Source organism: Phoenix dactylifera, chromosome 14 (genome assembly GCF_051530095.1).
Source record: "Phoenix dactylifera cultivar Ajwa chromosome 14, Ajwa_hap1_PhDact_Kaust_v1.1, whole genome shotgun sequence".
NCBI lineage: Eukaryota > Viridiplantae > Streptophyta > Magnoliopsida > Arecales > Arecaceae > Phoenix > Phoenix dactylifera.
Genome location: NC_143203.1, coordinates 15,285,375 through 15,356,835, shown reverse-complemented (window position 1 = coordinate 15,356,835; position 71,461 = coordinate 15,285,375). Strand labels below are relative to the sequence as shown.

At 48.9% G+C, this 71,461-nt stretch overlaps 2 protein-coding genes across 2 annotated transcripts; both read left to right on the top strand.

Moving 5' to 3' along the window:
* Positions 1-34,958: 34,958 nt before the first annotated feature.
* LOC148703762 (uncharacterized) lies at positions 34,959-43,051 on the top strand. The gene is made up of 7 exons (XM_089927105.1): positions 34,959-35,383; positions 39,364-40,364; positions 41,123-41,663; positions 41,745-41,839; positions 41,951-42,056; positions 42,142-42,241; positions 42,323-43,051. The coding sequence occupies exons 1-7, from the start codon at positions 34,959-34,961 to the stop codon at positions 43,049-43,051; spliced, it is 2,997 nt and encodes a 998-aa protein (XP_089783231.1).
* Positions 43,052-44,284: 1,233 nt separating this feature from the next.
* LOC148700075 (uncharacterized) lies at positions 44,285-45,059 on the top strand. The gene is made up of 2 exons (XM_088710814.2): positions 44,285-44,440; positions 44,547-45,059. Exons 1-2 carry the CDS (start codon positions 44,402-44,404, stop codon positions 44,907-44,909), a joined length of 402 nt encoding a protein of 133 aa, XP_088566940.1. The 5' UTR covers positions 44,285-44,401; the 3' UTR covers positions 44,910-45,059.
* The last annotated feature ends 26,402 nt before the right edge of the window (positions 45,060-71,461 follow it).

Genomic DNA, 71,461 nt, shown 5'->3' with positions numbered 1-71,461 from the left:
AAGCACCGCAGGTCAAAGGACCAGTCACACTACTGCAACATCAAGCAAGTCACTAACGAGTGGATAGACATCCAAGTGACTTCTTGTCTTGGTCACGCTCAGTACCCTTGTTCTCTAACAAGCACCTGCACTATCACTTCAGTGTCCCTACACTGTGGACTCAAGTCTCGTCCATCCAGAAGGAAAGTGATCTGTGCACTGATCGGATCGATCACCGTCCTCGTGATGATCCATTGATCAGGAGCATTTAGAAATTAATCACCAATGATACATGGCTCAAATTCTCAACTCTTGAGAATATGTATCATCATCTTATTAATTCCTTGGACGATTCATAGACACATAAATAATATGAATGAAAAGATGCCTTTTATTTATTCAATAATAAATAGTCAAGTACAAAATTATGTCCCTAGAATCAACAATGTGTCAGCCAAATTGGCTTCTAGGGCATACATCTAACAATCTCCCACTTGCACTAAAGCAAATTGGTCATATATCTTAGGCCCATCTTCTCAAGGTGGGCTTCAGTCTTTTGCTGACTCAGCTGCTTAGTGAACGGGTCTGCCACGTTATCCGCGGAGTCTACTCTCTGCATTTCTTCTCAACATAGTCGCGTATGAGATGGAAGCGCCGCTCTATGTGCTTGGACTTCTGATGAGACCATGGCTCCATAGCTAGTGCTATGGTGCCAATGTTATCGCAGTAAAGTGTTATGGCATCTAATGACATTACACCTAACTCTGCAATTAACTTTTAATCAGAAGGTTTCCACTGCACCCTTGGATACGGCTTAACATTCAGCTTCTAAGGTAGAATCTATAATGATCGGTTGTTTGGAACTCTTCCAATTTACTGAACCACAATTGCACATATTCTGATGTAGACTTTCTATCATCAATATGTGTGCATCCTTCTACCTTCAACTCTGATCTTCTCCCAAAGACCAAGAACATGTCCTTAGTTCTTCTCAAGTACTTAAGACTGTTCTTTCACAGCTATCCAGTGCTTCTTGCCTGGATCCGACTGATATTTGCTTGTGACACTCACAGCAAGAGCTATATCAGGTTATGTACACAGCATGGCATACATGAGGCTTCCTATTGCCGATGCATAGGGAATCTTGCTCATGCGTTGAATCTCTTCAGATGTGTTGGGGCACATCTTCTTGGAGAGATGAATTCCATGCCTAAGGGGTAAGAGACCCCTCTTGGAGTTTTCCATGCTGAACCTCTTCAGCACCTCCTCTATGTACATCTTCTGTGAAAGGCCAAGCATCCTTTTAGATCTATCTCTATAGACCTTTATTCCCAAAATATAGGATGCTTCCCCAAGGTCTTTCATGGAGAATTCTTTTGACAACCAGACCTTGACCGAGGTTAGCATGGAAATATCATTCCCAATCAGGAGAATGTCATCTACGTACAGTACGAGAAAAAGACAGCACTCCCACTAACCCTTTTGTAAACACACGGTTCCTCTTTGTTTTTGATGAAATCAAACGTTTTGATTGCGTCATCGAAACGAGTGTTCCAACTCCGAGATGCTTGTTTTAGTCCATAGATGGACCTTTGCAGCTTGCAGACCTTGTGATCTCCATCACTGGAAGTGAAACCCAATGGCTGTTCCATATAGATATCTTCATCAAGATATCCATTCAGGAAAGCAGTTTTCACATCCATCTGCTAGATTTCATAATCATGAAATGCTGCAATGGCAAGCAATGTTCGGATGGATTTTAGCATGGCTACAGGTGAAAGGGTCTCCTGATAGTCAATGCCTTCGCGCTGACTATACCCTTTCGCCACAAGCCTTGCCTTATAGGTCTCTATCTCTCCATCCGAACCTATCTTCCTTTTGTAGATCCATTTGCATCCAATAGGTACAATACCTTCTGGTGGGTCTACTAAGGTCCAGTCTTGGTTGGAATGCATGGAGTCTAACTCTGACTTCATAGCTTCCAGACATTTCTCGGAATCGATATCAGATATCGCCTCGTTGTAGGTTTTGGGATCCTGTATGTGATCCCTATCTCCCACTAGGAACATTTCCTCGGTATCCTCTTCTAGTATACCTAAGTATCTATCGGGAGGATGGGAGACCCTACTTGATCTGCGAGGTGGTTGAGGGACATCGTGTACTGGCTCTGTATTAATGGGTTCGATAGGATCCATGACTCGTTGCTTTTCGGAGACTTTCTCTTCAAGCTCAATTTTCCTCCCACTGCCTCTATCAAGGATAAGCTGTTTTTCCAAGAAGATGGCATGACGGGTCACAAACACATTGTGATCCTCTGAGACGTAAAAATTGTATCCTAATGACTCTTTAGGATATCATATAAAACGAGCACTTATGATCCTAGCCTCTAGCTTGTCCGCCTGTAGTCTCTTGACGTGGGCCGGACATCCCCAAATCTTGAGATGACCCAGACTTGGTTTCTTACCATGCCATATCTCATACGGTGTGGTAGGAACGGATTTAGAGGAAACTCTATTCAATAAATAAATCGCTGAAAATAGGGCATCTATCTAAAGAGACAAGGGTAAATCAGTGAAGCTCATCATGGATCGGACCATATCCAATAGAGTCCGATTCCTCCTCTCCGACACTCCGTTGAACTGAGGTGTACCAGGAGGAGTCCATTATAAAACTATACCATTTTCCTTGAGATAATCACGGAACTCTCAACTAAGGTATTTACCTCTTCGATCTGATCGAAGAACCTTAGTGAGTTTTTCTATATGTTTTTCTACTTCATATTTAAACTCTTTGAACCTTTCAAAAGTTTCATATTTGTGTCTCATACACATATCCATACCGTGAATAATCATCAGTAAATTGAAGTAAAAAATTGCAACCCCTAGCCTGCACATCGAATGGGCCACACACATCAGTGTGTACTAGGGTAAGTATTTCAGTGAACCTCCCTGTGTCCTACAAAGGATAATTTGGCCATCTTTCCTTGAAGGCAGAATTCACAAATCAAATATGACTCGAAAGTCAATGAGCCCAAAAGCTCATGTTTCTCCAATTTGTTTATTCTGTCTTCTCCTATATGGCCAAGCCTGAGGTGCCACAAATACTTTAGATTTATCTCATTTTTGGATCTATTAGATCCTATGGTATTCACTGTTTGCTCAGATATATTCACAGATACATCCATATGTATGTGATAGAGACTGTCAATCTTAAAACCATGTTGAATCAATTTATTTTTCAAATAAAAATCTTTCTATGCTAAATAAAATACAGAAATCAAATTTCTGCTAGCAATAGGTAACAGTCCCTAAGTATCCTGAGCATATCTGACATACCTTCTGAAGGTCTGTCACCCTTCATGTTCTTTATGCTTCCCATGTATGTAGGACAGTTTCTCTTCCAATGGCCGTCCATTATGCAATGGAAACACTTTTCCTTGCAATTGGCCTTTTTCTTGGAACTTCCTTACTTGGTGTTTTCTTAGTCTTCTGCTTCTTCGCAGGCTTCTTCTTCTTCCAAATAGACTCTCTCTTGAAAGTAGAAACCAACTTGACAGCGAAAACGATGCCCCTTGAACTTCTTCAAGGTCCCTAAGTTAGTTACCAATTTATTCAACAATTCTATTTTGGTGCATACAATCTTGTTCATATGGTAATTTACTATAAACTGTTCATATGAAGCTAGAAGGGATTGTGGGATCAAATCCGTTTGCAATTCCTTGTGCATGGTCATGCCAAGCTTCTCAAGCTTCTCTAAGTCCTTTATCATGGTCAAACCATGATCATGGACAGACTGTCCATTGTGCATCTTGGCTTTGAAGAGCCTCTTGAACACTTCAAACCGAGCTGCGTGACTCTGATCACCATACAACTCTTGCAGGTGATTTAATATGTCCCTAGCAGTCTTCATGTTCTCATGCTGGCATTGTAATGCATTGGACATGGATTCCATTATGCAGCACCTAACTTTATTGTCATAGTTCATCCACTTAATAAGCGTCTTACGCTGATCAGTGATCGGACGGATTGGTAACATGGGGATTCCATGGTCTAGCATATACCCGAATTTTCATAATTCAAAACTATTTTTGAAATTTGCTGAGCCAATCTTTATAATTGGGTTTGGTCAGTCGGTTGGTCTCAAGAATACGGGTCAAAGGGTTTGAAGCTGACATTGTATCTGCAGAGAGTAAAGATTCTAGTTAGACTTTTGTACTTGATCCTAATCTGTTCTAAGGTCTTTTAGAACAAATGTAACTCCCACTATTTTCTCGAATCCCTCACACTCCCCTGGTAGGGAAACGGAAATCCCACACGACTAGGGTTTCTAGTGGGTACTGCGGTCCCACCAATTTACATGCCACCTCACCTAACAGTTATTGGTGACACATAGATGGATGAGTGTACAACTCTTGTACAATGCTTCTCAAGCATGTTGCAGTGTAACTTGGTCTCTAAGCCATGAAGACCTCACCTAACAGTTATTGGTCCCATTTCTTAGTTAAGTCAGACCCACCGTATAACCGTAGGAATAAAGTCGTCATTGGGTCCTCACCTAACAGTTATTGGTGCCCAACCCCACCTTCCCTACAACATCTCATATCTATAGAGAGGTCCAGCCCTCCGATGCAGCTTGACCACTGTGTCCAGCCGAGACAAATCAACATCAGAAAGGCCTTAGCAACTCTACTACAGTGGAAGACCTATTGACTTAATATTGGTTAATCAGGTCTTAGTGTTTGCAACTTGAGCCCTTCATAAGAGGTAATCGAACAATTGGCCAGGTAAGCAGGTGGGAGGCTCCCCTTACTCAGAGAGTAAGGTCCTAATTAAGTAACCACCTTTCATGCTTTTCTAGACACCAATTAGATCAATTAATCTAATATGACTTGCTCATGTCGGTTCACTCTCGACTTGATTGAGGAGGTTTTGTTTTAGGTCTCAATTAGGTTTGCTACATCACATGTAAACCTATCTACCCGACTCGCATTCACATCACATGCAAACGGTACATCACAGGCAGTTATAATCGCAGCATCAAATTAAAGTTAAACTTTAAATAGGGGATGATCATGGATTCTAATTAGGTCGTATTACAAGCACATGCACATCAATCGATCAAGTGGTCTTCAACTCTTGAATTGGTTCCAAGCCTCCTTGATTCGATCCTTGATCAACCCTTGATCCCATCGCCATCAACCGCTTGGATCACCTTTCATCTCATGCCTTTGCTTCAACTTGATCGTTGATGTACATCACATCACAGAAATACAACCAGATGTAAAATAAAAATAAAAATAAATTACATCTCCTTTTAGGAGGCACGCAGGCCTCTCAAAACATCAAATAAGATGCATGCAAGCATCTGAAAAATTACATGACATCGCAGATCACATCGCAGGTCATTACATTTGATACCAAAAGGGTTTGAATCCTATGATCATCACCGTATGCAACAATTATAATTTTCAGATCTGAAAACTAACTGATTATATCATGACATAGGTCGCTGATCATGCTAATCATGATTCTAAACTTTGTAATCCCATTAACAATGCAATTAGAATCATCTTTTTATCACATAAAAATCAGCATGTAAAAAATCAGCACCCCTGAAAAATCTGCATGCAGAATTTTTCAGCATGCATGATCATTCAATTTTCAGATCTAATAAGCCTTTAGATATTTAATTCTTACCTTAATCTACGAAGCCTAGGCTCTGATACCACTGTTGGGAACCCGCCCATGCCGCTGATATTTCAAAACAAAAATCAGATGGCGGCGGAAAGGGGCATGTGCGGGATCGACGTTCATCGCATGAACGTTGTTTCGAGACCTTTCGTAGTTGGGTAAGAATTAAAACTTTTAAAACTATTAGGAAGATCAGATCTTCACCTTGCGCGGGTAGATGATCACCGCAAATCTGAATTCGTGATTTTGGAAGAGGGTTCGCTTGAAGCCGTTCAAACGTCCGGCCTCTACGGATATCCACACGAAGCAGGATCCGATCCAAGCTCTCTATCTCACCGGGGTGCTAGCTCCCTTGCAGAGATAGCTTTTGATGGCTGATCTCCTCTCTTTCAATCAACTCTTGATTGCACTTGAGAGGAGGAAGAAGAAGGATGAATAAGAGGAAGAAGATCAAATCCCTTCGCAGCCTTCTTCTCTTCACACGCGCTGAAGCCAAGGAAGAAGACCAAGAGGAGGGAGACGCCTCCTCTTCTTTTCCCTATGCTGATGGCGGCTGAACCAAGGGAGGAGAGGGAGAGGGTGGCCACGGCTTGGAGGAAGAGGAGTCATCTACCTTGGGGCCGGCCCTAGTCCTCCTTTTATAAGGAGTGGAGCTCCTAACAATTAGGAGCTCCAAGACAATCTTCCAAAGAGGGAAGGGGGGCGCCGGCCCCTCTCTTCATGCCGCACACAAGGAGAGGAGGAGGGGCGTGATCCCTCCTTCTTGTGACGCCCTAATCCTCTTCCAAAGAGGATTGGGTGCCTCTCTTAGGTTAAGTCCTAATCTAATTAGGATTGACCATATTGGGTTCAATCTATGTTAGTCCTAATCCAATTAGGACTTGAATGAACCATGACTCAATTGAACTCTTCAATCCTAATCCAATTAGGAGTCATGTTGATTCATTAGATTATTAATTAATTTAGACTTAAGGAATCCTAATCTAATTAGGATGTATTTAATTTTAGTCCTAATCCAATTAGGACTCTATTTGAATCCAAAGTCCTAATCCGATTAGGACTCTAGGAATCCTACTCCAAGTAGGAATCCAATTTTGATTCAAAACTCCTAATCTCATTAGGATTGAGGAATCCTATTCCAAGTAGGAATCCCAGTCCTACTCCAACTAGGATTCCCAGTCCTAATCCAATTAGGACTCTAGGAATCCTACCCGAAGTAGGACTCTTGTTTCAAGTCCAATTAATTAATTCCCTTTGTTCCTTCAACTTCTTATCAATCAAATTGATTTCTTGTGATTCCTAATCACGATTTCAACCATCGGATCGGTCAATACTTCTAGTGTGTGTGACCCCATAGGTTCTATTCTGACTGCTAGTGAGATATATTGTGATCTCTATCTCAATATCATTGAAAACTCCTTTCAATGGGTTGGAACGATTCCAACTCAACTCATTAGGGTTTATCGATCATCAAGATAATCCCTATGAGTCCCACCATCCACGAGTGACACCTAGCAGCATGTAGTGGCCACCCAGCAGAATGGAATGATGAACCTCTAGGTGCAGTTAACGTGTGATACAGTCCTACTATCGTGGATCCCTATAGGACGGAGGTCATGGACAACTCGTCAAACCCCATCGTCTGTCATATGTCAAGATTTATTCGACTCGAGTTCGATAGTGGAAAACTCTTTCTCCACTTTATATTACTGCCCTGGCCAAGGTCTTAGAACTCAGTCTAACAAATCACATAGGATCACTCCTCTTCTATCAAGGTCGATAGATTCCTTATAGGTGCATACCCTACTCCTACAGTGAACTTACTGCAGCCAATCTACACTGCATGGACCCATATGGCTAGAGACCATGTATGTGTGCAGTCAAACTACAATAACCTCACTGTGAGTAGCCGAAGCACCGCAGGTCAAAGGACCAGTCACACTACTGCAACATCAAGCAAGTCACTGACGAGTGGATAGACATCCAAGTGACTTCTTGTCTTGGTCACGCTCAGTACCCTTGTTCTCTAACAAGCACCTGCACTATCACTTCAGTGTCCCTACACTGTGGACTCAAGTCTCGTCCATCCAGAAGGAAAGTGATCTGTGCACTGATCGGATCGATCACCGTCCTCGTGATGATCCATTGATCAGGAGCATTTAGAAATTAATCACCAATGATACATGGCTCAAATTCTCAACTCTTGAGAATATGTATCATCATCTTATTAATTCCTTGGACGATTCATAGACACATAAATAATATGAATGAAAAGATGCCTTTTATTTATTCAATAATAAATAGTCAAGTACAAAATTATGTCCCTAGAATCAACAATGTGTCAGCCAAATTGGCTTCTAGGGCATACATCTAACAGCCTGGCCTAGCGCCAGAAGAATTTCCTGAGGCCTAACCCTCGGATGCCTGGCCTAGCGCCGGAAGAATTTCCTGAGGCCTAACCCTCGGATGCCTGGCCTAGCGCCGGAAGAATTTCCTGAGGCCTAACCCCCGGATGCCTGGCCTAGCGCCAGAAGAATTTTCTGAGGCCTAACCCTCGGATGCCTGGCCTAGCGCCGGAAGAATTTCCTGAGGCCTAACCCTCGGATGCCTGGCCTGGTGCCGGACGAATTTCCTGAGGCCTAACCCTCGGATGCCTGGCCTAGCGCCGGAAGAATTTCCTGAGGCCTAACCCTCGGATGCCTGGCCTAGTGCCGGAAGAATTTCCTGAGGCCTAACCCTCGGATGCCCGGCCTAGCGCCGGAAGAACTTCAAGAGTTAGGAGTCGGCGAGACGCTACCAAGAGTTAAAAAGAGGAAGGATGTCCGCCGAAATCCGCAGACTGCCAGATCAGCGACAACCGCTATACACCATAAAGGAGGCGGGGAGCTCGAAGCGCGCGCGCCTTTCCGAGGAATGGTGGTAATCTCGAAGCATCACTCCCTTCACCCGTTCCCCTCCTGGTTCTAGGCTCGGAAGTGGGGGGCTACTGTTACGGGGGAATTTAGCCACCATGCCCCACGTGACCGGCACGCGCGCCCAGGAAGACTACGGCAGCCCCTTGATCTAGCAATCCGACCCCGAGTCGGATATCTTCGGCTCCGCATCCCGACCCCGAGTCGGCTGCCCCTTGATCCAGCAATCCGACCCCGAGTCGGATATCTTCGGCTCCGCAGCCCGACCCCGAGTCGGCTGCCCCTTGATCCAGCAATCCGACCCCGAGTCGGATATCTTCGGCTCCGCAGCCCGACCCCGAGTCGGCTGCCCCCTGATCCAGTCATCCGACCCCGAGTCGGCAATCTCTCGACAACAACAGACTGTTCCTCTGAGGCACGCCGCGGCCCCCTGCTCCACTACTCCCTGCAACGGCCGTATCCGGCGCTGCCCCACGATCCCCTGTAACAGCCGTACGAAGCGGAGCTCCACTATGCCCTGCCAGGGCCGTACCCAGCGCTGCCCCACGACGCCCTGTAACGGCCATGTCAGTGGCAGCCCCATCGTGCCACACGATGACGAATCCCCGGAAAAACCCCCCAGCCTGATATATATGGGGCTGGGGGGGGAGGGGGAAAAGAAAAGAAAAGGTTTTCCAGAGTATTCTCTTATCCGTTACTACTATCTCTCCTTCTCCTTCAATCTCCTCTGACTTGATCGTCGGAGGGCCCCCACTACCCCAGTGGTGGTGCGAGGCTTGCCTGCAGGTTTCCCGGTGGAAGGTGGAGCGCAATCAACCCAACTCCAAGGGAACCCCGTTCACACCGCTGTGTTAATTGTTCTCGGTTTGGACCACCAGCAACAAGTATGTACAGCAAAACCAGTGATAAATCAATGTATAAGATGGGAACAAGCAAAAACAATATAAACTCAAAAATTTTATACTAGTTTTGAGCCGAACTCAGCTCCTATATTCACTCAATCTTTTAGATCTATTTTGTTCTCTAATTCAATTTGGAAGCATTTATAGCTTGAAAAGTTATTGGAAAGCCGTTTCTAGCTGTTTGAGGGGAGAAAATAACCATTGAAAGCTATTTGATACTGTTACGGGGGAATTTAGCCACCATGCCCCACGTGACCGGCACGCGCGCCCAGGAAGACTACGGCAGTCCCTTGATCCAGCAATCCGACCCCGAGTCGGATATCTTCGGCTCCGCAGCCCGACCCCGAGTCGGCTGCCCCTTGATCCAGCAATCCGACCCCGAGTCGGATATCTTCGGCTCCGCAGCCCGACCCCGAGTCGGCTGCCCCCTGATCCAGTCATCCGACCCCGAGTCGGCAATCTCTCGACAACAACAGACTGTTCCTCTGAGGCACGCCGCGGCCCCTTGCTCCACTACTCCCTGCAACGGCCGTATCCGGCGCTGCCCCACGATCCCCTGTAACAGCCGTACGAAGCGGAGCTCCACTATGCCCTGCCAGGGCCGTACCCAGCGCTGCCCCACGACGCCCTGTAACGGCCATGTCAGTGGCAGCCCCATCGTGCCACACGATGACGAATCCCCGGAAAAACCCCCCAGCCTGATATATATGGGGCTGGAGGGGGAGGGTAAGAAAAGGTTTTCCCGAGTATTCTCTTATCCGTTACTACTATCTCTCCTTCTCCTTCAATCTCCTCTGACTTGATCGTCGGAGGGCCCCCACTACCCCAGTGGTGGTGCGAGGCTTGCCTGCAGGTTTTCCGGTGGAAGGTGGAGCGCAATCAACCCAACTCCAAGGGAACCCCGTTCACACCGCTGTGCCAATCGTTCTCAGTTTGGACCACCAGCAACAGTTGGCGCTAGAGGAAGGGCCGGATCTCAGAGCGATCGTAATGGCACGGCGAGGTGGTCGTGGAGCTTCCAATGCTTCCGGTCGCGGGGCCTCTCGCGCCACTGGCCGGGAGGCCGCTGCATCCCCAACACGCTCTCAGCAACACTCCACCGCCCCACCGCCCATTCAGATGGTCGAAGCCGCCCAGTTCGACCAGCTAACCCAGCAGGTTCGCACCCTCGCGGAGGCGGTGCAGAATCTGCAGGGTGCGATGTCCCGGGCGCCGCAGCAGGCTCAGGAGCCGCCGCTGCCTGAGCGTTCGCCTGTCCTCCTTAACCCGCGTTCCTTCCTCTCCCATGGGGAGGAGCGCCGACGCGAGGAGGATTCTCGAGCACGCTCCATTCTGCCGGGACCTTCCCACCGGAGCTGCGCGGGGTACGAGAGGCGGGCCCGGGCGCGTTCCCAGACCCCCCAGTCCTCGAGGAACCCGCGCTCCGGCCGATCCCCCTCTCGCCGCTCCTTGTCTCCCACCCACCGGTCGCGTTCCCTGGACCGGCGGGTGGACGATCTCCACCTACAACTCCAGGTCCTGAAGGGCCATTCCAAAGATCCCTTCGCCGACTTAGAGATCTCCTCCCAGCCGGCGCTCGCCTCGAGGATCCTGCGGACCCCGAATCCGCCGGGGTTCAAAATGCCGGCGATCGAGCCCTATGACGGGGCGGCGGACCCGCGGGATCATGTCGAGAGTTTCAGGACCCTTATGCTCCTCCACGGAGACGTGTTCTTGTGGATAGTGGAAGCTCAGCTGATATTTTGTTTTACGAGGCCTTCCAAAAGATGAGCTTGTCCAGACAGTTGTTGCACAAAGTGTCCACCCCCCTCGTAGGATTCACCGGTGACGCAGTCCCGGCGGAAGGTGTCATTGAGCTGCCTGTGACTGCGGGCGTCGCACCCGCAGAAGCTACGGTGCGACTCGGGTTCTTGGTCGTCCGCATCCCCTCGGCCTACAACGCTATCCTCGGGCGACCCGGGCTGAACGCCCTTCGCGCGGTGGTCTCCACGTACCACTTGCTCATGCGGTTCCCCACGGCGGTCGGGATCGGAGAGGTCCGAGGTGACCAACCGACCGCACGGCAATGTTTTCTAGCAACCTTCAAAGGGAAGAAGCCCGTGGAAGCCCTAAGCGTCGAGTCCCTTGATGCCAGAGACGAGGTGGCCTTACGGCACGGGGAGCCGGCCGAGGGAGTGGTCGAAGTCCCCCTTGAGGAAGGCCGCCCCGACCGGGCGGTCCGGGTCGGCGCCAATCTCGACCCGGGAGCTCGGGCCCGGTTGGTGGAATTCCTCCGAGCCAATGCCGATGTATTTGCCTGGTCGGCGGCCGATGTACCTGAGATCGACCCGGAGGTCATTTCTCACGCCCTCAACGTCGACCCGACCCACCGACCAATAAAGCAGAAGAAGAGACACTGTGCCCCGGATCGGATCCGGGTGGTCGACCAGGAGGTAGACAAGCTCTTGGAGGCAGGATTCATAAGGGAGGTAAGCTACCCCGAGTGGCTGGCAAATGTTGTACTTGTCCGGAAGGCGAGCGGGAAGTGGAGGATGTGCATCGACTATACCAACCTGAACAAGGCGTGCCCTAAGGATAGCTTTCCGCTTCCGCGAATAGACCAACTGGTCGACGCGACTTCCGGATATCAGCTGCTGTCTTTCATGGACGCCTTCTCCGGTTACAACCAGATAGTGATGGCCCCACAGGACGAGGAGAAAACTGCCTTTATAACAGACCGGGGGCTGTACTGCTACAAGATAATGCCCTTCGGTCTGAAGAATGCTGGCACCACTTACCAGCGCCTCGTCAACAAAATCTTCAAAGAGCAAATCAGCCGGAACATGGAGGTGTACGTGGACGATATGCTGGTGAAGAGCCGCCATGCAGACCAGCACATCGCGGATTTGGAGGAGACTTTCACCACCTTGCGGAAGTTTCGCATGAAGCTGAACCCAGCGAAGTGCGCCTTCGGCGCTTCGGCCGGGAGGTTCCTCGGTTTTATTGTCAACCAGCGGGGTATCGAAGCCAACCCAGACAAAATCAAGGCCATCCAAGGTATGTCCCCTCCGACCAAAGTAAAGGAGGTTCAGGAGCTCGCTGGAAGGGTCGCCGCGCTTGGACGATTTGTGGCAAAATCGGCCGAACGCTGCCAACCATTCTTCAAGGTGTTAAAACGCCCGAAAGACTTCCTCTGGACGGCCGAATGTCAAGCAGCATTCGACCAGCTCAAGGAATACCTGGCGTCTCCTCCCCTACTGTCCAAGCCGCAAGAAGGGGAGATGCTCTACCTCTATCTGGCGGTCTCCCCAACCGCGGTCAGTGCGGTGCTGGTTCGGGAAGAGGCAAAGCTCCAGAAGCCTGTGTACTACATCAGCCGGATCCTACGGGATGCCGAGACGCGGTACACGAAGGCTGAAAAGATCGCCTTCACGCTGCTGACCGCGACCAGGAGGCTTTGCCCCTATTTCCAGGCTCATTCGGTCACCCTCTTAACCGATCAACCACTACGGCAGATCCTCAGCAACCCCGAGAATGCGGGACGACTGGTGAAGTGGGCAGTAGAACTCGGTGAGTTCGACATCTGCTACCAGCCTCGACCCGCCATCAAGGCCCAGGTGCTCGCGGACTTCCTCGCTGAGTGTACGGTGCAGGAGGCGGAACCTAAACCGCCAGAAATGCCCAGCCTCGACCTCCCGATTTGGACGCTTCACATCGATGGGTCGTCGAACCCCGAGGGTGGAGGGGCCGGGCTGGTCCTTACCAGTCCTGATGGAGTGATAGCCGAGTATGCCTTGAGGTTTGGATTTCCAGTGACCAACAACGAGGCGGAGTACGAGGCCCTAGTCACGGGACTCAAACTCACCAGAGAGCTCGGCATTCGGCGTTTGAAGGTCTTCACCAACTCCCAGCTGGTGGTCGGGCAGGTTCGTGGGGAGTTCGAGGCCCGGAGCCCGACCATGCAGAACTACGTCCGGAAGGTGCAAGCACTCATTTCCGACCTCGGCATTGTCGACATTCAGCAGGTCCCCAGAAGCGAAAATGCCAGGGCCGACAGGTGGTCCCGCTTGGTGGGCACAGAGGCCCACAACTTGTCGAGGGCAATCTACCTGGAGACCCTGGATGCCCCGAGCATCGGCGAGGCTGGGGCGGTGATGGCGATTGATTCGGAGCCGTCTTAGATGGACCCGCTCGTCGCCTACCTCGCCGAAGGGATCCTCCCTGAAGACGAAGATCAAGCTCGGCGACTTGTCAAGAAGTCCGCCCACTACGTACTCTATGAAGGGAGGCTGTATCGGACCTCGTTCACCGCCCCCCTCTTAAGGTGCCTCCGCCCCTCGGAGGCGGCCTACGTCCTCGGCGAAGTCCATGAGGGCGTCTGCGGATCGCACTTGGGGGCTAGGTCCTTAGCGCACAAGATCATGAGGCAAGGCTATTATTGGCCTACCTTGTTGGAGGACTCGAAGGATCACGTACGGAAATGCGACGCCTGCCAGCGCCACGCCAATGTCCAGAGAGTCCCTTCTGTCCCCTTGGCACCAATCACCGCGCCCTGGCCCTTCGCACAGTGGGGAATGGATATCCTCGGACCATTCCCCGTCGCTTCAGCCCAGCGGAAATTTTTGATTGTTGCAATCGACTACTTCACCAAGTGGGTGGAGGCAGAGCCGCTGGCCACTATCACGGAGGCGCAAGTCCGGAAGTTCGTGAAGAAAAACATCATTGTCCGATTTGGGGTACCTCGAGTCCTCATCTCGGATAATGGTCGACAGTTCGACAACAAGCATTTCCGTGACTTCTGCGAGGAGTTCGGGATCGAGCATCGGTTCACATCTGTGTCGCATCCCCAAACCAACGGTGAGGCCGAGGTCACAAATCGGACAATCCTCCAAGGAATTAAGGCGCGAATCGGTCGGACGGGGCAAGCTTGGGTCGAAGAACTCGAGAATGTCCTTTGGGCGTATCGGACCACGCATCGGACCCCTACCGGGGAGATGCCTTTCAGCCTAACCTATGGCACGGAAGCGGTTGTTCCCGTGGAGCTCGGACTCCCCTCGCCCCGGGTCGCCGCGCACCGACCCGAGGCCAATTCGGAGCAACTCCGAGGGAACCTGGACCTCTTGAAAGAAGCAAGAGAAATGGCGCAGGTTCGGATGGCGATGTATCAGCGGAGGGTGGCCCGATATTATAACTCCAAGGTCCGACCGAAACTTTTCAGAATCGGAGATCTGGTGCTAAGGCGAGCCAAAGCATCTCAACCCGCGGAAGGTGGGAAGCTGGCGCCAAATTGGGAAGGCCCGTATAGGGTTCGCTGGGTAAACCGACCTGGCTTCTACCAGTTGGAGGCCCTAGATGGTCGAGAAATTCCGAGGAGCTGGAATTCCGCTAACCTGCGGGTATATCACCAGTAGAGCGACAAAGCCAGGAAGACAGTTCGAAAAATGTACAATTCTCTTCATTTCAATAATTCCTGGTTACAACGGTGTGTTCGTGTGATTACAAAGAATTCCGAGAGGAAAATTGGGGAGTAAAGAAAACAAGGAAGGGGTGGAGACTCCGTGGAGCTGAAGATCTGGGACCCCGAACCCTCCATCCGAAGCAGCTGCAATCCCAACGGGCGTGGGTGCTTCTCCCCGGAGGCGCCATCCACGCCTCACGCAAAGGACGAAGAGCCGGCGCGGACGAAGAAGAAGTGGACGAAGGAGGAGTTCCCGCTGCCTCCAGAGAAACGCCACCTCCAAGGGATATTCCGGTCCTCCCCAGGAGAAGGGGAGGGGAGGAATATAAGGGAGAAGAGCGCGAGGAGGCGCGATCCCGGATGAAGCGTCTGGCGCAGAGCTCAATCGGGAGGCGGAGCTGAAAGGAGGGGGGATGTGATCCCGGATGAAACGCCTAGAGCGGAGTTCCGCCGGGGAGAACCTCCTTGTTGATCCCAGATAAAACGGCTAGTTGGCGGAAGTCGCGAGGGGCGCGCCTCCCGTTCCTCCGGCGGGGGTTTTCCAGCCACACGCCGGAGAGGAGGTCCACGATCCATGGTAACCTGAATAGCTCCGGCTTGGCAGGCTCCACCGCGCCTGCACTTATACTTATAGCCAAACTGTGGCCCCCCGGTCGTTCCGATGCGGGTGGCTCCAATAAAGGCGGGCGCACCGAATCCGGAGCCGTTCCAGCTCTCGAGGCGTATCCTCCCACGATCTCCTAAGCGTCGTTCTCCTTAATTGCATTCTTCATGCAGAACACTCCAGACGGTGTGTATCCCACGGCCCACGTATCTCCGCTCGCGCCCAGGCCGCATCCGCCTCGAAGAACGCGCGTATCGCGGCCGCTTAACTGACACTCCTTGCAAGCAGCAACTGGCGATCCGATTTCCCAGGTAACGCCTCAATTAGCATTTAATACCCTTCTGGTGTTCCCCAGGCGATGCTTGGAGAAGAGGAGAAACACAATCATAGCTGGCCACGGAGAAATCTCGTCGGGCGGCAAGCGACAGGCGCGTGACCAACGAGCGGAATTCCCCGAGGCTCGGCCCTCGGATGCCAGGCTAACCCGATGATCATCCCGAGAGCAGACTAGCCTGAAGCCCCGACCGGTCGCCTCGGCTTGCGCCAGCCTTGGCCGACCAACGAGCGGAATTCCCCGAGGCTCGGCCCTCGGATGCCAGGCTAACCCGATGATCATCCCGGGAGCAGACTAGCCTGAAGCCCCGACCGGTCGCCTCGGCTTGCGCCAGCCTTGGCCGACCAACGAGCGGAATTCCCCGAGGCTCGGCCCTCGGATGCCAGGCTAACCCGATGATCATCCCGGGAGCAGATTAGCCTGAAGCCCCGACCGGTCGCCTCGGCTTGCGCCAGCCTTGGCCGACCAACGAGCGGAATTCCCCGAGGCTCGGCCCTCGGATGCCAGGCTAACCCGATGATCATCCCGGGAGCAGACTAGCCTGAAGCCCCGACCGGTCGCCTCGGCTTGCGCCAGCCTTGGCCGACCAACGAGCGGAATTCTCCGAGGCTCGGCCCTCGGATGCCAGGCTAACCCGATGATCATCCCGGGAGCAGACTAGCCTGAAGCCCCGACCGGTCGCCTCGGCTTGCGCCAGCCTTGGCCGACCAACGAGCGGAATTCCCCGAGGCTCGGCCCTCGGATGCCAGGCTAACCCGATGATCATTCCGGGAGCAGATTAGCCTGAAGCCCCGACCGGTCGCCTCGGCTTGCGCCAGCCTTGGCCGACCAACGAGCGGAATTCTCCAAGGCTCGGCCCTCGGATGCCAGGCTAACCCGATGATCATCCCGGGAGAAGACTCGCCTGAAGCCCCGACCGGTCGCCTCGGCTTGCGCCAGCCTTGGCCGACCAACGAGCGAAATTCTCCGAGGCTCGGCCCTCGGATGCCAGGCTAACCCGATGATCATCCCGGGAGCAGACTAGCCTGAAGCCCCGACCGGTCGCCTCGGCTTGCGCCAGCCTTGGTCGACCAACGAGCGGAATTCCCCGAGGCTCGGCCTTCGGATGCCAGGCTAACCCGATGATCATCCCGGGAGCAGACTAGCCTGAAGCCCCGACCGGTCGCCTCGGCTTGCGCCAGCCATGGCCGACCAACGAGCGGAATTCCCCGAGGCTCGGCCCTCGGATGCCAGGCTAACTCGATGATCATCCCGGGAGCAGATTAGCCTGAAGCCCCGACCGGTCGCCTCGGCTTGCGCCAGCCTTGGCCGACCAACGAGCGAAATTCCCCGAGGCTCGGCCCTCGGATGCCAGGCTAACCCGATGATCATCCCGAGAGCAGACTAGCCTGAAGCCCCGACCGGTCGCCTCGGCTTACGCCAGCCTTGGCCGACCAACGAGCGGAATTCTCCGAGGCTCGGCCCTCGGATGCCAGGCTAACCCGATGATCATCCCGGGAGCAGACTAGCCTGAAGCCCCGACCGGTCGCCTCGGCTTGCGCCAGCCTTAGCCGACCAACGAGCGGAATTCCCCGAGGCTCGGCCCTCGGATGCCAGGCTAACCCGATGATCATCCCGGGAGCAGACTAGCCTGAAGCCCCGATCGGTCGCCTCGGGTTGCGCCAGCCTTGGCCGACCAACGAGCGGAATTTTCCGAGGCTCGGCCCTCGGATGCCAGGCTAACCCGATGATCACCCCGGGAGCAGACTAGCCTGAAGCCCCGACCGGTCGCCTCGGCTTGCGCCAGCCTTGGCCGACCAATGAGCGGAATTCCCCGAGGCTCGGCCTCGGATGCCAGGCTAACCCAATGATTATTTCGGGAGCAGACTAGCCTGAAGCTCCGACCGGTCGCCTCGGCTTGCGCCAGCCTTGGCCGACCAACGAGCGGAATTCCCCGAGGCTCGGCCCTCGGATGCCAGGCTAACCCGATGATCACCCCGGGAGCAGACTAGCCTGAAGCCCCGACCGGTCGCCTCGGCTTGCGCCAGCCTTGGCCGACCAACGAGCGGAATTCCCCGAGGCTCGGCCCTCGGATGCCGGGCTAACCCGATGATCATCCCGAGAGCAGACTAGCCTGAAGCCCCAACCGGTCGCCTCGGCTTGCGCCAGCCTTGGCCGACTAACGAGCGGAATTTCCTGAGGCCTAACCCTCGGATGCCTGGCCTAGCACCGGAAGAATTTCCTGAGGCCTAACCCTCGGATTCCTGGCCTAGCACCGGAAGAATTTCCTGAGGCCTAACCCTCGGATGCCTGGCCTAGCGCCGGAAGAATTTCCTGAGGCCTAACCCTCGGATGCCTGGCCTAGCGCCGGAAGAATTTCCTGAGGCCTAACCCTCGGATGCCTGGCCTAGCGCCGGAAGAATTTCCTGAGGCCTAACCCTCGGATGCCTGGCCTAGCGCCGGAAGAATTTCCTGAGGCCTAACCCTCGGATGCCTGGCCTAGCATCGGAAGAATTTCCTGAGGCCTAACCCTCGGATGCCTGGCCTAGCACCGGAAGAATTTCCTGAGGCCTAACCCCCGGATGCCTGGCCTAGCGCCGGAAGAATTTCCTGAGGCCTAACCCCCGGATGCCTGGCCTAGCGCCGGAAGAATTTCCTGAGGCCTAACCCCCGGATGCCTGGCCTAGCGCCAGAAGAATTTCCTGAGGCCTAACCCTCGGATGCCTGGCCTAGCGCCGGAAGAATTTCCTGAGGCCTAACCCTCGGATGCCTGGCCTGGTGCCGGAAGAATTTTCTGAGGCCTAACCCTCGGATGCCTGGCCTAGCGCCGGAAGAATTTCCTGAGGCCTAACCCTCGGATGCCTGGCCTAGTGCCGGAAGAATTTCCTGAGGCCTAACCCTCGGATGTCCGGCCTAGCGCCGGAAGAACTTCAAGAGTTAGGAGTCGGCGAGACGCTACCAAGAGTTAAAAAGAGGAAGGACGAAAGTGAAATAAAGAAACACTCTATTTGCATTAACTTTCATCGTTTCAGGGCCGAGACCCATACAACTTGGCAAAACGCCAACATACAAAGAAAAGGACAAAGAAAGGTACAGAGGGTCAGCTTGGAGGAACCCCTGGGTCGGGAATGCCGGGCACGTCCGCAAGGGGTAGGGAGGTGGTTGGAAAATCAGCAGGCAATGGCGCCGGAGGGGAGTCGAGGAGGGAGACCCCACTCAGGTCAATCCCGGGGTATTTAGCCGACACCCTTGCCAAGCCTTCATCGAAGCCTAAGACAAAGGAGTCGGACCCCGCGTCCGACATGTCACGGACGAACTCATCGGACTGACGATAGGCCTGTACCGCCTCCGACATATCACGGATGAACTCATCGGACTGACGATAGGCCTGTACCGCCAGACGCCCGATTTCCGCGCTCTTCTCGGTCAGTGCCGCCTCTGCTCGCTCCGTAATCTGAGCTTTTGCCTCCATGACCTTCACCACAATCCGGTCGTCCGCCTCGGAGGAGACCCCCAGCAGATCAGCCCGAGCCTCCTTGTGCTTCGCCTCGGCAGCAATGTGAGCAGCCTCAGCCTCCTCCAGGCGCGAATGAAGCTCCTGGTCGCTCGCACGGTACTCCTCCAAGACCGACTCCAATTCGCCCAGCTTGGCTTCAAGAGACCGGGTTCGGTTGCGGGCGTTGTCGGCTGACCGCTGGGCCTTCTCCCACCTCTCCCGGAAGTGGGCAGCCTCCGGGGACTGCTTTTCGGCCCGCTCCTCCGCCTTCCTGACCTCGCTTTCGAGACCCGAGGCAACCTTGAGTTGCTCCTGAGCCTCCAACAGTTGCCTCTCCAGGGCGGCGAAGCCGAGTGCCCGCTCTTCGGCCACCTGGAGCCTCGTCTCGAGGTCCCTGGTCGTCCTCCCCGCCGCAGCCTGGCCTCCCTCCTCTACTGCTTTCAGTTGGCTCTCGGCCCTCGCCAGGAGCCTCGCCTGTTCCTCGTGGCTCTCCTCCAGACGAATCATGTACTGGGCGAGCTAAAAGATAGGAAAAAAAATGAGAGCGTCAGACGGGGATCAATAGAGCTTATGAGTGGCGGAAGCGACCAAAAGAACACTCACCGACATAAGACAGACGCAGCTGGCAGCCCCGACGTCAGGGATCCTCATCTGCCGGACCTGCCTACGGTCCTTCTCCAGCAGCACCGTCTCGATGAGGTTTCGGGCGCCGGCGAAAGTGAAGGCCGACCCCGACTTCGCCCCGGAGCCGGACGGTGGTTCTACAGCCTTACCCTTACCCACCGCTTGGGGAAGAGTCATGCTGACCGTGCTCGGGGCGGGGGCCGCTCCAGGAATCGACAGGGTCCCGCTCGGCCGGGGCCTTGGCGCGCCCCTCCTTCTCGTGTCATCCGAAGCCGACCGAGTCGAAGGCCGGGTTGGGGACCGATCGCGTCCAACCCGGCCGTCTCGGGCACGCTCGGATGACACCTCCGGAATAACGGTAGTCTCATCACCGGAGGGCTGATACAGCGCCAACTGTCGGTCCGAGCCCGCGGCGTCCCCCTGATCGGTGGGTCCGGACCCGTCTGTCGGCGTCGGAGTCGCTTGCAGGCGGGACTTCTTCGCCGGTGGGACCCCGCTCGGAGGAGTCCGTTTCTTCCTCCGGACCGCTTCCAGTAGGGACGTCCTACCAACAGCCATCGCCTTGTCCGACCGCATGACGTCGTCAATTTCTGCAAAAAGGACGAGATGGTCGGAGACTGAGAAGCTGATGGAAAGAAGAAACGAAAGAGGAGAAAAAAGCTAAAAAAGAAGTGGTGGCGAGCTCACGGTCAGCGGGGACCGAGCTCAGGCCGACGTTCACCAAGGTGTCCTCAGAAATAAGGCGAGACACCGGGGGGAGCCGGCCCTCGGCAACCAACCCCTTCAAGACGGCGACGCCATCGGATTCCTCCCTCGACAACCTCGATAGGCCGATCGGGGACTTCATCGACGTCTCCCAGGTTGCCCTGATTCCCCAAGAGGGATCTACGTCAATGAAAAAGAAACGCTCCTTCCAGCCGTGGATGGAGGAAGGAGCCTCCTTGATGAGGCCGCACCCTCGTCGCACCGCAAAGCACCACCACCCTCTGTCCTGGGGGTGGCCGTTCAGGCCGTAGCATTCCCAAAAGACATTCAGGGTGGCGGAAACCTCGTGCATGCGGCAGAGAACCTGGAAGGCCGTCAGGGCGCGCCATGAGTTCGGCACCAGTTGCGTCGGCGCCACTCTTAAACCCCGAAGCACCTGTACAACTAAGTCCGAGGGGGAAAAGCGGAACCCGGCCCGAAGGATGTCCTCGTTGATGGCGACCTTCCCTGGAGGAGGATGGGACATCCTCTCCTCAGGCCCCGGGAGCGTAACGTTGCAGGCTTCGGGAAGGTGGTACCGGGCCACGAACCTATCTAGGTCTTCGGGGACCAGATCCGACTGAATGCGGTCCGCTCTTACTTCGTCCATACCTAATGGCCAGTGGATCTACGGTCAGGACAGGGCCAAGAAGGGGGAAAGGACCGGAATGACTGAAGTACACTAATACGGAAGGAGAAAGTATGGAGAGCCCTAAATTGAAGAATGGGGCAACTCACCGGAAGGGAAGGAAGAACGGCTCCAAGGGCGTCAAAGGAGGAGCGAGCAAACAGTCCGACGGCAACGACAGCAGCGCAAGGGAGAAACTCGAAGATGCCTGCGAAGAGAAAAGCGGACGGGGGAGGGCCCCCGGTTAAATAGGCGGAAGGGCGGGTGACGCCTCGGTGACGCTAGAGGACGCCTGGCTGCCGAAGGATCGCTCGCGCCCCAAAGGCGAATCGACGCCATTAATGAAGGATGTCCGCCGAAATCCGCAGACTGCCAGATCAGCGACAACCGCTATACACCATAAAGGAGGCGGGGAGCTCGAAGCGCGCGCGCCTTTCCGAGGGATGGTGGTAATCTCGAAGCATCACTCCCTTCACCCGTTCCCCTCCTGGTTCCAGGCTCGGAAGTGGGGGGCTACTGTTACGGGGGAATTTAGCCACCATGCCCCACGTGACCGGCACGCGCGCCCAGGAAGACTACGGCAGTCCCTTGATCCAGCAATCCGACCCCGAGTCGGATATCTTCGGCTCCGCAGCCGACCCCGAGTCGGCTGCCCCTTGATCCAGCAATCCGACCCCGAGTCGGATATCTTCGGCTCCGCAGCCCGACCCCGAGTCGGCTGCCCCCTGATCCAGTCATCCGACCCCGAGTCGGCAATCTCTCGACAACAACAGACTGTTCCTCTGAGGCACGCCGCGGCCCCCTGCTCCACTACTCCCTGCAACGGCCGTATCCGGCGCTGCCCCACGATCCTCTGTAACAGCCGTACGAAGCGGAGCTCCACTATGCCCTGCCAGGGCCGTACCCAGCGCTGCCCCACGACGCCCTGTAACGGCCATGTCAGTGGCAGCCCCATCGTGCCACACGATGACGAATCCCCGGAAAAACCCCCCAGCCTGATATATATGGGGCTGGGGGGGGAGGGGGAGGGTAAGAAAAGGTTTTCCAGAGTATTCTCTTATCCGTTACTACTATCTCTCCTTCTCCTTCAATCTCCTCTGACTTGATCGTCGGAGGGCCCCCACTACCCCAGTGGTGGTGCGAGGCTTGCCTGCAGGTTTCCCGGTGGAAGGTGGAGCGCAATCAACCCAACTCCAAGGGAACCCCGTTCACACCGCTGTGCCAATCGTTCTCGGTTTGGACCACCAGCAACAGATACATTTTGTACTCATAGAAAACTAGTCGTTTAAGTTGTCGGGCTTAGCTCGGCTCGTTCAATAAAAATTTAGATTCGGGCTTGGGCTTAGTACCGAGCCCTGTATTTGGGCTCGGGCTCGCTTGGCACAGCCCGGCTCGGGCTTGAGCTGGTAAGGCTCGTTTGCCCGAGCCCGAGCCCGAGCCCACCCCATCCCAGCCCGAGCTTGCCCCATCCCAGCCGGAGCCCGCTGGCCCCGCTCCATCACCATCCCCATCCCCATTAATAGGTCAGAGGAGAGGAACGAAGGAAAGAAAGAAAGAAAGAAAAGAAGAAGAAGAGAAGAAAGAAGAGGGCAGCCGCGAGCACATCGGCACGGGCATCGGCCGCTGGCGCCACGAGTGAAAACTGGGGGGTAGGGGGAGCCTCGCTGTGGGAACGGCCGGATGGGGTGTGGGGGTTGGGGCGGCGGCGCTTGCTGCCTCCCTCGCCGGGGGCGGCGGCATCGGGGGCGGAGAAGGGAGAGGAGGTAGCGTAGAAAAGGTACTAGAGGCGGGTGCAAAGGTGGAGGGAGGGCGTCGTCGTCGTTGTCGTCGTCCTCGTCCTCGAAAAGCTGGGATCGGCGTCGTTGTCGTCGTAGCCGTTGTCGGAGGAGAGGGCGGGGAGGGGGGCATCGACTTCGGGCTTAGGGGCGAGGAGAACGGAGTTGTGGGTGGGGGGTGGAGCCGTGGAGTGGTGGAGGTGGGGTTGGCTAGTTGGGAAGGTTCTGGAGAAACCGAGAAGAAAGGGGATTTAAATTGATTAAGAGGTTTGTTTGGTTAATAGGTTGGTTCGGGTTAACGGGTTGAGTCCGAATCCGAACCAATCTAATTCGATTTACAGAAATTAAATGGATTTGGGTTAGCCCGGGTTGGGTCTGATCGAAATCCAACTGGGTTCAATCAAATTGGAATTTAAGTTGATTAAGCCAAATAAAATTTAATTGGGTTGAGTCCAAATTTAATTGGGACCCAATTAAGTTGTTAATTGGACTGAGCCCTAATGTGGGCTCGAGCTCGGGCTCGGGCTCGGATTTAAACGGGCCTTATTTTGGGCTCGGGCTCAGGCTCGTTTGACTAATGATCCAAGCTCGAGCCGAGCCCGAGCAGCTCGACCCGTTGACAGCCCTAAGTTTAACTCCTGAAATTCTGGGGTCGACTCTTAAGGTCTTGGGATCGATTCTTAAAGTGTGTGAAAATGATTATCTTTTGTTTTTAACTTGTGGCTTTCTAGAGCCGACTCCTGCAAGTTTGAAGTCAACTCTGGTGTTTTAGGGTTAACTCTTCTTCACTTGGGGCCGAGTCCTCTACTACAAAAGCTCTCAAAATACTTCAAATACTCCTCCAACTTTAAGATTTATTCTTCTAGGCTTCTCCATGCTTCTCTGACCTTTAAACTTATTGAACTCCCTATAAAATAAATTGACTACTATAAGAATACAAAATCATTACTATCATACTCAAATATTTTGTACTCATCAAAATTAGTCCATTGGGTCAACAAATCTCTTCTTTTTTTGATGATGAAAAAACTTTGAGTATATACAAAATAAAGCATATTGTGTTTTCAGGATTTATGCATACTTAATTTATTTATGTAAAATATGAAGTAAACAAATAGATACCTTAACAACATACTTCATGAATGCTTCACAAAATTTTTAGATTAACTCAAGCTCATATATATTTAATTAAGTATATACTCAACTTATTCTTTCCCTCTTTTTGACAGCATCAAAAAGTTGCAATTTAAAATTTGAAGGATGTCAAGAAAATTATAACAACTTCAAGTTTATCCCAATCAAATTTTAGGATAATTGAGGAGCTTAAGGACGTAAGCAAGAAAGATCAGATTTAGAGCTTTTAATTAAATTTTAGAGCACTTAGGATTCAAAAGTTAGTTTTCTTCCGAAATTTCAGATTTAGCAATACTTAACTTTCTCTCTCCCCCTTTTTTATTAAATTAGATCTATTCAAGATTAATTTTATTGGTGCTAAAAACATCAAATATGAGAGTTGCAATTTAGTTTATGATCGAAGCACTTGATGTATCAACCAAATAGCAAGCTTCAAGTTTTACAAAGTGTATCAGAATAAAGTTCAAATTTATATTTCAAATGAGGCTTATTGGAGAGAATCATTTTTCATTTCTTCATATGTTTAGCATTCTTTCTCCTCCTTTTGTAGAAGTTTTTTAATTTATGCTCTCAAGTTTCATATTATCTCTCCCCCTCAAGTTTTCTTTCTTTTCCTTAATTAATCATTTTTAAAAGTTTCAGAATTTGTGAACAGTTTTCATTAAAAAAATTCAGATTTAATGATTTGAGACAAGTATTTTCTATACATTGCAATTTACTTTGACTTAGCTTTTCTTATTTCAAATTATAGCACAACTTAAGTCATTAGGATTAAGAGTATCAGAATATAGAAATACATACTTCAAGGTATAAGCAAAGCATTACAACATGTATTAAAGCATTAAGCACAAATATCATGGAATTAGAGTATATAAGGCATCACAAAGAGATACATCAAAATAAATATATTCTACTACTATGTTGGTTCTAACTAAATTATTTATAAATTCATAATCATTCAATAATTTTTAAGAATTCATTTTGTTCCAATTCAGATTGAATTATGATCTAATGTTCAACTACTTTAGTAGTTTTAAATTTAAATATCAAAATACCCAAATATTGATTTATGTTTGATTAATCAAGTTTTGATTTGGGGTATCCAAATTTTCTTAAACTCTTGTTGACTAGTGAATATCATTCCATTGGGAATCCATATTTTCTTATTTCCAACACTAGTAATATTTTTAAGTGAACATGTATGTGCCATGTATCATTTTCTTGTACAACAATTATATTTTATGAATGGGCTGATCGAGTTAGTTATTTTTATATCATGAACACACTTTTATTTGCCTAGAATTAAATCTATTTTTTTCTTTGCATGTATAAATTTTGAAAGCTTAATATTTAAGTCTTCTATTTTCAACTTCAAATCATTAATTTCTATAGTTAATTGATCTTTCTCTTTTAAAAATAATTCTTTTTCTTCAGGAAGTTTGAAGTTTAATTTTCTAAGTTCTTCATTTTTTTAATTATTTTAATGAAAGAAAATCTTCAAATGTATCATGTAATTCATCTAATGTAAAATTGGAATATAATTCTGATTGTATCTGTTACGGGGGAATTTAGCCACCATGCCCCACGTGACCGGCACGCGCGCCCAGGAAGACTACGGCAGCCCCTTGATCCAGCAATCCGACCCCGAGTCGGATATCTTCGGCTCCGCAGCCCGACCCCGAGTCGGCTGCCCCTTGATCCAGCAATCCGACCCCGAGTCGGATATCTTCGGCTCCGCAGCCCGACCCCGAGTCGGCTGCCCCCTGATCCAGTCATCCGACCCCGAGTCGGCAATCTCTCGACAACAACAGACTGTTCCTCTGAGGCACGCCGCGGCCACCTGCTCCACTACTCCCTGCAACGGCCGTATCCGGCGCTGCCCCACGATCCCCTATAACAGCCGTACGAAGCGGAGCTCCACTATGCCCTGCCAGGGCCGTACCCAGCGCTGCCCCACGACGCCCTGTAACGGCCATGTCAGTGGCAGCCCCATCGTGCCACACGATGACGAATCCCCGGAAAAACCCCCCAGCCTGATATATATGGGGCTGGGGGGGAGGGGGAAAAGAAGAAGAAAAGGTTTTCCAGAGTATTCTCTCGCGCCACTGGCCGGGAGGCCGCTGCATCCCCAACACGCTCTCAGCAACACTCCACCGCCCCACCGCCCATTCAGATGGTCGAAGCCGCCCAGTTCGACCAGCTAACCCAGCAGGTTCGCACCCTCGCGGAGGCGGTGCAGAATCTGCAGGGTGCGATGTCCCGGGCGCCGCAGCAGGCTCAGGAGCCGCCGCTGCCTGAGCGTTCGCCTGTCCTCCTTAACCCGCGTTCCTTCCTCTCCCAGGGCTGGCGCAAGCCGAGGCGATCGGTCGGGGCTTCAGGCTAGTCCGCTCCCGGGATGATCATCGGGTTAGCCTGGCATCCGAGGGCCGAGCCTCGGGGAATTCCGCTCGTTGGTCGGCCAAGGCTGGCGCAAGCCGAGGCGACCGGTCGGGGCTTCAGGCTAGTCTGCTCCCGGGATGATCATCGGGTTAGCCTGGCATCCGAGGGCCGAGCCTCGGGGAATTCCGCTCGTTGGTCGGCCAAGGCTGGCGCAAGCCGAGGCGACCGGTCGGGGCTTCAGGCTAGTCTGCTCCCGGGATGATCATCGGGTTAGCCTGGCATCCGAGGGCCGAGCCTCGGGGAATTCCGCTCGTTGGTCGGCCAAGGCTGGCGCAAGCCGAGGCGACCGGTCGGGGCTTCAGGCTAGTCTGCTCCCGGGATGATCATCGGGTTAGCCTGGCATCCGAGGGCCGAGCCTCGGGGAATTCCGCTCGTTGGTCGGCCAAGGCTGGCGCAAGCCGAGGCGACCGGTCGGGGCTTCAGGCTAGTCTGCTCCCGGGAGGATCATCGGGTTAGCCTGGCATCCGAGGGCCGAGACTCGGGGAATTTCGCTCGTTGGTCACGCGCCTGTCGCTTGCCGCTCGACGAGATTTCTCCGTGGCCAGCTACGATTGTGTTTCTCCTCTTCTCCAAGCATCGCCTGGGGAACACCAGAAGGGTATTAAATGCTAATTGAGGCGTTACCTGGAAAATCGGATCGCCAGTTGCTGCTTGCAAGGAGTGTCAGTTAAGCGGCCGCGATACGCGCGTTCTTCGAGGCGGATGCGGCCTGGGCGCGAGCGGAGATACGTGGGCCGTGGGATACACACCGCCCGGAGTGTTCTGCATGGTCGGGCTCCGGGCCTCGAACTCCCCACGAGCCTGCCCGACCACCAGCTGGGAGTCGGTGAAGACCTTCAAACGCCGAATGCCGAGCTCTCTGGTGAGTTTGAGTCCCGTGACTAGGGCCTCGTACTCCGCCTCGTTGTTGGTCACTGGAAATCCAGACCTCAAGGCATACTCGGCTATCACTCCATCAGGACTGGTAAGGACCAGCCCGGCCCCTCCACCCTCGGGGTTCGACGACCCATCGATGTGAAGCGTCCAAATCGGGAGGTCGAGGCTGGGCGTTTCTGGTGGTCTAGGTTCCGCCTCCTGCACCGTGCACTCAGCGAGGAAGTCCGCGAGCACCTGGGCCTTGATGGCGGGTCGAGGCTGGTAGCGGATGTCGAACTCACCGAGTTCTACTGCCCACTTCACCAGTCGTCCCGCATTCTCGGGGTTGCTGAGGATCTGCCGTAGTGGTTGATCGGTTAAGAGGGTGACCGAATGAGCCTGGAAATAGGGGCGAAGCCTCCTGGTCGCGGTCAGCAGCGCAAAGGCGATCTTTTCAGCCTTCGTGTACCGCGTCTCGGCATCCCGTAGGACCCGGCTGATGTAGTACACAGGCTTCTGAAGCTTTGCCTCTTCCCGAACCAGCACCGCACTGACCGCGGTTGGGGAGACCGCCAGATAGAGGTAGAGCATCTCCCCTTCTTGCGGCTTGGACAGTAGGGGAGGAGACGCCAGGTATTCCTTGAGCTGGTCGAATGCTGCTTGACATTCGGCCGTCCAGAGGAAGTCTTTCGGGCGTTTTAACACCTTGAAGAATGGTTGGCAGTGTTCGGCCGATTTTGCCACAAATCGTCCAAGCGCGGCGACCCTTCCAGCGAGCTCCTGAACCTCCTTTACTTTGGTCGGAGGGGACATACCTTGGATGGCCTTGATTTTGTCTGGGTTGGCTTCGATATCCCGCTGGTTGACAATGAAACCGAGGAACCTCCCGGCCGAAGCGCCGAAGGCGCACTTCGCTGGGTTCAGCTTCATGCGAAACTTCCGCAAGGTGGTGAAAGTCTCCTCCAAATCCGCGATGTGCTGGTCTGCATGGCGGCTCTTCACCAGCATATCGTCCACGTACACCTCCATGTTCCGGCCGATTTGCTCTTTAAAGATTTTGTTGACGAGGCGCTGGTAAGTGGCGCCAGCGTTCTTCAGACCGAAGGGCATTACCTTGTAGCAGTACAGCCCCCGGTCTGTTATAAAGGCAGTTTTCTCCTCGTCCTGTGGGGCCATCACTATCTGGTTGTAACCGGAGAAGGCGTCCATGAAAGACAGCAGCTGATATCCGGATGTCGCGTCGACCAGTTGGTCTATTCGCGGAAGCGGAAAGCTATCCTTAGGGCACGCCTTTTTCAGGTCGGTATAGTCGATGCACATCCTCCACTTCCCGCTCGCCTTCCGGACAAGTACAACATTTGCCAGCCACCCGGGGTAGCTTACCTCCCTTATGAATCCTGCCTCCAAGAGCTTGTCTACCTCCTGGTCGACCACCCGGATCCGATCCGGGGCACAGTGTCTCTTCTTCTGCTTTATTGGTCGGTGGGTCGGGTCGACGTTGAGGGCGTGAGAAATGACCTCCGGGTCGATCCCAGGTACATCGGCCGCCGACCAGGCAAATACATCGGCATTGGCTCGGAGGAATCCCACCAACCGGGCCCGAGCTCCCGGGTCGAGATTGGCGCCGACCCGGACCGCCCGGTCGGGGCGGCCTTCCTCAAGGGGGACTTCGACCACTCCCTCGGCCGGCTCTCCGTGCCGTAAGGCCACCTCGTCTCTGGCATCAAGAGACTCGACGCTTAGGGCTTCCACGGGCTTCTTCCCTTTGAGGGTTGCTAGAAAACATTGCCGTGCGGTCGGTTGGTCACCTCGGACCTCTCCGATCCCGACCGCCGTGGGGAACCGCATGAGCAAGTGGTACGTGGAGACCACCGCGCGAAGGGCGTTCAGCCCGGGTCGCCCGAGGATAGCGTTGTAGGCCGAGGGGATGCGGACGCCCGAGGAAATTCCGCTCGTTAGTCGGCCAAGGCTGGCGCAAGCCGAGGCGACCGGTCGGGGCTTCAGGCTAGTCTGCTCCCGGGATGATCATCGGGTTAGCCCGGCATCCGAGGGCCGAGCCTCGGGGAATTCCGCTCGTTGGTCGGCCAAGGCTGGCGCAAGCCGAGGCGACCGCCAGATAGAGGTAGAGCATCTCCCCTTCTTGCGGCTTGGACAGTAGGGGAGGAGACGCCAGGTATTCCTTGAGCTGGTCGAATGCTGCTTGACATTCGGCCGTCCAGAGGAAGTCTTTCGAGCGTTTTAACACCTTGAAGAATGGTTGGCAGTGTTCGGCCGATTTTGCCACAAATCGTCCAAGCGCGGCGACCCTTCCAGCGAGCTCCTGAACCTCCTTTACTTTGGTCGGAGGGGACATACCTTGGATGGCCTTGATTTTGTCTGGGTTGGCTTCGATACCCCGCTGGTTGACAATGAAACCGAGGAACCTCCCGGCCGAAGCGCCGAAGGCGCACTTCGCTGGGTTCAGCTTCATGCGAAACTTCCGCAAGGTGGTGAAAGTCTCCTCCAAATCCGCGATGTGCTGGTCTGCATGGCGGCTCTTCACCAGCATATCGTCCACGTACACCTCCATGTTCCGGCCGATTTGCTCTTTGAAGATTTTGTTGACGAGGCGCTGGTAAGTGGCGCCAGCATTCTTCAGACCGAAGGGCATTACCTTGTAGCAGTACAGCCCCCGGTCTGTTATAAAGGCAGTTTTCTCCTCGTCCTGTGGGACCATCATTATCTGGTTGTAACCGGAGAAGGCGTCCATGAAAGACAGCAGCTGATATCCGGAAGTCGCGTCGACCAGTTGGTCTATTCGCGGAAGCGGAAAGCTATCCTTAGGCACACCTTGTTCAGGTCGGTATAGTCGATGCACATCCTCCACTTCCCGCTCGCCTTCCGGACAAGTACAACATTTGCCAGCCACTCGGGGTAGCTTACCTCCCTTATGAATCCTTGAGGGAGATCACCATGGCGTCATCGTGGGGAGTCTGAACCCCCTTTACATCCTCATCAGAAAAGGTGATTACATTGCCGACCCTCTGCCTCTTTACGACGGCCGTCCCTGACGCTTCCGTCGAGCCCCCTGCGTTCCTCACGGGCCGAGAGCAGCCCCCAGTGATAGTGTGGATCACGCCCGCAACGGGTCGATTCTGCTCCCGAGGCTCCGGAGGAGCCAGGTCGGCCGGACGCGGGTCTGCGGGGGGACGTCGGTCGCTCACATACCGACCGAGACGCCCCCGACAGATAAGAGCCTCGATCTCGTCCCGAAGCTGGAAGCAGTCCTCTGTGTCGTTGCCGTGGTCTCGGTGGTACTCACAGTATGCCCGGGAGGGCCTCTTTCCAGGGATCCTTCGTATCTGTCTCGGGGCCGGGAGGTCCTCCCGCCCCTTGATCTCCATAAGGATCTGGGCCCGGGGAGTCAGGAGAGGGGTGTACCGGTTGAAACGTCGGGGCGGAGAACGAGGGCGTGGGGCGCCGTGGTTCTTCGCCGGCGACGGGCTTCTGCGCCGACGCTGGGGCGTCGGGCTCCTCCTCTGGCGTGCCTCTTTCGGCCTTTTCTTCCCAAGCTTTTGTGGGATCTCGGCGGCCTCCTTGCTCCGGTGGGCGGCCGCCTCCTCGGCGTCCGCATACTGGTTCGCCCGGGACAACAGCTCTGGGAAGCTCTGCGGCAGGCGTTTGTCCAGGGAGAAGGTGAGTCTGCCCTTCCGGAAGCCACGCTTCAGGGCTGAAAGAGCTACCTCCTGACTCAGGTTCCGGACCTCCAGCGTAGCCCTGTTGAAGCGGGTAAGATAATCCCGCAGGCTTTCTCCCTCGTTTTGCCGGACATCAAAGAGGGAGTCGGAGACCAGTCGCCGCCGGCTACTGACGGCGAAATGAGTGATGAAGAGGCGAGTGAACTGGTCGAAGGACCGGATTGAGTCAGCCTCCAGCCCGGCGAACCATGCCCTCGCCGGGCCACGGAGGGTTGCCGGGAAAGCCTTGCAGAGAAGGGGATCTGATGCTCCGTGGAGGAGCATAAGGGTCCTGAAACTCTCGACGTGATCCCGCGGGTCCGCCACCCCGTCATAGGGCTCGATCGCCGGCATTTTGAACCCCGGCGGATTCGGGGTCCGCAGGATCCTCGAGGCGAGCGCCGGCTGGGAGGAGATCTCTAAGTCGGCGAAGGGATCTTTGGAATGGCCCTTCAGGACCTGGAGTTGTCGGTGGAGATCGTCCACCCGCCGGTCCAGGGAACGCGACCGGTGGGTGGGAGACAAGGAGCGGCGAGAGGGGGATCGACCGGAGCGCGGGTTCCTCGAGGACTGGGGGGTCTGGGAACGCACCCGGGCCCGCCTCTCGTACCCCGCGCAGCTCCGGTGGGAAGGTCCCGGCAGAATGGAGCGTGCTCGAGAATCCTCCTCGCGTCGGCGCTCCTCCCCATGGGAGAGGAAGGAACGCGGGTTAAGGAGGATAGGCGAACGCTCAGGCAGCGGCGGCTCCTGAGCCTGCTGCGGCGCCCGGGACATCGCACCCTATAGATTCTGCACCGCCTCCGCGAGGGTGCGAACCTGCTGGGTTAGCTGGTCGAACTGGGCGGCTTCGACCATCTGAATGGGCGGTGGGGCGGTGGAGTGTTGCTGAGAGCGTGTTGGGGATGCAGCGGCCTCCCGGCCAGTGGCGCGAGAGGCCCCGCGACCGGAAGCATTGGAAGCTCCACGACCACCTCGCCGTGCCATTACGATCGCTCTGAGATCCGGGCCCTTCCTCTAGCGCCAACTGTTGCTGGTGGTCCAAACCGAGAACGATTGGCACAGCGGTGTGAACGGGGTTCCCTTGGAGTTGGGTTGATTGCGCTCCACCTTCCACCGGAAAACCTGCAGGCAAGCCTCGCACCACCACTGGGATAGTGGGGGCCCTCCGACGATCAAGTCAGAGGAGATTGAAGGAGAAGGAGAGATAGTAGTAACGGATAAGAGAATACTCTGGAAAACCTTTTTCTTTCCCTCCCCCTCCCCCCCCAGCCCCATATATATCAGGCTGGGGGGTTTTTCCGGGGATTCGTCATCGTGTGGCACGATGGGGCTGCCACTGACATGGCCGTTACAGGACGTCGTGGGGCAGCGCTGGGTACGGCCCTGGCAGGGCATAGTAGAGCTCCGCTTCGTACGGCTGTTACAGGGGATCGTGGGGCAGCGCCGGATACGGCCGTTGCAGGGAGTAGTGGAGCAGGGGGCCGCGGCGTGCCTCAGAGGAACAGTCTGTTGTTGTCGAGAGATTGCCGACTCGGGGTCGGATGACTGGATCAGGGGGCAGCCGACTCGGGGTCGGGCTGCGGAGCCGAAGATATCCGACTCGGGGTCGGATTGCTGGATCAAGGGGCAGCCGACTCGGGGTCGGGCTGCGGAGCCGAAGATATCCGACTCGGGGTCGGATTGCTGGATCAAGGGGCAGCCGACTCGGGGTCGGGCTGCGGAGCCGAAGATATCCGACTCGGGGTCGGATTGCTGGATCAAGGGACTGCCGTAGTCTTCCTAGGCGCGCGTGCCGGTCACGTGGGGCATGGTGGCTAAATTCCCCCGTAACATTTACCTTTTGTTCTTTTTTTTTTCATGAAGTTGAAATCTTCGCTATTGCTCTCAGTTGCCTTCTTCTTCTTTTTCTTGCTTGGCTCCCCCTTAGCGAAGCTTTCTTTCCTCTCATCCTTTTCTTCTTTTCTTTGTTCAGTTCCCCCTTGGCTGAAGCTTTGCTTATTCCTTCTTGCTTCTTATTTTTCATCTTTCAGAAAGATATTGAATTTCCTGATGATTAATGATAGGTCTTCATCTTTCCCACCGGACTCCTCAATTTCTGTGCTTTCTTCCTAATTGGAGGACTTGAATGCTAATTTTTTATTTTTTTTCATTATTATCCTCTTCTCCTTGATTTATCTTGGTCATCTCATGGGTAACGTGGGAACTCAAGAATTCCTCCAATGATTGCTCATTTATATCCTTTGCCTCTTGAATAGCTGTCACTTTTGCTTCTTATAATCTGATCAAAGATCTAAGTATCTTCCTCACAAGATCATCATTAGTATATGATTTTTCTAATGATTTCAAATTATTAATAATATTTATAAATCTTGAAAATATTTCAGAAATAGATTCATGTGATTCTTTTTTAAATATTTTCTAATTTTGTGCTAGCATATTAATTTTTTATTCTTTTACTTTAGTAGTGCCTTTATGAATTATTTTTAATTTATCCCAAATTTTCTTAGTAGAAGAACATATACAAATTCTATTAAATTCATTTTCATTATGTGCAAAATAATGTATATTTATTGCCCTTGCATTCAATTATGCTAATTTCTTTTCATTATTTCCCATTCACTTTTGTGTTTGGAAATCTCAGCTCCATAGATAGTTTTAGTGGGTGTTTGTGGCCTATGTACTATTATATTTCATAAATCATAATCTTGTTCTTAACTAAAAAATTTTAGTTGGGCCTTCCAATATGTGTAATCAAACCCACTGAAAAGAGGTCTCATAAAGAAGTATCCTTCAACAAAAGACATTCTAAAGGTTGCTATATGGATCTTAAGCTCTAGATTGTTAGATCTATAAAAGATAAAAGAGCACTTGCTTTGATACTAATTATTGCCTAAGATGACAACCCAAGAGGGGGGATGTTGAATTGGATTTTTTCAAAAAACTTTTTACAAATTTAAATAAAACTCAAGCAAAACTAATATAAACTTAATTATGCAATGTGAGAGTAATATAAAATAAGCATGTATAGCAAAACTAGTGATAGATCAATGCACAAGATGGGAATAAATAAAAGCAATACAAACACAAAAATTTTATAATGGTTTTCTTGGGCATGCATGTACCGGTCTTGCTATCCGCATCGAATGAGTGCTTTCATCCTTGAGCTGGGCACACTCCTTGATGTTATGGCCATGGGTCTAGTGGAAACATCAATATTTCTTCTAGCCCCTCTTAATCACTGGGCCCCTTATTGGATACAGAAGAGGTAGGTAGCCACGATCCTCGATTTCTATGAGGATCTGGGCCCTCAGGGTGGTGAGAGGTGTATACCTCTCAAATTTCTGAGGAGGGTTCATAGGCTACCGTGGGCCCTTCTTGCATCAAGGCAAGACACTTCGACGCTCCCTTTGCCCCTCGTGATTTTATTTGGCCCCTTAGGGGTCTTCCACCCACAAACTCATGGTGAGAGGCTATGGCCTCCTCAGCATTGGCATACTTGTTAACTCGTGCCAACATTTCAATGAAATCGTCAAAAAGCGCTTTTCGAGAGAGAAAAAAAAGCTTGACGGCTGAAGGCTGTTCTCCATTGCAGACATCGCGACCGACTGGTCCAAGTTGTAGACCTCCAATGTTGCTGCGTTGAAATGGCTGATATATTCTCTGAGTAATTTCCTCTCCCTCTACTTAATGTCGAGTAGTGCGTCCAAGCCATGTTGTCTTCTTTGGTTGAAGATGAAGTGCATCGCAAAGAGTTGGGCGAGCTGCCCGAAGGAGTGGATGGATTGGGGCCGAAGACCGGAGAACCAGAATCGGCCCACTTTGCACTGGGTCACAGGAAACACCTTGTAATGTATGGCGTCAGTGGCTCAATGCAACATCATGAGAACCTTGAAGCTCTTGAGGTGGTCCAACGGATCCGAGGTGCCATTGTATGGTTCTACTTGCGACATCTTGAACTGAGGTGGGCTTGGCTCTTCCATAGTTTGCCGAGAAAAGGGGGGCTCCAAGCAAAAGTTAAGGTCGTTGCTGGCCCTCGGAGCTTGTCCTTTGAGTGCCAGAATTTACTGGCCCATTTTCTTGATCCTCCTATCAAGGTCGGCTCCCAGCTGGGGTGGGGGCTCTACGAGGCGAGTGGGTGAGAGGCTTTGGATGGGATCCCTGCTAGATTGGAGACTTGGAGCATGTTGTCTCCCATTTCAGCCGGGGGCACTCCACCGAGAGTATCAACTCTGATGTCATCGATCGAGATCCTGGTCCTGGGGGTGATGGCTAACCGGGCACATATGGCATGCCAATGACTGGGAGTGGGGACTAGGTTGGCTGGATTCCGGTTGGGCCAGCCCCAATTGCGCTATTGCATGTTGTAGGCTCTGGATTGCCGTGGTCAACGCCCATACTTGGTGAGTGAGTAGGTCGAACTACTCCTTGTCTACATGCACAATGGGTTGTTTCAGTTGAGTAGGTTGGGGCGTTTGTTCCAGTGGAGTAGGTTCGAAGCTCTGTAATGATCCTTGGAAAGTCGAAGTGCAGCGTTGTGAAGCATGCCATGTGCCACAGGTTTCTCACAACTTCATACTGGTCGTCTCTCCCTTCGATTGAGGTTGATGTAGCTGGGGCTGGAGCCCTTCTTCTAGCTCCAATCTATTGTCATCGTATCTGGACCGAGGAAGTAGCACAACTTGGACGATCCTGAGGTTGGCTGGAGACGGGCTATACAGGCTGGTTGAGGCGGCGGGCGCTAGACTCCTCTGCTGGGTAGCCTGCAAGAAGTCCACTTGCCAGAGGATTTTTGGCGAGGAGCCCTCCGAAGCCTAAGTCAGAACAACGAGACAACAGTATTGAAGGAAGAAATTTCAGCAGAGTGAGGAATCTGTACGAAGGGTAGCATATTACCTACCTCAGGTCCCCCAAATTGTTTCCTTTATATAAGGGAGCCACCCTTGTCATTACCTAGGTCGACGAGACGTATAATAACGCCAGGTAGAGGCTGGTGGTATGGTCGTCAGTCCGTGTGGGCCGAGTGCAGTGCAGGTCTGATGTGGGACCTGGGGCTGCCATGATTATAGACTTCAAGATTATCAGTTATTGGGGCTATCAACCCTCGTCAATGTGTGCCAATTAGTCTCCACGTTAGCGACTCCTCAGTTGGAGCCAAAGTCATTCACCTTGATTTATGTCCGAGGACAGAGAGGTCGGTCAAGCCCGAGGTCAAGATGTCTAATATTCACTACCAGAAAACACGCATATAGTGACAGGAAATTAGTGACGGACCGTTATCAGTCACTATTTGTGACTGATTAGTGACCGCCAGAAATTTGGTCACCGTGGTGTAAACTTAGTGACCGATTAGTGACAGACCGGTCACAGAATGCGCGGGTAGGATGGGCGCCAAAACTTAGTAACCATCATAGTGACGGGATATCTGTCAGCAAAATGATAACCGAAATTGCAACCCCGCAGTGACAAATTCAGCCGTCACAAATATCGTAACCCAAGTATTTATAAATTTTTAAAAGATTATTTTTGGCGGTGACAGGTTATTGACAACAATTTCCGTCACCAAATTTAATTTTTAATTCCATAAATATTAAAAATATTATTTTTGAGTAAATCTAAATTAAAAAAGATAAAAGGAGGAAAATTCAAAATGAAACTAAGTATGCCCGCCGTTTCGCCCAAATTTCTTCGATAACTCAAATTCCAATCGCTCTCCAGAAAACTCAAATTCCTTCTCATTTTCAAATCTCATGGTGTTGGCCATGACCCATTTGTACCCCTATTGCAACTTTCCTGCAATGGGATTGGATTTTGGAAGAAGGTCTGGAATTTTTTTTACCATACTTTATAGTTCAAAAATATTTTTTCCAGCAAGTTCCGTCCAATCAGCCTTCTTCCAATCAGCCTTATAGATTAAAAATAGTTTAATATGAAATTTGGCTTGAACACCGACTTAGTCCAATCAGCCTTATAGATAAAAAATAATTTAATATGAAATTTGGCTTGCAGTCCCGTCCCGATTTGGAGCTGGGTGAGCCTGTGACTCGAAGCATTTGGTCTCGATTAAAAGATTGGCGTGGTTAGGGATTTGGCATCGCGGCTTCCCATCTCCTCTCCTCTCCTCCACCTCCGGCCTCTCCTCTCCGGCTCCCCCTTGCCGACGGCGACCACGGCTACATCACGCCTCCCGATCGCGGCTACATCACCTCGTCGACGCCCCCCTCCTTCTTGCTCGTCGGCTAGGATTTTTAGAACCCACAACTGGTCTTCCCGGAGGTAAACCCTAACCTACCGAGGGTTTCATTGTCTCTTTGCTTGGTGCCTGTGTTCATCTCCTTCTCGCCCGGGACGAGATCATTGCGGCTACGTCACCCCGTCGACGCTCCCCTGTTTCTTGCTCGTCGGCTAGGGTTTTCAGAACCGGTTCTTCGCGGAGGTAAACCCTAACCCCATTTCCTTTTACCCCATGATAACAAAATAAAAGAAACGAAGAAGAGGAAGAGGAAGGGGGAAGGAACCTACCGAGGGTCTCCCCCTGTGGATCCGGCGCCGCGCTTGATCGCCATGCCTTTCGATTATATACATGATCCTGTGTTTACATCTCTTTGTGTTCATCTTCATCTAGTCATTATATACATGATCCAAGATTCCAGATGTGGATGTAAATGTATACATTTTAATCTCCTTTCTGAGATGCTGTGGTGAAGTAGGGTTTTTGAGATGCTGTGGTGAAGCAGGGTTTTTGAGATGCTGTGGTGAAGCAGGGTTTGTTTCCCTTAATTCCCTGTTGATGTTTCGTTTTAGCAGACGAAGTTTTTGATTAATAGTGTCTGTTAAGTTTGGAACCACAATATCTCATGTTGTGACATGGAGCAGCAACTATTTCTTTTTTTTTTCTTCCCTTTTTTCTTTTTGAGAAATATGAAGCAGCCAGGATTTAGAGAATATATGTTCTTGGGGGTTCTTCTAAATAAACAGATCTCACTCTTTGGCGCATGTTTTAACTTCAACTGAAAAACTGATGAAATCATTGACTAAAGGTTTGTGTTTCCAGCTGCCAAGGATTATAGTAGTACTTTGTTTCAAGAGTTTCAACATCAGATATTGTGGTTCCAATGGTCCGATACTATTAGCTCTCAATGATTAATCTCCATTTTTTTATTGTTCATGTGAAAATATTAAGGGAAGAGTTGTGTATCATTGGTGCAATTTTTTTTGCTCCTAAATCTGAATCTACAGTAACCTCTAATTTAATGTAATATAATTGAATATATTTTATTTACTTGGACCTTTGTAGGAAATCTAATCTTTGTGTATTTGTGATATATTTGAGCTTTCCTATGAATATCATTCGTCAAGCACCAATCTTGGGCCCATTAGAGATCTAATACTTAAAAAAGAGTATCAATTATTGATTCTTCATCAACTTGCAAAATTTATTTTCATAATTGTTGAATAGTACTTCAAAGCATGCCAGTCATGCTTCTTATGACATTGGTTTACATTTTTGAAAATTTTCTCAAAACCTTAACTTGACTCTGTAAAGTTCATGGATTTTAATTTCTTCGTCATGTTATTCATTTCTACAATCATTGTTCATCTGCAAGGAAAAATGGAAAGTGGTGGAAAATGGTGTTGCTTCATGGTTGTGACTTATTTCCAGTGTGCAATCAAGAAGCTGGTCAAAAAGCTTGCTAAGAAGTACCATGCTTTCCTAGCATCAGAGGCGATCATGTATATTAACATTTGTTCTATTTGAAGCAGATAGTATTCCATATGTAAATTTGGATGATTTGACTTGTATTCCTTGTCTTTGTAAAGATTAAATGCTTTTTGAATATTGCTGGTATTAGATGAATGAAGAGATAACTTGTAAAGATTAATTCCTTATGTTCAGCTTTTTATAAAGATTGAATGCTTTTTTAATGTCAATGATGCTAGGGCAAGATTGAATGACTTATTTTTGTCATTCTTATGATAACTTCTCATCTTCATAAATATCATACCAGTTTTTGTTTCTTTTACATTTTTTATGATCTTGCCTTTCGTGTTTTTTAATGGCCCGATTTTTAATATTTTCTAGGCTTTCTAATGTTGTTTTATTTTTTTGATTTTTAGAGGAACTATGTCAGTTGATCGTAATTGGATGTACCACCGACTTAGTGAAAATGGTTATATAAGAGCTGAGTTCTGTGATGGAGTTAAAGGGTTCCTTGAGTTTGCATTTACTCAGTTAGAGTATTGTAGTGGTGATAAGATTAGATGCCCTTGTATGAGATGTGACAACCAGAAATTTCTTAACCGTGATACGGTCAATGTTCATCTATTGAGAAAGGGGTTTACACCGGGGTATTCAACATGGTTTGCACATGGGGAGTTACTTGGTGCAGTTGCTCTTGTAAGTACAAGTGCAGTAGAAGCATCCACATCAATGGATGTTGGTTGTGAACATGGTCAGCAATATAAAACCATGGTGATGGAAGCTATGGGTCCAGAAGAGGAACTTCATTTGAGTAGTGCACTTGAAGTTAATCATGAGGAAGAGCCAAATAAGGATGCTGCAGATTTTTATTCTTTGTTGAAAGATGCAGAAGTACCTTTATGGGAAGGGTGTAAAAAACACTCTAAGTTATCTGCTATTAGTCAATTATTAAATTGCAAGTCTGAATTTAATATGAGTATATCTTGCTATGATCGAATCATGAAAATAGTGAAGAATATGTTGCCGGAAAGTGAGAAGCTGCCCCTTGATTTCTATCAATCAAAGAAGATGCTTCGGAAGTTGGGGTTGGAGTATACAAGTATTGATGTTTGTGAGAATAATTGTATGCTATTCTATAAGGAAACAGGGAATTTGATTGAGTGTACTATTTGTGGTCATCCTCGATATAAACTCAGAAGAAATGATGGTGGTGGTAGGAGAAAAGATGTTCCTTATAGAAGGTTGCGATATCTTCCAATAACACCAAGACTTCAGAGGCTTTTTATGTCAAGCAGAACGGCTGAAAATATGTCATGGCATGTAAAGGGAGGTGATTCAGATGAGATGGTGCATCCTGCTTGTGGGGAGGCTTGGAAGCACTTTGACCGCATTCATCCATCCTTTTCTACCGAGCCTCGTAATGTGAGACTTGGGTTATGTACGGATGGTTTTAACCCTTTTAGCCAATCAGCTCGTCCTTATTCTTGTTGGCCAGTTTTCGTAACAGTTTACAATCTTCCACCATCAATATGTATGAAACGACCCTACATTTTTCTAAGTTTAGTCATTTCTGGACCTAAGAGCCCCGGCAAAAGTATCGATGTCTTGCTTAGGCCTTTGATTGATGAACTTAAAATATTGTGGGAAGTAGGGGTCACCACTTATGACATTTTTAGAAAAGAGAATTTTCAAATGAAGGCAGCTTTATTGTGGACTATCAACGATTTTCCTGCATATGGCATGCTTTCAAGATGGAGTACACATGGAAAGTTGGCATGCCCGTATTGTATGGAGAACTCAAAAACTTTTACACTACAACATGGTGGGAAGACTTCTTTTTTTGACTGCCATCGTCAATTCTTGCCCATGGACCATGCATACAGATACCAAGTTGATGGTTCTTCAATGGTAGAATAGAGACAGACCCCCCACCTCCTCGACTGTCTGGTGAGGAGTTGAAAAATAGGGTCTCTGCCTTGCCTAATATAACTTTTGGTTTGAAAGCCCCTAAGCACACCATTCCTGGATTCGTTAAAGATCATAATTGGGTGAAAAGGAGCATATTTTGGGAGTTGCCCTATTGGCATACACTACTTATTCGACACAATTTAGATGTCATGCATATTGTTCGAAATGTGTTTCTCAATATATTTTACACTTGTATGGATGTAAAAGGGAAGACTAAAGATAATGTGAAAGCAAGGCAAGATTTAGAGCTGTATTGCAAGCGTCCTAAGTTGAGGATTCAATTTGTTAATGGAAAGCTAGTTAAGCCTCCAGCTTCCTATGTATTGTCCAAAGACCAAGCAATAGAGGTCTGCGAGTGGGTGAAAGGGTTAAGACTCCCTGATGGATATGCTTCAAACATATCGAAGTGTGTTAACCTGGATGATTATAAGTTTTACGGGTTAAAAAGTCACGATTGTCATGTTTTCATGCTGAGATTGCTTCCAATTGCATTCCGTGAAGTATTGCCAGCACCGATGTGGGATGCATTGACAGAATTAAGCTGTTACTTTAGAGATTTATGCAACACAACTTTGCGTGTCCAAGATATGGAGGTTCTTGAGAAAAATATTGTGGTAACTCTCTGCAAAATTGAGAAGATATTTCCTCCTGCATTTTTTGACTCAATGGAGCACTTACCTATTCATCTAGCTTATGAAGCTAAGGTTGGGGGGCCCGTGCAGTACAGATGGATGTACCCCTTTGAAAGGTAACAATTTCTATAATTTCATTAAATAGTTTTTTTGTATCCATTAAATTTGAGAAATTAACATATTAATCTTATTTATAGGCTTATGCATGATATAAAGCAGAAGGTAAAGAATCGAACATCGATTGAAGGTTCTATTGTCGAGGCTTACATCATAGAAGAAATATCAACTTTCTGTTCGCATTATTTTGAGCCTTCTATATAAACGAGGTTAAATCAAGTTCCCCGTAATGAAGACGAAGGGGAGTTTGATCTCGTGGATTGTCTATCCATTTTTACTCATCAAGGTCGGCCTTTTGGGAAACCTTTTGGAAAGCATTTGACTACTCAGGAGTTTAATGCTGCTGAATTATATGTTCTTCTGAATTGTGAGGAGGTTCAACCTTTTGGAAAGTAAGTTACACAAGTACTTAATCATAATCATCCTTAAAAATGCATATGGAGTACAATATATGTGATTATAGCTTTTGTGTTGTAGGTATTTTGATGATTATATCCGGCAATCTTGTCCAAATATAAGCCAAATAGATTTGGAAAGACGACGCGAAATGGAGTTTCCGGCTTGGTTTAGGTCATATGTGAGTACATAATTCATAAATATAATAATAAATTAGACTTTCTCTTGATTTATTCTTATGATATTATTTTTATCATGCTAGGTTAATGACAGTAAAAATCATGTTGATGGGCGCTTAAAGGACCTATCATATGGCCCTGGGAATAAAGTTAAATGTTATAAAAGCTACTTTGTGAATGGGTACAGATTTCACACCAAAAAATATGGAAAGGATAAAAGAACCTTCAACAGTGGTGTGTGCATTAAGGGAAGCAGTTACAATGACTTTGAGAGTGACTATTATGGGATGTTGGTTGACATTATCGAGTTAGACTATTTTGGGGTTGGTAATAAAGTAGTGTTATTCAAATGTGACTGGTATGATAGAGACAAGGGTATGAAAGTGCACCCTCAACATGGCCTCGTTGAGATCAATTACAAACTAAGACTTCCTACCAATGATCCTTTTGTATTAGCTCAACAAGCACATCAGGTGTTCTATACTGGTTACCCAGGTAAGAAGAAGAATCGAAGATTGTGGTGGGCAGTAATTAAGACAAAAGCTAGAGGTAGGTTCACTCCTAGTGTGACAGAAGAAAATTTTCTTGATTTTTATCAAGAAGAAAACCACAGGATTCCTACCCCAATCTCGATGACAGATGAGCTTGATGATCCAGACATTTTGGTTGGTGTTAATAGAGATGCAGAAGATATTGATGCAGCAGAAATTGAGTTGACAACTAACCAAATGGAAGAGGACTTTGAGGATGAAGAAAAAGATTTTGAAGATGAACAAACCGAGGAAGAGGAGCATGAGGCTGAGGAAGATTAAAATACAACATGCAACTTTGTGAATGCTAATATAACTAATTTTAGACTTATAAATTATAATTGTGCAGACATGAGAAAGAGCAAAGGGAAAGCAACAGGTCCACTGATTGTTCTTTACTTTGATTGGATTTGTTGACATTTACATTGTGAAATAACTACAACTTTTTATTGTTGTGCAGTTATGGCCAAGAAAAAAGGAAAACCAAGAGGTAATGGAAAAGCAGCTTTAATACTGGCTGCTACTCAAGTTCCTCCTCAACCTTCTAGGTTGCCTGAGCGTGTCGAGGATTGTCATGATGATGATGATTACATTCCTGATGGGGACATGATTGAAGAGGTGGATACAAATGAAGAAATAAACGATGAAGAAATGAATGGTGCAGTGCAAAATCATGAGGATACAATGAATGAGGATCAGATGAATGATGAACTTGGGATTGATCCAAGACAGAGCAATGGCCGAGAACCAACCCTTAAAGCCCCTGTTGATGCAAATGGAAAAGTGATTGTTAGGTGCATAAGAGGAATGTATGAAAATATCACTTTCTTATATCACTAATTTGAATTTATGTGTTTGTTGCATTTAAAGTATTTAATTTATTTTCTAATGAATATTTTTTAAATTGCAGGTTTCTTGATTATGAGGTCAGTCACAAAGCTGTTGCTATCATGCGCCAATTTTTCAATGGTCTGTGGTTGTCATGGAGGGAGGTCCCTACACATGCTAAAGTTAGAATGTGGAACAAATTTGAGGTGATATAATTAATTTATATTTCTTATCATTAACTTTTGCCCTTGTTACACATGCCAATTAATAAGTCTGATTACTTGCGACCTATATATTGTTAGGAGATACACACAATTCTTCCAGGACAATTGCATCATGTGCATCAAGTTTGGGACAAGCATTGTCAGCGACGGTTGACAACCTCATTAGGGAGGGTCAGAAGCCAAAAGCTTCTGGAAGCAAAAGGAGATTTAAATAAAGCCCGTGATAAACCCCCTAATTGGATCTCTAGAGAAAATTGGAATAAGCTAATTGATATTTGGATCTCCCCAAAATGGAAGAAGAAATCAGAAGCCAACGAAAATAATAGAAACACCATGAAGAATGGTAGCATCTCTAAACACTGTGAAGGATCAATCGCATTTGTCAATCATGACGAACGGCTGGTACATATCTTTATTCAATTAGATTTCTATAATAATTTTTATATTATTGTTCAATCATCTTAAATTAGCCTATTATATGTTAATGAATTTTTTCTTTTCTCTTTTGTAGAAATTAAAGTTAGGTAGGGAGCCAACAATAGTTGAATCTTTTAATCGGACGCATAAGACAAAGCAAGGCATGGGAGGATATGTAGATAAGAGAAGTGAAGCTGTCATGGTAAGTATAATTTTTTTATGATTCATAAATATTATTGAGCTTGCTCATGTTTATCTCTTGTTTGATCTACCATAATGTTTTTCTCTTCTTTTAAATCAACTGGCAGGCAAAGTATTCAGCTGAATACTCCAAAAAATATGGTGATGCCTCCACCTCAGATGCTCCTCCACGTGATTATGACTTGTGGTTTGAGGCAACTGGTGTCCCAACTCATGGCCATGTCTATGGCTTTAGTCCCCTAGAGGATCTCACTGGAATTATTGGGCAATCATCATCCTCTTCCACCTCTACAAGTCAAGCTCCAGAGCTGTACACTCATGAAGACCTTCTACGTATTCTTGAGCAGGAAAAGAAAAAATGGCAAGAGGAGGTTCTTCAAAAGATGAGAGAAGAGATTGGCTTTGGACCAAGGCATGTAGATCGGGGGAGTAATGGTGATTCTGGTTCTGCTGATCATGCTTCATTATGATTGTTTTTGCCTTAGATGATAGGTCCTTGCATTCCTAGGAGGAATGAAATCTCTGTTGATCTTTATGACATATTTTTAGACTTTGATTTTGATGGATTCAGGACATGTTGATGCCAATTTTGAATGACATTTAAAATGACTTTTGCGTAATGTTGAATGCCTTTGCTATTAATGATATTATTATTATAATTATTATGAGCCAATCAATGTACCAAATGTACCAGGTTATTAGATTGTGATCGGTGACCAAATTTTGGTTACTAAATTGTTTCCCAAGTATTGTGACGAGCAGTCATAAACTTAGTGACAGGATTTTGGTTAATAAAAATTGATTTTGCTCAGCGGGTTTGTAACCAATTAGTGACGGTAAACTTATCACTAGGTCAGTGACGGAATTAATGACAAATGTAGTGACAAAATGTGTGACCATGTCTGTGACGACTAAATCTGTCACTAACGGTTGTGACAGATCAGTGACCAAACTTGTGACCGCATTCTGTGACAAAATCAGTGACCAAGTTACCTTCGTCACTAACTCCGCAACTAGATAGTGACGGAAAATACATAATTTCTTAAATATTTAATTCTTGAATTTGTAACGCTTAGTGACGGCGGTTCTGTCACGGGGGTTAGTGACGGGAATCGCCACCGTCACTGAGAATTTAGTGACGCGTGTTTTTGTAACCAAGTCAGTGACGGGAGCTCCGGTCACAAATTCCATATTAGTAACCGCAAACACGGTATAGTGACGGGAATCTCCGTCACTATACGCGTGTTTTTTGGTAGTGATTTCTTCCATCAGAAGCCATTTTGTACATTTTGTGCTCGCAAAAAAAACTAGTCATTAAAACTGTCATACATAGACGGTTGACTCCTAATTCCTGAGGTCGATTCCTAAAATTTCGGGGTTAACTTTTGAAGTCTCAGGTTTGACTCTTGAAGTCCTCGGGTTGACTCTTGAGGTCCTAGGATCGACTTTTAAAGTGTTTGAAAATAACTGTCTTCTATTTTTGCCAGTGGCTTTTTGGGGCCGACTCAACTCATGGTATTTTAAGGTCGACTCTTTTTTACTTAGAGTCAACTTTTTCCTACAAAAGCTACTAAAACACTTCAAATATTTAACAACTTTGAGATTTCTTCTTTTAGGCTTCTCCATACTTCTCTAACCCTTCAAACTTATTGAGCTTCCTATAAAATAAATTGACTACTCTAAGAATACAAAATTATTAGTATCAAATTCAAATATTTTATACTCATCAAAATCAATCCATCTCAACATAGATATTCTAAAAACTATATTTTATATTTGTATGTATACATTTTTTTTGTATGGATGTTTTCTAGTTATTTTTATATTCACAACATATGTGCAGGGGCTGTGGATGAAGTTATACTGAAATTTCATAAAAATTATACTGAAATTTCAGCAAGATGACACCATTGTGTATGGTGCTGGTTTTTCAGGTCGGCAATTGCATTGAGCTCGAGCTCGAACGCAAGCAGAGAACATAGAAAATTATATTTTTTTTTATCAACCAGCACATGATGGTGCTCTTTTTTTTTTCTTTTTTTTTGAGAACTAGAGATGATCATGGAACTAGCCTCAGATCTAAACCATATTTAATTCTAGTTGGGCATAAGACCGGGTCCATTTAAAATTTAATATTTTTTATGCTCAAACCCAGCTCATGACCAGCTCTAATGAAGATCAAGCTCTGATAGGCGCATGCTTGACAGCTGCTAGGTCTACCTGGCACTAATCAATACCAGAAAGAGTGGAACTGGTTACCTTTGGTCTGCTCTGATCTTAATGTGTTTAGGTTCTGAACTGGAGTGAAGACTTCTTGTCAATAGGAGCCGGTAACAGTGATACCGGTTAACAAAGAGCTTTGAGAACATTTCGAAGGCTCAAAGTCTTGGATTTAATCTTACTCCAAACGTTAAAATAAGAAAGATCAGCTTTCTTTATATATCCTTAGAAAGTTGAGCTTCTTCATTACACTGGACATGGCACGTCATTTTGTTCCATAAGTTCTTCAATAAGGTTCCAATAATGCCCAGTGGCCGCTAATATGTTGTTATAGGAATAATAGACTAAAAAATAATTAAATAATTTGCTTAATTGACTGTCTCTTAAATAAAGAATTTCTTTTTTACTAGGTGGAATAGAAATTTAGTTTGAAAATATTTCTTTTATTAAATAATTAATGTTACCATAAAATATCAACTTTATTTTCACCATATAATAGCCATTGTAATAGAAAGATAATGACCATTATATTTTCTATGCCATTCCCTTATTCGGTAATGTAGTATGTTTAGGGCTGAACCAATAAGGTGGTTTCCTGTGAGGAAATTTAAACAAAATGTGTTGTAATTCCCTTGTAATCACCAGCTAGTCACACACTTGCATTACAATCCTCATATAAATCTCACAGTTGAGGTGAATGGTCCAACACAATCTCTTAAGTCAGGCATTCGATCACTACTCTAAATCAAAATAAAATACCATGAGGCCATATCAAATCCTCTTTGGAATCCAATATTTTTTTTTTGTTACAAAGAAATTTATATATTAAAAAAAGAAAACTAATAATTTTTCATTGATCTAGAATTATTTTTTAAACTAATCAGTTGTTGTTGAAACAGAAAATTAAAAATAGCTTTTTTCGCAAGATAAGTTTTCCAAGCAGTTTATCTGGCAATAAGTAGACATTTAAGAGAGTTGAATTATTTCAAATAATACAATTGGCCTGTAATTTTAATACTTTGTGAATATAATCTTTATAAATTAGTCTTTTTCACGTATCCTGCCATGTATTTATACATTTTGAATATCAGTATTTAAAAATATTTTTTTATTTTTAAAATTTTAAATGCGAATCAATTTATATGATTTGTCGTCCATGTTGGTTGTACTCTGCCTCTTGCGTATGCATTTACAAGTTAACTTCTACTTGTCTTAAAAATTAGATTTTCAAGCCAAAAAAAAAGTATAAAAAAAAAAGTTTAAAGGGTTAGACAAGCCAGGGTGGGTTGGTTAAAAGTTAAGTTATACATTAGATTAGATTAGATTAGATTATTAATCCAATGGATCAAATCATAATGGTTGATTCATGCGTAAATATGGGTCAATTGTTGTCTTTTTTACTCATCCAGCTGAAATCCAATCCAATCCAATCCAATCCCACTCATTGTGACTCCCTTCAAAGTTACGCGCCAATATTGGAACAACCCGAAGATCACGTGGGTGTGGCACGTGTGCAGCCCTAACCTGGTTGAGGTCCCGTCACCCCCCGTGAGAATAGCGTAGGCGTTACAGTGACCATTCGATCCGAGTCACAGCTTAAAAACTTGCACGTACTATATTGGGCCCACCCCAGAGCTGGAAAGCCCACCAGAATATTAAGAAACAAAATTTTCTTTTGACCAAACTGCACCTTACCTTTTTTTCATCATTTCCGCCTCGGTCAGCCAAAAAGACAGTAAGAACAGTGTTATTTTGATAAAGCGTAAAGATTTTTTTGTCCATACAAGAAACGGTCCGCTCTTGATCTGCGCAGCCTGGTACCTATATCGATGCCACAACGCCAAGAGTCTCTTTTGTCACTTAGAAACCTCCACTTTTTGGTTATCTCAAGATAAACTTCGACAATAACATACTAGTAAAAGAAGATAGAGAAAAGTAGGATTTGTGATCCACAATCACAACTCCATACTGATTGCCGCATGAGGATGACACAGATGTAGCATGACAATCATAGGAGCGGAGCTCAGGGCGGTATGGGAGGGCATCACCTATGCGAAGAGTGTTCTAGAAGATTGTGAGATCATCCTGAAAGAAGACTCCGCTTTGGTGATCGATTAGATTTGGGATGCAGAGCGACAGGTCGATGGCCATCCTCTCCTTAGAGATAAACAGCGGATGGTTAGAGACTGTGACTCCTTTCAGGCTACTCATATGTACCGAGAGGCATTCGGCCGATTGGATTGCCTCCTTCGCTGCCCATCACTTCGGAGAGGTCTCATGAATATGGGCTAATATTGTACCTCCATTTTTCTGCCATATATATATATATATATATTGGCTGCTGTTGCTGGAAATTGGACCCGGGGGCAATCTTCGGCCGAAGAGAGGGAGCGGATGTGAGTCCTCACGGCGGGGCGGTGGTCCGTCGGCGGGCGGCGTCCTCTGTCTGGGTGCCTGCACACGAACCGGTGGCCGGGTTTCCCGGCGCCGGCCCTCCGACGGTCAAGTTAGTGAGGGGGGCAAATAGTATGGAGAAGGAAGATAAACAGTGAATTTTTGGGGGTACCAATGTTCCTTTTTTCTTGAGAGGCCAAGGCTCCCTTTTATATGCGGGGGTCGGTTTACCTGTGATGTAACAGGGAGAGGCCGTAGTATGGCTCGGCATGTTGTTCAGGTCGGTGCTCGGTCAGGCGAATCATTGCACTGATGTTGGCGGTATGGCCGAGATCAGAGACTTATCATAGTCGACTAGACCCTGCTGGGTCGATTTGCCGTGGAGAGCTGGGGATCCGTAGATGTCAGGAGCCACGCGCATTTATTATGGAGTAAGCCGGAGATCCGCATTAATGGTGGAGTAAGCCGGAGATCCGCATTTATTGTTGAGTGTGCCGGAAGATTACAGCGGCCATGCGCAATAAATGCCGGAGGGATGTTGGAGTACGGTCCTCGGACATCGGGGTTTCTCTTAGGTCGGAGGTCTCGGGGTCGGTCGTCTCGTGGCCGAGCGTTCCGAGGTCGGACGCCGACTTCTGCTGTCCGGGGTCGGAGGTTGTACGGCTTTTCTGGGGCATTTATGTCATTTGGGGGGAAACTTTATTCCCCCCAACACTACCCCCCGACTTCCGAGTTCGAGCGGCTTGTGGGGCTCGGACGTGGGAAGTAAAATCTGTCACTAAGGTTGGGGGGAAGGTCTCGCCCGCCCCCTTGTGCTTTCCGGAGTCTTCATGGTGAGATATGCGCCCTCGTCTCGAGGCTGCTTTATTCGGTGAGCTAATGATGGGGCTCGTATCATCATGCTTCTTGAATCGCCAGGATCATTTTACGGCGGATTAATGAGGGGGGACCTCGAGTTCGTCGAGGCGATGTCTCGATTCCGTAATCGACGCTTCTGGCTCATTAATGAGTGTGCCGTTACGGGGTTTGGCGCGACCCGAGGTCGGACGCTTTCGATTTCATGTTACTGGATCACAATTCCGAAGAAGTGGAGGCCTCATCGGGGCTCCACGTGTCCCAGATCTTATTAAACGAGGGGAGCGGGGGTTACGTCCGCTCGTTCCTCAGGACGATTTGATTCTGTGGACCCATGATGAGGCCCCGAGATCCGATGGGACAACGCTTCGATTTCGTATCCGATTTATCAAACCGGAGTGAATACGGTGCCTCGGCTTCCGAGGTCGACACGTGGCGCAACTCAGTCGGGGGGATGAGAACCGACCCCGTCGATCTGGGCCGTCAGGGGGGTCCATATAAATCCCACGAGTCTGCCCTAAAGGTCTTGCTTGGCTGCCTCTTATTTTCGTCGTCTTTCCCCCCTGCTTCCTCCCTCAGCTGAATCTTGCTGGTGGTGCCCGGAGCGATTTCCGGCAATGTCCAGTAGGTTTTCTTCCTGTTTTCACTAGGGCTTCCTCTTTTTTCCTCCTCGTCAACTTCCATTTTCTACTCTTAATTTTTGCTCCACTCTTCCGTGAGAATGGGTTCCAGTCCCGAAGAGGTTGGGTCGAGTCTGTCGGGAGAGGAGCTGGAGTTAATCCGCTCCCGTTTTTTCTTCCAGCCCGGGTTTCGCCTTGAAACCGCAGGGCCGGAAGACAGGGTGACGCAGCCGCCCCCAGGTCGGATCGCGGTCTACCGCGAGACACTTTGGGCGGGCCTGCGTTTTCCTGCCCATGAGTTCGTGAGCGACTTACTGGCCGAGTACCAGCTCGTCCCGGCGCAGTTAGCTCCGAACTCATGGAGGACCATAATCGGGTTTTTATCCCTGTGCCTCGGGCACGGGATCCCGATTTCGGTAGGCCTTTTTCGTCGGTGTTTTCTGTTAAAGAAAAACCCGGCGGACGTAGGGTGGTTGTACTTCGCCTTTCGGGGCGGTATGTCACTCTTCCGGGGCGCCCCTTCCTCGATCCACGAGTGGAAGAGGAAGTTTTTCTTTCTGGCGTCTGTGGCGCCTTGGGGGTTTGAGCCGAGGTGGGGACACCCACGGCTGAAGGCCCTCAACAGACTCTCCGAGCCCACGGGGAGGGAGCTGAGGATCCTAGACTCTGTGCGAGCCCTCGGGAGGGACAACGACCTGACCGAGCTCCTGCGGGAGGACGCCCTGGCGAGCGTGGGTCTGAGCTCGGCGCGCCCCGAGGGTAAGGGCGGCTACATTATTTTCATTCTTTGTCTTTCGCTTTTACTGCCACTGGCCTGACACTTAACAAAATTTTCGATTTCAGATATTCCCCGTATGCCGACTAGTAACACGTCGCTTTTTTCCCGCCTGAGGAGGCGGGAGGCCGAGGCCGGGGGGGCTAATCCCCAGCCTCGGAGGAGGGCGAGGACAGACGGCGCTTCCTCGTCGGCCGGGACGAGTGGCCCCGAGGCGGGGGCCCCTGCGGCCGACCCGAGGCGGGAGCGGGTGGTCAGTGGTGCGGGCCCATCGGCCCCTCCTTGCCCTGCCCCCCTTGCCCGGCAGGGGGAGTCGTCCGCGGCCCGGCCGCAGCAGCCAGGACCCGGGCCCGCCCGAGGCCCCGAGGCGAGCGGCTCCGGGACCTCGGGTTCGATCGTGCCGAGTTCTTCCCGAGCTTTCCGAGAAGAGTCGGTTGAGCCGGACTCTTCCATTCCTGAGGGGAGCTCGGCCTTTCAGGACGCCGAGGTCGCACGCTCCATGTTGCGGCGTGCAGTGCTTCCAGCGGACCGGGCCGTGTTCCGGGGGATTTCGCTGGAGGAGGTCGCCGGCAGTGCTTACTGCAGCACGGCCCGGGTAAGTTCCCTTCTTAATTTTCCGGAGTTATTAGCGTGCATACGTGCCTTTCAACTCACAATACCCTCGCTTCTTCTTCTTTTTTTTTTTTTTTTCAGCATATTCTCGAGCTCGACACCATGGCGTTCCTCGCCCACGGGTATCGGGAAGAAGTTCGGCAGCTCGGCCAGCAGCTGGAGCCGGCCAAGAAAAGAATCGCCGAGCTAGAAGCGGTGTCGGCCGCTGCCGAGGCTCGGTGGGCGGCCACCGAGGCCGAGCGTCTTGCCGTGGTGGGGGCGCTTGAGGAGGAGAAGGCGGCTCACGCCATGACCAAGGCAACCATGCGCGGCACGGAGGCGCGCTTGGGGGAGGTCCAGGCCAGGGTCGCGGCCCTCGAGTATGAGGAGAGGGCCCTTCGCCTCCGACTCGAGCAACTTGAGGCCCGGGAGAGGAGGGCTCTCGAATGAGCCGAGCACGCCGTGGAGCTCTTCAAAGAGTCGCAAGAGTTCCGCGACATGTTGGAGGAGGAGACGGTCGACGGTTTCCTTCGAGGCTTCGAGAACTTCCGAGAGCAGGTGCGCCTGTACTGCCCTCAGTACGACTTCTCGACGGTCCGTCCGAGGGAGGACCGGGGCTGGGGGTCCGACGTGCGAGCCCTTCCCACCATCCTGACATCCGAGGCGGGAATATATGAGCAAGACCCTGCCGAGCCTTCGACGGGGGTAGCCGAGGCGGACGGTGTCATGGAGGTGGCTCTGGCGGCCGAGACGGACGCTGTCCCGGAGGTGGTGCCCGAAGCTCCTGCTCCCGACCCCGAGCCTGTTCCGGAGGAAGGTCTTGAGGTTATCAATGTGCCGGACGACCCCCCGGATGTGGCTCCCGCCGCTTAGGACTTAGCATATTTTTCTTTTCTTTTTCATTGTATCCGGGGTCGGCCCTTGAGCGGCCGACTTCCAATTTTGTAATTGGCCTTCCGGCCCTTTGTTAATGAAAAAGTATTTTTGCCATTCCGTGTTCATCTTTCCCTCTGTTGTCATGACCGAGGCCAGGGCCTTAGCGAACCGCCTCGATGGCCTAGCTTCGCATTTTAATTTCCGGGCTGCTTAACGAAGTTGTCCTTCTTCCCGAGCTACGTCTTAGCCTTCTCGGGTTCCAGTCATCCCGACGAAGAGGAGCTCCGAGTCTTGAGTTTTTTAGAAAATTTCTCTAAGTCCTATAGCTCGGATTTGGGAGTCGTGGAGGTCATTGCGTTTAGCCTTTAGGGGAGTCCCAAGGCGTCGAGGTCGGGCCTTAGCCCTTTAACTAAGACCGGACTAGGTCTGTGCGTGCCGCTAATCGGGGAGTTTAGTCGGGTCTCCGAACTTAACTCCAAACCCCTCAGAGGGAGCGCGGGCCAATAGGCAGGTTATTACCGACGGTTTTCGTAGTTATTGTTCTCGGACTCTGCCGAGGCTTCGGTGAGCAAGGCTGGGTTTCCAGAGATTGCCTTGGTACCCGCGTTTGGCTGGCACATTCGTGGCCGGGGCCACTTTTTCAGCCGGACGTAGGAGTTTACGTCGAAGAGCCGAGTTGGGCACTAATTTATGAAATCCTCTGTACCAGTTTCGGAGGCTTGACGAACGGTGCATGCATAATGTAATTAGGAGGTCGATCCTAAGCCGACCCGTTAGAGAGGCCCGACTTTGGGGCGAGATAAGGCTCCAACATTAAGATTCCGCTCAGTAATATGTAAATAAAATTTGACAAGGAGGGCGTCCAGTTGAATGTACCTCTTTCATTCTCAGAGTTATGCTTCGCATGGTGGAGTAGGCTGCTTTCCTTCCTCGTCGACCTACGGAGTCATTTTTGACTTTAAGGGGGCTCGGGCTTCTCAAGGACCCGACAGCACCCGCCGAGGTTGAGAGGGCTTGGGGAGATTTTATTGATTTGTAGCTCTTTGCGAGGTCGAGGGAGTTTGAGACCCTGTGGTCGGACCTCGGGGCACCTCAACCTTGGTCGAGGGGTCTTGTGTCAGGTCGGCGGGTCTGCGGACGCTTTGCTGACCTGTGGTACCTCCCGAAGTCGAGGGAGTCTGATTCTCTACGGTCGACCCTCGGGGCATCCCGACCTTAGTCGAGGGGGCGCTTCGGGGGGCCGCGAAGGTACTACCCCGTTGTTGGTGATGAGCGCCACGGGGGGCCGCGAAGGTACTACCCCGTCTTTCCGAAGTGTCGAGGGGTCTGGGTACGCACTGTCGACACTCGGGGCATCTCGACCTTAGTCGAGGGATCGCTCGCTTCGGGGATCGGGGATCGTCGACCGCTCCTGGGGGTCCACTTCGTGGCGCCCCAGGTGGAGCCACCCTTTCCACCCCTCACGGCGCCTTCCCGAGGTCGAGGGAGTCTGGTTCTCTACGGTCGACCCTCGGGGCATTCCGACCTTAGTCGAGGGGGCGCTACGGGGGGCCGCGAAGGTACTACCCCGTTGTTGGTGATGAGCGCCACGGGGGGCCGCGAAGGTACTACCCCGTCTTCCCGAAGTGTCGAGGGGTCTGGGCACGCACTGTCGACACTCGGGGCATCTCGACCTTAGTCGAGGGATCGCTCGCTTCGGGGATCGGGGATCGTCGACCGCTCCTGGGGGTCCACTTCGTGGCGCCCCAGGTGGAGCCACCCTTTCCACCCCTCACGGCGCCTTCCCGAGGTCGAGGGAGTCTGGTTCTCTACGGTCGACCCTCGGGGCATCCCGACCTTAGTCGAGGGGGCGCTACGGGGGGCCGCGAAGGTACTACCCCGTTGTTGGTGATGAGCGCCACGGGGGGCCGCGAAGGTACTACCCCGTCTTCCCGAAGTGTCGAGGGGTCTGGATACGCACTGTCGACACTCGGGGCATCTCGACCTTAGTCGAGGGATCGCTCGCTTCGGGGATCGGGGATCGTCGACCGCTCCTGGGGGTCCACTTCGTGGCGCCCCAGGTGGAGCCACCCTTTCCACCCCTCACGGCGCCTTCCCGAGGTCGAGGGAGTCTGGTTCTCTACGGTCGACCCTCGGGGCATCCCGACCTTAGTCGAGGGGGCGCTACGGAGGGCCGCGAAGGTACTACCCCGTTGTTGGTGATGAGCGCCACGGGGGGCCGCGAAGGTACTACCCCGTCTTTCCGAAGTGTCGAGGGGTCTGGGTACGCACTGTCGACACTCGGGGCATCTCGACCTTAGTCGAGGGGGCGCTACGGGGGGCCGCGAAGGTACTACCCCGTTGTTGGTGATGAGCGCCACGGGGGGCCGCGAAGGTACTACCCCGTCTTCCCGAAGTGTCGAGGGGTCTGGGCACGCACTGTCGACACTCGGGGCATCTCGGCCTAAGTCGAGGAATCCTCCTCCATTCCACGTCTCATCGTCTTGCGATTCTTCCCGAGGTCGAGGGAGTTTGGGACTCTACGGTCGAGCCTCGAGGCATCCCGATTTTGGCCGGGGAATCTGAGGATCACAGACGACCCAATATTAAAAGAAGATTACAGTTATCAAGGTGAGAGAAATATTTGCAGAAAAAGGAGCTGAGTCCATTGTCCTGATTGTTTTGAACCCCTTAGGGTTTCATTGGTAATACATCCGTAGATTCTCGGAGTTCCAGCTTCGTGGGATCAGAGTCCCCTCCAGGGACTTCAATTTGTACGCCCCTGATCGTTGTACCCGGGCGATTTGATACGGCCCTTCCCAATTTGGGGCGAGCTTTCCTTGCTCGGTCGGTTGAGAAGCCTCGGCTCTCCTGAGGACGAGGTCCCCTACTTTGAAGAGCTTGGGCTTGACTCTGGAGTTGTAGTATTGGGCCATTCGCTGTTGGTATCTCGCCATGCGAACCCGGGCGATCTCTCTCGTTTCTTCGACAAGGTCCAAGTTGCTCCTTAGCTGGGAAGAGTTGGTGTCGGGGTCGTAATGCTCCACTCTGGGAGAAGGCAGGCCGACCTCCAACGGGATGACGGCCTCAGTGCCGTATGCTAGGTTGAAGGGGGTCTCTCCCGTGGGTAGTCGGAACGTGGTCCGGTACGCCCAAAGGACATTGTACAAGTCCTCGACCCACTGTCCTTTGGACCGATCAAGCCTAGCTTTAAGTCCCTGCAAAATAGTTCGGTTAGTTACCTCAGTTTCCCCGTTTGTCTGGGGGTGAGCGACCGAGGTGAAACGGTGATCAATGCCGAGTTCAGAGCAAAATTCCCTGAAATGAACATTGTCAAATTGTCGACCATTGTCAGATATAAGGATACGGGGTAGTCCAAATCTGCAGATTATGGACTTCCACACGAAGTCCCGCATCTTTTGCTCGGTGATCCGGGCAACGGGTTCGGCCTCGACCTATTTGGTGAAGTAGTCGATGGAGACGACCAGGAACTTTCTCTGTCCGGTGGCCAGGGGAAAGGGCCCCAGGATGTCGATCCCCCATTGGGCAAACGGCCAGGGGGTGATGATGGAGGTCAGCAGAGCTGAAGGTCGGCGCTGGATATTGGCGTTTCGTTGGCACCGATCGCACTTGCGGACGAAATCTGTTGCGTCCTTCTGGAGTGTGGGCCAGTAGTATCCCTGCCGCAGGATCTTATGGGCCAAGGCTCGACCCCCTAGGTGATTTCCGCAGATCCCTTCATGGACCTCTCGGAGGGCGTAGTCCGCCTCGGAGGGGCGGAGGCATCTGAGAAGGGGAGAAGTAAATGATTGTCGATAGAGTTTATTCTCGTACAAGACATACCGGGGAGCCTGGCGCTTGATTCGACGAGCCTCCGTCTCGTCATGAGGTAGAGTTCCGTCCTGAAGGTAGCAGATGAGCCCATCGATCCAACTTGGCTCGGAGTCGACGTACATGGTAGGCTCGGGTTCCTCCGTGCTGGGGGTCTGAAGATACTCGAGCGTTGTTCCCTTGGGAAGCTCGCTCATGCGGGAGGTGGCCAGTTTGGATAGCTGGTCTGCCCTGAGGTTTTCCGCTCTGGGAATGTACCGAATATTAAAAGAATTCAGGGCAGATGTGAGTTCCCGCACCTTTTGGAGATACTTTTGCATGGATGGCCCTTTAGCTTCAAAATCTCCTTGGACCTGGTTCACCACCAGCTGGGAGTCGCTGAAGGCCGTCAGATCTCCCACTTTTAGTTCTCTCGCCAGCTTGAGCCCGGCGATGAGAGCCTCATACTCGGCCTCATTGTTCGAGGCCGGGAACTCGAGGCGCAGAGCTTGCTCAGCCACCACTCCATCTGGACTGGTGAGGATAAGTCCGGCCCCGCTGCCCCCCGGGGTCGAAGACCCATCCGAGTGCAGGACCCATGGCTGCTTCGGGGTCTCCTCCACGGACTCAGATGGCAGCTCGGGGTCGTCCGGAAGAGTGCACTCCACGATGAAGTCGGCGAGTATCTGAGCTTTGATAGCCGGCCTGGGCCGATATTCGAGGTCGAATTCCCCGAGCTCGACCGCCCATTTAGCGACCCTCCCCGCACGATCCGACCTCTGCAATATTTGCTTCATGGGCTGGTCGGTCAATATAGTTATCGTGTGGGCTTGGAAGTAAGGCCTGAGTCTCCGAGCCGAGATGATGAGAGCGAAGATGGTCTTCTCAAGTTTAGAATATCGGGTCTCGGCATCCCTGAGAACCCGGCTGGTGTAATAGACCGGCTTTTGGAGCTTGTCCTCTTCCCGGATGAGAACTGAGCTCACTGCGGCTGGGGAGACGGCCAGATATAAGTAAAGGACCTCGCCTTTCCGGGGCTTGGTGAGCAGCGGGGGAGAAGCCAGAAGGCTCCGAAGCTCTTCAAAGGCCTGCTGGCATTCTCCTGTCCACCGGAAATCTTTCGGCCGTTTGAGGCTCTTGAAGAAGGGGAGGCAACGCTCGGCCGACCGAGAAACGAACCTTCCCAGGGCGGCTACCCGCCCCGCGAGCCGCTGCACCTCCTTAACTGTCTTTGGAGGCGACATCTCTTGCAGTGCCCGGATTTTCTCCGGGTTGGCCTCAATTCCGCGCTGGGTCACTATGAAACCCAGGAATTTGCCCGAGGTGACCCCAAACGCGCACTTCGCCGGATTGAGTTTCATTTGATATTTTCTGAGCTTGGCGAACGTCTCGTCGAGATCGGCTATGTGGTGTTCCGCCGCTCGGCTCTTCACCAACATGTCGTCCACGTAGACTTCCATGTTCCGGCCGATCTGGTTTTTAAAAATCTGGCTGACCAGCCTCTGATAGGTGGCCCCAGCGTTTTTCAGGCCAAAGGGCATCACCTTATAGCAGTAGGTGCCCTTGTCGGTGATGAAGGCCGTCTTCTCCTCGTCTTCTGGCGCCATTCGGATTTGATTGTATCCTGAAAAGGCGTCCATAAAAGTTAGCAGTTGGTGTCCCGAGGTGGAGTCGACGAGTTGGTCGATGCTCGGGAGGGGGAAACTGTCTTTTGGGCAGGCCTTGTTCAGGTCGGTGTAGTCCACACACATACGCCATTTTCCGTTGGCCTTCTTTACGAGGACTATGTTGGCGAGCCAGTCCGGGTAGGAGACCTCCCGGATGAAGCCGGCTCCGAGGAGTTTGTCCACCTCCTCGGCCGCAGCTCGTTGTCGCTCGGGGGCGGAGCCTCTTTTCTTCTGCTTTACAGGCTTGCTGGTTGGTTTCACCTGAAGTCGGTGGACCATGACCTCAGGGTCAATTCCTGGCACGTCCGCGGGCGACCAGGCGAAGACGTCGGCATTATCCCGCAGGAAGCTGACGAGGCGATCCCTCTCATGGGCGCCGAGGCCGGAGCCGACCTGCACGGTTAGCTCGGGAAAATTTTCTCGTAGTGGGATTTGAATAAGGAGCTCACCGGGCTCTACTTGCTTCTTCCAGGGGGTGTCCCTCGCATCGAGGGTTTCTATGGAGAGTGAAGGGCGCGTCGGGCGGTCCGGCGCCTCAGCTGGTTGTTTCACTGTGTGGGCCGCCATGTAGCATTGCTTGGCGACCAGTTGGTCTCCGCGGACCTCGCCTACTCCTTGGTCGGTGGGGAACCGCATGAGTAAATGGCGAGTTGAAACCACGGCTCGAAGGGTGTTTAACCCTGGGCGCCCAAGGATGGCGTTGTAGACCGAGGGCAGACGGACCACCAGGAAGTCCATCCTCACAGTGCTCTCCCGGGGGGCGAGGCCAACTGTGACAAGGAAGCTAGCCTCACCTTCAACCGAGACCGCATCTCCGGTAAACCCGACTAGCGGGGCACTGATTCTCCGGAGATGTCCTTCTGTCAACCCCATTTTTTGGTAGGCGTGGTAGTACAAAATGTTGGCTGAACTTCCATTGTCAACTAGGACACGCTTTACATCAAACCTATTTACAATCATTGAGATGACCACAGCGTCATCGTGAGGGGTCTCGACCCCTTCTAAGTCCTCGTCCGAGAACGAGATGACTTCATCGGTACGTGGGCGCTTCGGGGGTGTTCCCTGGGCGGCCGTTCCTGCCGAGGCCCACCCGATCATGTTGATGGTGCCGGCGATGGGCCTGTTGTCGCCTGAATTTTCGGTTGGTGCGACATTCTCCGCCGGCCTTCTTTCCTCAGGTCGATTCCTCACGAACCGGTTGAGTACTCCCCGTCGGATGAGCGCTTCTATCTCGTCCCGGAGTTGGAAGCAGTCCTCCGTGTCGTGCCCACGGTCTCGGTGGAAGCGGCAATACTTCCTGGTATTTCGGGGAAATCCCGTGTCTCGCATAGGAGGCGGGGGTCGGAAGAAGTCCCGACCCTCAATTTCCATCAGGATCTCGGCCCGGGGAGCATTAACGGGTGTATAGTTCTCGTACCTCGCCTGGTACATCCGGGGCCGTGGTGGAGACCTCGGACGAGGAGGTGTCCTCTGCTGAGGTCGCCCCTGCTGACGGGGCGGACTCCTCAGTCTGGGGAGATTTTTCTCTCTGCGGGGCGACCGGCTCCTTTGTCGGCCGCGTTCCTCGCGGCGTTTCTTCTGTTTCTTCGAGGCGGGCTCAATTGCTCCCCGCCTGGAGGCGACTGCCTCCTCGGCCTTGGCGTACTTCCGAGCTCGGGCCAGCATTTCGGTGAAGTCGGCCGGAAAGCTCTTCTCGATGGAGAAGAGGAATCGGTAAGAGCGAACCCCAGTCTTCAAAGCCGACATGGCTATCGACTGGTCTAGCTCGCGAACCTCCCATGTGGCGGCGGTAAAGCGGTCCAGGTATTCTTTGAGGGACTCCCCCTCCTTCTGCTTGATGTCCAGGAGGGAGTCTGATGTCCGTCGCTGGCGCCGGCTGGCAGCAAAGTTGGTGGCGAACTGCCTGCCGAGCTGCTCAAAAGAGGACACCGTGTTCGGCTTCAGTCCAGAAAACCAAAGCCGGGCGGTCCCTCGGAGGGTTGCTGGGAAGGCCTTGCAGAGTATGGCCTCCGAGGACCCTTGTAGGGCCATGAGGGCCCGATAACTCTCCAGGTGGTCAAGGGGGTCAGTGATTCCGCTGTAGGGCTCCACCTGAGGCATTTTGAACCTCGCGGGAACCGGCTCGTCCTCGATCTGGCGGAAGAAGGGGGACTTGGTAGTGAACTCAAAGTCCCCTTCCTGCCTTGCCTTCTTGCTGTGGAGTGCCGCGATCTGGCGCTCCAGATGCTCAACTTTTCGGTCAAGCTCCCCCACCCGTGGGATTGTCGCTGTGGTTTGCGCCAGCCCACGGCGGTCCGGGGCTGACTCCGCCTCAGAGAGTTGGGGTCTCCGGTCGAAACCTTCTCCCGGTGACTCTCTCTGGGGAGAAGCTCGTTCTCCATTGTTGGCTCTGGAGGAGCCATGCAAATTTTGGCTGGGGAGAACCGGGCCGTTGGGGAGACACTCCGGCGGGGCCTGGGCCTGCGGGGGAAGTGAGGGTAAAGCCTCCTCGCGCCGTAGACCTTGAACGACGGCGGCCAGGGCCTGGACTTGCTGCTCCAGGGCGTTAAACTGTTCCGGCTGGACCTGAGGAACTGGATCAGCTGGAGTTGGAGAATTCTGGACGGAGTGTCCAGGACTTTGCGGGGGACGCCGGGAGATGTTAGAGGCTCCCTTACTTCTCAACTTCATGACTGCTACTCGGTCCCTTCCTCTAGCGCCAACTGTTGCTGGAAATTGGACCCGGGGGCAATCTTCGGCCGAAGAGAGGGAGCGGATGTGAGTCCTCACGGCGGGGCGGTGGTCCGTCGGCGGGCGGCGTCCTCTGTCTGGGTGCCTGCACACGAACCGGTGGCCGGGTTTCCCGGCGCCGGCCCTCCGACGGTCAAGTCAGTGAGGGGGGCAAATAGTATGGAGAAGGAAGATAAACAGTGAATTTTTGGGGGTACCAATGTTCCTTTTTTCTTGAGAGGCCAAGGCTCTCTTTTATATGCGGGGGTCGGTTTACCTGTGATGTAACAGGGAGAGGCCGTAGTATGGCTCGGCATGTTGTTCAGGTCGGTGCTCGGTCAGGCGAATCATTGCACTGATGTTGGCGGTATGGCCGAGATCAGAGACTTATCATAGTCGACTAGACCCTGCTGGGTCGATTTGCCGTGGAGAGCTGGGGATCCGTAGATGTCAGGAGCCACGCGCATTTATTATGGAGTAAGCCGGAGATCCGCATTAATGGTGGAGTAAGCCGGAGATCCGCATTTATTGTTGAGTGTGCCGGAAGATTACAGCGGCCATGCGCAATAAATGCCGGAGGGATGTTGGAGTACGGTCCTCGGACATCGGGGTTTCTCTTAGGTCGGAGGTCTCGGGGTCGGTCGTCTCGTGGCCGAGCGTTCCGAGGTCGGACGCCGACTTCTGCTGTCCGGGGTCGGAGGTTGTACGGCTTTTCTGGGGCATTTATGTCATTTGGGGGGAAACTTTATTCCCCCCAACAGCTGCACTCATGCTAGATTAACGATGGCGGAAAAAAATAAAATAAAATAAAAATAAAACCTAAACTGGCTTTAACTTGAGCTTGGATGGGTGTCTAGAAATTCTTTATTTTATTGGAGTGAAAGGTGAGTTGATCCTTGCAGTTGGTAGGTGCACGTGATTTATATTAGAAACAAAAGTACGTGATAAATGTATGCAATACCTAGTAATTACAATTATTTTAATTTTTTAAAACTAATAAATATATATCTTTTGAGATAATGAGAGAAGTATCGCTTGTAAAAGAGCCATGAAGTTAGAATTTGCATCCGAAAAATCTTTACGGTAAATTACTCGGGATCAAAATTACAGCAAATTTGGGGTTAGATATGCCCACTTAGCTAATGATCCAGCCATAATATATTTCTTATTTTAGTATATATGTTATTTGTACATTCAATTTTATATAAATATGTATAGTGTATTTGCCGAAAAGACATGCTTATAATTAAATTGACAATTAGTTGATTCATGAGTTAAGACTAGTGAATTTTGTTGAGTGGTTTCCAAGAGTTCGTATTATAAATATGGAAAAAACACTAAATCTTAATTCATTTTTGTTTGATTAGAAAACTAATTAGATTTACATCATATATTTGATTAATGAAATAGCTTAGCTTATGATGGAATATTATCTAGGATTGGTTTAGGCTCGAAATTCAACTCATCTAAGTAGCTCAAAAGCCACATCTAAATATTTACATAGCTAATCCAACTTGAGTTTTACACTTATCTAAATATTTCTTGGAAGTGCCTTAGTTGAGCTTCAGCATTCCAGTTTCCAAAGCTTGGCATACCTTATATTTATGCCCACTGCTCACCTAGTTATAGTTATGTGATCTAATCTTAATTGAGAAAAACTTAACACTCAGTCTTCTATTCAGTTATCATTTAATGACTACATAGATAATAATTTTATATTTAATCCTTGATATATATAGTCAAAGCTTATTTTTTTACATGCAATAGGTGACAAGGCAAAATTAAGGGGCAAAAATGAAATATCTAGTCAACAGGGGGTAAAAATAAAGAGTTCAGACTAACATTATAAAGTCCTGCACTAATATAGATAGCCGCCACATTATCTATCTCAGAGACGAGCAATTCTCATTAATTCTTTCCATCACAATTTACGATGCCTGACGAAGAAGAGCAATTCATTTTCAAAATGAATGACGTGTTAGCTACCCATAATAGCACCACACTTTGTGGTGCAAAAGTCTCAATGCAAAAGATCCTATTCGAAAAATAAAATAGCAGTCAATCAATGGGCAACCTCTAAAAATCCTCGTGAAAGTCCACATCTAGTACCCAAATCATACAAAGAACGCAGAAAAAAGATGCGGAAACATCAATCCTACATAGTCTCAATGACATCCATGGCATGTCTATTTTGGACCCATACCCAATGGCAGCCAGATCACACTCTAAATTGAGATCAGATAAATATAGAGAGAGTAAGATTTAGTGACCGTATTATACCCTCCGAGGCAATTATTCAGAGACATTTACTGTGGCCGGCCGAATAATTAGCTCTTGACCAAGTCGACAAAGTATGGGCCGGCAGAAATTGAGGTCACACAGCTAATAAGAAGCCAAAGCAAGGGAAATACAACATGAAAACCTGCGAAAAAGGGAGAAAAAGCGGCCAACTCCTCGTTGGATTCCGTCAGCACTCAGCGGTAGCTTTCTCCAAATTAGCGAGGGTCGGTGCAGTCGGTCGGATTTGGCTGCCACCCCAAAGAGACAAAATGGCACTGCCCTCCGATGTATGGTTACTAAACTGCCCACCTTTAAAGTTTTAAGCACTTGAAAGAAAGCTTTGTAATTAAGGGAAGGGACTGGGTGAAATGACATTCGTAGGCTTTGTAATGCAAATATATTGTGTTGAAGCAGTGCTCTACTTAGTATGGTGCAAGCAAGTGGCACCCCTTTAGGAGATATTAGGGCCATAGGCCGTGATGGGTTAGTGATCCAGGCGCAGCATGTGTTCAGAGAGATTAATAGGGCTGCGGATTGGATAGCTTCTTTTATTGCCAACCATTCTGGAGACCACCTATGGGTGGGAGAGGTGGAGTTGCCTAGTGCGCTCTGGGATATTTTGCTTTTTGATTTTCTTAGTTGTATCCGTACATATTATGTATGATACTTCTGTTTCAAGAAGAAAAAAAAAAGAGAGTTATGTATCAATTATGTTGAGGTATTTGTAACTTGCCAACATATCCTAAGAAGCTCATAGAACAAAAGTTGGCCTAGCTTTATGCCAACATTTAGAATAAATGCTACTATAATGGTTCTGAAGGACCATCATTATGTTTTTCACAAAAATGAAGTGATTCAATTAATGATTAATATTTTGTAAATTGAAAAATATTAAGTATTAGAATGTTAGCGACTCGAAAGTATTCATTGCTTACTGGGTTGTGTAGCTCATTATACGATTTTTTATTATTTTTACAAATCTAAAAAATTAGTTTGACTCAGAGATTTATCATGGGAGAGCGGTTAGAGATAAAATTTTGACTGCTTTATTTAGATTAGATTTTATTTTAGAGTTGATGCAAGATTTTGGAATATTATTAGTTTTGAAAAACTTTTCATTCTATTATTTAATTAGAATTTAAATGTTATTGTTTTTCTGCTACTTGTATATGATATCATGTTGAGATGTTTTGCATGCTTGTGGGGAGGGTTCCCTATAAGTATACAGCGGTTGCCGCAACTCTTGGTTCGTGATCTTAGGTCGGAGTGCGGCAATTAATATGGTATCAGAGCATAAGTGGATGAATCATAAGTTATAGAATCTGACATAATATGAGTGTAGGTGGGTAGAAACTTGAGATATTGGGACGTTTGTTTGTGATGATTATGACATTAGTTATTTTAATAATTGATAATTAACTGATAAGCTTATTAAGGGTTTGCTGCTACATGATAGACATAGGTTAGGATGCCTCCATGTCGGATGAAAAAGATTGTTCGATGTGTTGCTAGACAGGCATCAAACCAACAAGATGGTCGTACTCCCTCGCAAGTCGGTGGCACTCCTCAGCAAGAGGGAGTTATCGATTCTACCAGGGACACTCAGATAGGATAACAGGAACCGGACTTAGGTCAGATTTTGTGGACCTTAGTTGGTATGATGCAGATGCAACAACAGATATAGCAGCAGTTGCTCTAATAGCAACAAAGTCAACAACAATAAGCACAACTGCATCACGTACAACAACAAGAAGGATGAGGGGAGTAGCAAGAGCAACGTAGTAACATAGAGGAGCTTAAGAAGTTGGGCCCACCAACTTTCAAGAGGACTATGAAACCTTTGGAAGCTGAAAATTGGCTTGTGGAGATGGAAAAAGTGTTCACCATCCAGAGATGCCAGAATGATGAAAAGATTTTTATGCATCATACATGTTGCAAGGTGAGGCATTCAACTAGTAACGGATGCTGGAACATAAATATAAGCAAGATAGGGAGCCACTCATTTGGGAAAGATTCCAAATAGCATTCTATGATAAGTATTTTCCTCCGAGTGTGAGGATGCAGAAAGAGCAAGAATTTTTTTATCTAAAATAAAGGAATATAACCATTGCAGAATATGAAGCTAAATTTACTAAGCTAGCTAAACTTGTTCTAAGGTTAGTCGAGGATAAGCTATATCGAGTGCACAAATTTAAGATGGGATTAGGGACTCAAATGAGGAAATAAGTAATGCCATATGAATTGACCACCTATGCAGCTATGGTAAATAAGGCTTTGATAATTGAAAGGGAAGCCGATGAAGAACAAGTAGAAAGAGAAAGGAATTGAAAGAAGAGGAATAAGTCAAACGAATCTCAGGGACAGAGCAATAGAAACACCGAGAGTTCAAATAAGAGATCAACGAGTGACAACTGTAGATAGATGAATAGCAATAAATGTTCCAGATGTTGTGGGAATCATGCTGTAAATGATTGTTGCTGGAACACTGGTATATGCTTTGGTTGTGGACAAAAGGGTCATAAAATAATTGAATGTCCATAAAGAAAGGAGAGTCAACCTGCCCAGACAACTAAACAAAATAAGGAGGGAAGTGAGAAACCCCGAACCCAAGGAAGGGTTTATGTTCTCACACAACAAGATGCACAAGCTTCTGATGCGTTAGTGACAGATATTAATCTAGTCCCAGTATTTATACTTATTTATTGTTAAGTCAAGCCCACTATTTTTTGTTAGATGACTTATTATGTTGCTAGGATAAGATTAAGTGGACGTATAACATTCTTAATTAACTGTCAAAAGAAGAATATAAACTTTTAAATTTCGAAAGTGTTCACAAGGATTAAGATATAGCAATGTATGTACTAATAAGCATGTAATTTTAGAAAATCTAGATTTGACATTGGTATGTTATGGTTTAAATCAAAGTTTTACAGCAAAAGCATGGTGATTGAATTATTTTGACACTAGCCATTGATTTGAGAAGTGTTATGACTGGAATTGGAAGAATTATTCTTAACTCTTTGAATACTTAGGTAAGAAAATTTTGGGGACAGCATTTTTTTTAAAGGAGGGGAGAATGTGAGGCCCAGCCTCATTAGGTTGGCTTGTTGGCCCGACCAGCATCCAAATCGTGGCCCTAAGGCCTGTTCCAACAAACAAACAGGATAGAGCTCTGGTTGAACACGGCGGACTCCATCAGAGGCTAGGATAACTTAGCCTCCACTTCTATTTAAGCCATCGATCCCCCCAGTTCTCACTAGAAGATCGTCATACCCACCGTCATTCTTCTTTTCTTTCTTCCCTTAATTGCCGACGATCTAAGCTTCTAGTGCTCGCCGGAAAATGTAGCCAATCCTTCGCTGGAATCATAGGCTCTGGGAAGGATTTTCGAGATTAATTGAATCTTTTAGTTGGATTGCATTGGCAAGGTAAGTAATGTAACTCTTTTTCTAGATCAACATATTATAAATATTTTCTAAATTAAATTATTCTTGATTTATAAACTTGATGCATAGTATTTTATTATTATATATGCCTCTTTCTAGAATAAAGTATGATTCTTAATTGAACATATTGATTTTGATATGGATTATGTTCGATTGATTTCAATGTCATATAATTTTTATATATCTTATGATTTGAAATGCTAAATATTTTGATAAAATGAGTTTTGCTTTGAAACGGATTTGGACTTTCAGCCAGACTATGTATCGATATCCCGCTAGTAAGAATTATTTGTCGGTATATCGATACACTTTCAGTGGAGGTTATACGTTGGCATATCGATACCCTATCAGTGGGGGTTATATATTGGCATATCAATACTCTGCTAGTGTGGATTATACGTTGGCATATCGACATTGTGCGAGTAAGGGTTATACGTTGGCATATCGACACTCTGCGAATAAGGGTTATATGTTGGCATTATTAATACCCTACTAGTGGGAGTTATACGTTGGTACTTTAATGAGCTCATATTCTGGCCCAGCCATAGGATATAAATGTGGTCATAGTTCATAGTTGTCGAAATGAACTTGATGTTTGAAAGAAATTGATTTATGGACAATATTTGAAATTTGAAATGATTGGATAATGTATAGAATTGGTTTGAATGCTTAATTTCAGCATATTATTATTATTTTATTGTTGTTCGGCTAATTAAACGATTTCTTTTTATTTTTACAGATTTGAAAAATTAGTTTGACTTGGATACCATGAGAAAGCGATTAGAGATAAGATTTCGACTGGTTTATTTAGATTAAATTTTATTTTAGAGTTGATGCAAGATTTTGAAATATTATTAGTTTTATAAGATTTTTAATTTTCTTATTTAATTAGAATTTGAACGTTATTTTTTTCCACTTCTTGTATATGATATCATATTGAGATGTCTTGCATGCTTGTGGGAAGGATTTCCTATAAATATGCGGCGGTTGCCATGATCGTCGGCTCATGATCTCGAGTCGGGGGTGTGACAAGTTTGATATGCTACAAAGCTACTTCTCACCTAGTATCTCCGATTGTCATTTGAGCTCTAATATAGCTCTTTAATTATGGCCCAACCACTTCATAAGACATCCACATGTGTGTGCTCGTGTACACAAAAGCACTACTCTTATGCAATCCTTTTTTTTGATTACTTGTTTGATATAGTTCTAAAATAATATATTTATTGAAATGATATGAGCTTAATGCTGGATATACTAATGTTGCTTTAATACGGTCAATATGAAATAGAATAAAAATTCATCCAAAAAATTATAGATGATGAATCTTCATAAAACAATTGCTCTCTCTTCTAGAAAACGAAGTTACAGAGACCATTTCCTCTAGCAAGGTAAACGTAACCATCAATGCAACAAATATAAATATCAATATATAATGATAATAAAAGAAAAAAAAGTGAGTTTTTTTTCATGAATACCCTTCTAAAAATTCAAATTTGCATGAATACCCTCTTAAAATTTATATTTATTTTTATACCTGCATAAAATATTATTTTTGTACAAATATCTTCTTCTAACACCATTAATAAAAATCATATTTATTTTAATTTAAAATAAAACAAAATTTTGAAATTATTTGTGTTCTTCATCGCGATTGCCTTATAAATGTTTCTTTTTATACATCTACCCATTAAGGATATTTTAGTCATTTTAATTTTAAACCGTTAATTTTTAACGGCGTTGGATGGTGTGGGTACATATGTAAAGACAAGGATAACAAATGGTAGAATAGCAAAACAAGTGTTTTACGAGGGTTGATGAGAGCACAAAAGTGCAATCGTCATACCATCTTAATTAGTATTATAGCTAATCATTAATGATAAAATTAACTAATTAACGTTGTATTTGTGTTTGAGTGCAAGTAATCCAAGAGACCCAATAACATTGGGTTTGAGCTCAGTTCATCCCAGCGTGCCAGCCAGCAACGGCCTGTGTCGTGCCATGCCTCAGCGTATCAGCCCATTCCAAGCTTCACGCGATAAAGGTTCCAACCGAAGCCATGCAGTCCCCATGTCCAGATCATTTCTGTTCCTTCCGGCCGATTCAAGCAAACACATGTCCGAGCTCAAGCCAAGCCAGCTTCTTCATGTGATGGAGCTCATCCTGCGTTTCAGCCGCAGCCAAATCCTTCAGCGATCTGATTCCTCCCGCAGTGCATCACGGTTGTCCATCCTCCCCAGCTCATCCTGCAACGTCCCAGCTCCAAGCCTTGATCGGATTCACAGCAGCATCCTCCGCCTCAGCCCGCGTCTCCTTTCTTCCGCGATCGATCCCAGCATGGCCCGAAGAAGCAAGGCCACGTCCTCCTCACCAGCGCATGCAATCTCCCATAGATCACGCTCCCAGCAGCCAAGAGCCCGTCGGCATTCATTTCAGCGCGTCCCCGTGATCCCCTGCTCCCATTTCCTCCGCCTGTGATGCAGCAACAGTTTCTCCTCCCAAATGATCCCGCAGCATCTCCTTTCCGGATTCAAGACCTCCACCTCCGCCTCTACTTCCGCACGTTGATCGCGAAATCCCAGCCTCCTCCAGTGATCCCGCGATGCATCGTCAAGGAACCGCAGCCAGCCGTCCGATTTCAAGCCGTGATCCCAGTCCAAAGCTTCCGGCCGCCCGTTTCCAAGATCCACAGCTTCATCCCGTGCGGAAAGAGGGGAGAAGCAAGGATCCCGCGCCCGTCCGCCTCTTCCACGTCCAGCCTTCCGTTTCAGCCCTCCTCATTTCGGATCAGCCCCCTCTCAGCAAAACTCCTAGCAATCCGCACCGGATCTCTTCCACGATCAGATCCTCCATCAGGGGATCCATCGCCGGCTTCAAGGGGTGGGGGAGATCTATAAAAAGGGTGCTCCGTTGGGGCCAAAGGGGGGAGCTCTCGGTGGTCGGCTGGTTCAAGAGGAGGAGGAAAGAAGGAGTCCTCGGTTGGGATTGGGGCCAAGAAACAGGGGTGTGGTCGGCTGGTTCAAAAGAGGAGAAGGGAAGGCTTTGTTTGTGAGAGAAGAGAGAAAGAAAAAGAAACAGAGCATGGGCTCTGTTTCGGGTTGAAAAGAAAGAATAAAAAATTAGGGAAGAGAAAGGGGAGTTTTCTTGTTTTTCTTCCTTTGTTTTTATGTTTTATTTTGTAGAAGGAGGAAACATTAGGCTTCCAATTTTTATTTTGTTTTTGTAATTGCCCTTTTATGCAATCCATACATCTATCTTTTATGCAATCTATGTTTTAAGTTTTAGTTTAATTTTTGCAATTTAATTTATGCATTTTGGAATTCTAAGTTTTAAGATAACTCTGAAATTTTTCTTTGCTATTCGATCTGCAGTTTTCATTTATATTATGTTTTCAGGAATCGACCCCTACTCTGCATTAGAATTCAATTGTAAGTTTCTTTCTTCCCTTTGTTTATTTTCAAATAAAAAAAAACATTCTCCGGTAAACCAGAGAATCATTTAATATCCTCAAAGTAATGTTTTTCTTCTATCATTCAAAAATCGATTTTGAATCCGAGTGAACGTTTTGATTTTTATGCAACTCCAACCGCCTCCCTATGGATCGACCTCTTACGACCACTATTCTTCGAGTAGAACAGGTAAGAGTAAAATTAATTTAAACTTTATTTGTCGGTTCTAACAACGATCTGTTTAGCATATTTTTAGGTAAACAAGAATCGGACAACAAAGGTATACATGCAAATATCAATTTAGGGAGGTTATTCATGTAAAATTCGATATTTAGATGAATATTCATGCAAAAAAAAAACCAAAAAAAAAATTCTATAAATCAAAATTAAAACCATATACAAGCTATATATATATATATATAGTTACTATTCACAAGCACACAATCACCTTAGAACTGTGGACTATAAATATAAACAAACATTCAAAAAAACACAAAAGGATATGTTTGGCTAACTAAAAGCTGGTTTCCAATAAAATAGATATTTCACAATGTTTGATACTGAAGTGACTACCGAAATATAATCCAAACAGAAATGAAACATCTCATTTGTTCAGTGGATCATAACCATTAATCCACTTAACAGCGTGGAAGAGAGTCCAGGATTGCTCAGAGTATCTTTACTTCAACTTTCATCATTTTTACCAATAAAACATTATTTTAGTACATGTAGACCTTCCAACACATTAGATAGGGTTTGCTTAGGTAAAGGATTTACTTTACCTTCGTGCTAATAAAATTATTGTTTGATTAAGTCTATTTGCAATCTAAACTTAATGAAAAATATTAAATTTAAAAAAACCAAAACAAGCATTTGGGCAGATTTTGACATATAATGTATGACATACATATCTAAAATAGATGTTCAGCTTATAAAAATTTCGCTATGAACGACGATACTAGTATTAATATGCTTAGCCATTACTACAATTTATTGCTTAATATGCAATAAATATTAATAATATCGATGTTAATATGCCTGATCATCATTAAATTTTATTACTTAATGTATAACATAAATTTTGCTATTAAAAACTTTTATTTATTATATTATTATATTATTATATTGTATTTAAAAAATACTTAAAAATTATATTTTGTATATCGCACGATGAATCTTAATGATGCTCATATTTATATGGAAGTTTATGCTTGGCCTTCATTAAATTTCAGTAGAAATTTAGTTATTAAAATTTTTTATTTATTGCAATTCACTTCCAAAAAAGTCAAATTCTAATAAAATGTTATCTATTGTACAACTTAATTCAAATTGTTATGCGCCTAGGTTCTCC

Excerpts from the sequence above, each read along its gene's own strand:
- LOC148703762 (XM_089927105.1), top strand. The coding sequence starts at position 34,959 with ATGTTGTCTTCTTTGGTTGAAGATGAAGTGCATCGCAAAGAGTTGGGC. Across the intron at positions 35,384-39,363 it reads GGGCTCTACGAGGCGAGTGG|AGGAACTATGTCAGTTGATC; the intron begins GTGAGAGGCTTT and ends TTTGATTTTTAG. Across the intron at positions 42,057-42,141 it reads GAGGTTCAACCTTTTGGAAA|GTATTTTGATGATTATATCC; the intron begins GTAAGTTACACA and ends TTTGTGTTGTAG.
- LOC148700075 (XM_088710814.2), top strand. The coding sequence starts at position 44,402 with ATGGGAGGATATGTAGATAAGAGAAGTGAAGCTGTCATG. Across the intron at positions 44,441-44,546 it reads AGAGAAGTGAAGCTGTCATG|GCAAAGTATTCAGCTGAATA; the intron begins GTAAGTATAATT and ends ATCAACTGGCAG.